The following is a 72,089-nucleotide window of genomic DNA, read 5'->3' as shown; positions in this document are numbered from 1 at the left end:
GGTCAAGACTGTTTTTAATAGTAATTATTTATAAGACATTGATCACTGCTGTTCCCATAATGCATTCAAAAGTAATTATGTAAATGCTTCAGCACTTTTGTAGGTACTACACAGTATTATCAATATTGCTGTTATTATTATTAGTGACAGTGGTCGCACTCAAAGCACTGGCAGCGTCAAGACTTCCAGTTTCTGTCAGTTCAGAAGTGATGAGTCAAGCAATCAAGTGAGTTACAGACAAAAAGTATAGTGCCCACATTTTAACTTGGTTGATTTTAAATGGAGCCACAGGGTGTGACTGATGCAAGTGTCACTAGAAACATTAGTTTTGTAGAGGAAGCATGTTTCGCAACAAGTGTCTACCATCAATGTTGATTGCGAGCTTTCTTTTCTGAGAAAAAGATGCGGTTATCACTCACAATTGCTGGATCATTCCATAAAAACGATTTTATAAATAGGCAGTACCAATTATGTCACTGACTCACTAGTTCGCGGTTCAATAAAATGTCTACAAAAACTAAAGATCATTTATCTTTCGAGATTTTGAAAATAACAGCGTTCTTTCTACAGTTAATAACTAATGTTAATGAAATGGGAGGGGAAGGGGGCTACTAACTAACATCAGACTGTACTTGGAGGTAATGCTCTCAGAAAGGCTCGGAACCAATGCTCTAGTGAGAGTTTGATGTAAGTGCCATAATATCTTTTCGCAGGAATATGTATTGCAAAACCTAACTACTTGTTCTCAACAAAATTGCTCCCGTGTTAGCAGCAGCAGTTACTACAGTAAAAATGAGCAGTTATGAAATCTTCACGGGTTATCAGCCGAGTGGCGTCGTCGTCTAGTCGCAACGTTTCAAAGGACTGTGTATCCATCATCTTCGCCTGAAGGTGATGGATACGCAATCCATTGAGACGTTGCGACTAGAAGACGACGCCACTCGGCTGATAACCCGTGAAGATTTCATAGCTGAAATACGCCGAGAAAGCCTGCAATCGCATAAAATGAGCAGTATCTGACAGTGAATATCATTCGTCACTATCGATCATTATATTCTCTGTGAACCTGCACTTTTTATGATAGTGCGGACATTCGGGTAGAGAAGTTCATTAATGGTGTCAATGTTGTTGAAGGCAGTTTTCTCGAAAGGCTTATTCTGTTGCTGCGGAGGAAACTTCGCAGCAAACTTTTCTCATTCTCACTACAAGGTGCAATTCCGCCTTCTGGTTGTCTCTGCCACTTTTTGTTCTCTGTACAGTCTTTGTGAGTTAGCGCTCCCCGCCTTCGGCCGAGTCGCCTCATTTTCGTGCTAACTGTTGTATACTACTCAACTTTTCAGCTATTTGCTGAAATAATTGGACTTTGTTCTCCTGTCAATTGCTGTTTTTGAATATTATTTTACACCTACAAATATACAATACCGACAATCTGCAAATTCAATATCAGCAGTACTAGAAAATGCTAACGTCACGTAACAATCTTCAGTGTAAACAGACGAACATACCTGGATTTTCAAATTGGAATCGAAATTCCGAATACACCACCGTATTGGAAGCATGAACAAGCAAGCTGAAAGAACATTTCCAATGGCAATCATCAAATTAATACAGTTTCCTACAGCAGCAAGCTTATTGCGACAAACCTTCCGATGGATCGGTAATCCAAACATCGATCTGACGCGGTTCCCTAGAAATGACTGCTATGTCTAAATGCCACGTACTCCACTTCACACACAGATATGATTCATGGAGTTACGTGGCATTCCATGTCTAGTATTAATTACCTCCATTGTTGTTCAGAATGTGGTGAGTTGATCGAGTAAGCTCTTTGACAATTAATGAAAACGTCATGTCATGGCTCCCCGATTCGTTCGTAGTCACTGCTTAGGTTTTGAATAAAACTTATCATTAATGGGGTCTGAAGCCTTTCGGCATAAGGAGTCTCCGTCTTTGTGCTAACAGCCTTGTCAAAGACTGCGAAGGAGCAAGCAGAGATGACAATCTGTTGCCATTGAGGTGGGAAACTGGCCATAAAGCCAGAAAAATCACAATGATGAAAATGACCAATAAAAGGATGCAAAGAGCAATGGAAACCACTGTCTAGCGACAGATAATGCGTATCCACAGAAAATGTAGCCTGAAATTGAATACCGCTCCTGATGGTCTCTCATTATCAAACGATTCTCTGTATGAAACCTTACCATGATGTCAAGTGGGGACATATATCAGCGACAAGTATTATTTTAATATTCGTGTTGCATTCGGTAGTCGCGTTTGTGTTTATAATGAGTAGCGGTTTCGTTCCCGTTCAGAACATATTCAGATATGCTAAATCAAATAATAAACATGCTGTTTTCTTATACATACCTAATCTGAAATACGGATGTGATAAAAGTAAAAGTGAATACTATATCTACAGAAGTAGCAGAGCAAACACTCAGCTGCATACGCTGTGCTCATTCTCCATAAGTCACTAATGTACATATATACACAAAGTCAGGAATTATAAAGAAGTGTGGCCAGCATGTTGCAAGGTGTCGCCCTCTACATGTGGTATGAAGTTATTGTGTTGAAAACAAGACAGTTACAAAGATAGGATAAAATTATGGCCGGAACATAAAACTGTAATGGAAGCAAATCTCACAGTTCACATGTCAAAGACATTTTCTTCAGTTTTGGGTAATAGTGTGCTTCTTCTGTGGGTATTTCTCCAGGGGCTGTTGCTTTCCGTGGCTCGGGAACACGTACAACGTGCAGTTCAGGAAATTAACCTCTTTCTGCCCTATGTAAAACTGATCACTTTCTGCACGTCTTATTTTTTGTACTCGTGGACTACTGAATTTTTTTGCCTCGCCCTCGACCTTATTTCGTAGTCTCAATTTAATGGAACCTTCTGCACGAAATGTTGTACCGCTGTTTTTGCACTGAATTACACATTATACACTCCTGGAAATTGAAATAAGAACACCGTGAATTCATTGTCCCAGGAAGGGGAAACTTTATTGACACATTCCTGGGGTCAAATTCATCACATGATCACACTGACAGAACCACAGGCACATAGACACAGACAACAGAGCATGCACAATGTCGGCACTAGTACAGTGTATATCCACCTTTCGCAGCAATGCAGGCTGTTATTCTCCCATGGAGACGATCGTAGAGAAGCTGGATGTAGTCCTGTGGAACGGCTTGCCATGCCATTTCCACCTGGCGCCTCAGTTGGACCAGCGTTCGTGCTGGACGTGCAGACCGCGTGAGACGACGCTTCATCCAGTCCCAAACATGCTCAATGGGGGACAGATCCGGAGATCTTGCTGGCCAGGGTAGTTGACTTACACCTTCTAGAGCACGTTGGGTGGCACGGGATACATGCGGACGTGCATTGTCCTGTTGGAACAGCAAGTTCCCTTGCCGGTCTAGGAATGGTAGAACGATGGGTTCGATGACGGTTTGGATGTACCGTGCACTATTCAGTGTCCCCTCGACGATCACCAGTCGTGTACGGCCAGTGTAGGAGATCGCTCCCCACACCATGATGCCGGGTGTTGGCCCTGTGTGCCTCGGTCGTATGCAGTCCTGATTGTGGCGCTCACCTGCACGGCGCCAAACACGCATACGACCATCATTGGCACCAAGGCAGAAGCGACTCTCATCGCTGAAGACGACACGTCTCCATTCGTCCCTCCATTCACGCCTGTCGCGACACCACTGGAGGCGGGCTGCACGATGTTGGGGCGTGAGCGGAAGACGGCCTAACGGTGTGCGGGACCGTAGCCCAGCTTCATGGAGACGGTTGCGAATGGTCCTCACCGATACCCCAGGAGCAACAGTGTCCCTAATTTGCTGGGAAGTGGCGGTGCGGTCCCCTACGGCACTGCGTAGGATCCTACGGTCTTGGCGTGCATCCGTGCGTCGCTGCGGTCCGGTCCCAGGTCGACGGGCACGTGCACCTTCCGCCGACCACTGGCACAAAAATTGTGTTTTATTCAGTTGCTGTCATACGGTCCATAAGTAAAAATTATCAATATACCGTACAATTTACGGTAGACCTTATACGGAGGAACTTTGTGAAAATTCCGTGTACGTACCATGTGGCGCGGCGCCATGTATACGTGCCACGAATCGATGGAACGCAAGGACTAATGTTACCAGAATTCTGTGGAAAATCAGACCCTCATAGGTCTGACGAGAAGCACTGAACGAAAATGTAACTTTATTGTAAAGATTAGTTTTAAAGGTAAGATATTTTTCTGCAGCTGATCTGAAGACACTGTTGTTATATTCTCTTAAATATACATCAAAGTCCTTCTGTTGCTATAATTTTCTTCCAATAAACATAGAAAGTGCGAACTCTCGTACCAGGTTGAGGCGAACCGAAATGCAGAACAAAATTTTCGGTAATAATAAAAAGAAATATTCAGTTTTCTTTTAATGCTTTCTGACCAAGCCGTGAGTCAAAGTTTATCGTTATTTCGTTTTGTTTTTGGTTCCTCAGAAACATTTATGGCTATTTCATTAGCGTCACATTAAGCCATTCACGTAAATCTCCCAAGTCTTTCCCACAGCGCCGCTATACTGCAAACCTGCCGCGATAAATCACGGAAGGGACATTAACGGAAAACTTTTGTGGCGAGGCGGTGGTTATTACGGCATTGGTAGCATTCTCCTGCTCCACTGGCTAAGCCTCAACTGCTCACAAACTTTTCTTCCCATTAAGGATATTTTCTTTACACGCTGTTACCGCTCGATTATTTAATGTTTTTATTGTTTTTTACTGACATCATAAACAATGAAATATAGGAAGTATACCACCAGTGACATGCTCTTGCATGACATCAAGAGGTCACAACTTTTTGAAGACAATGACTAGAGATAACACATATCATCAAGTAAGATTTCAACGTCTGTCAGGGAAAATTGTCTAAATTAAACTAAAATCTCAGTAGCATGAAGAGAAGGTAAGTTATCAAGGTCAGTGGCTGATACCTTTTCTCTTTGTTCGCTTCAATCCAGAAAATATGGATAGCCTGCCTCCTCGTTCACAGTCTTACAGTTCTTTTACCATGTATCTTACACGTGTAACCACGACGCATCAAACTAGAGTGCCGGACAATGTTTCGAAAGGACCGTTTAATGTGTGAACCGCTGTCTCATCTGGGCTCTCGACCTGAGCCAGTTCCTTTGTCCCTTTCATTGTGGGTTCAGGCGACGCAATTACATCGCCGACGAGGTTGTCTTGCTGGAAACGACTGTATAGTTGAGAGAATACTGCTAGGTATCTTTTTTTGTCATGAGAAGGGTCTTTTCGACAGATGCTTCTATGGGTGTCACCTCATCTACAAACGGTAATTCCTTTCTCGGTGATATTACGGAAGCCGTGCAAGGAAAATCCTATCAAACCTGTTAAAGGAGAAAAGTAGTATCCCCCAAAAGATCGTCATAATCATCGGCGTCTTTTCAGCCTTTGCAGTTATTACAGATGTTCTTCACCGCGGGATTGTGTAGTCCTGATGCTTTTGATGCTTCATCTGGGTCGGTCCTATATCATAAACACGTAAGGCACGTATTGTCCACTGCCTAGCTCCTCAGTAAGATGCATTTCTGTGTATAATGATACCCGGCGAAAACTATCAGTGATCAAAGACGCACGCAGACAGTATATTCTTCGAGATGTGCTCTATCTAAGCGAGTAAACGAAAGACTGTTTTCTGCCGTACGCGTTACACCACTTTACGGGCTCTTACCAGATTACTAGTCACCGATATTGTTAACCGTCTGTTAAGGTTTTGGCGTGATCGTGACTGTATCTGATGATAAAGAATCGGATCATACTTCCGTAATTGCGAACTAAATGTAACAGTAACAACAGAAGCAAACGGGTTTCTAGTATACGAAAGTAAACTGTATTTATATATACATGAGATTGTCAGCCTAATTAGGCAAAGAGGTATCAAGATTTATGTCACTTGATACCCTAACTAATATCTTCTAATACAGTTACTCTCAATATTACACAGTAACGTATTCTGTCAAACAAAACAACAGCTAATCCTTATGCAGGACATAGAACGGCCAATAAATGCAGCTTTACACACTGTCTCGGAACAACACTTCCCATTTGCAAAAGCTACTACGCAATATAATGAACCCGGCGCGGGGCAGCCGCGCTGTCTGGGGCGCCTTGACGCGGTTCACGCGGCTCCTCACGTCGGTGGTTCGAGTCCTTCCTCGGGCATGTATGTGTGTGTGTGTGTGTGTGTGTGTGTGTGTGTGTGTGTGTGTGTAGGTGGGTGTGGGTGTTGGTTTGTGAGTGTTGTCCTCAGCGTAAGTTCGTTTTAGTTATATTAATTAGTGTATAAGCCTAGGGATGGATGACCTCAGCAGTTAGGTCCCATAGTACATTGCCACAAATTTCCATAATGAACAAATGCAGAAGTGCAGATGAACCTACTAACAAAGTCTGACTGGCAATAGCACGAACTACTATTATTTTAACTAACTGTCACACAGAATATCATTATTTGAAACAGTTCTGATTACTATGGGCTTCAGAAATTTGCACATTAAGTTACTCTATACAAACATGCAGTACAGTTATTGTTTATAATAAAAGTTTTGGCGCAGAATAAATGATTTTACTGGTTTCTGCACTTGCTCAGAAAGAGCCTTTACTTTCGTTTATCACACAAGTCAAGTAGCTTATGGGGCCCCTTAAACTGGTATTGTTTGAAGAACCATCATCAACACACAAAATTAAGAAAATAGCAAATACCTTTAATAACCACTTTAAATATATTGTAAAACTAGTCCAGTAGTTAGCAAGGGGACCTAGCAACTACTATCTCACTGGATTCAAAGTCAAACTGACTTTGTAATTGACTGCTTAATTTGAAGAACCACTTTAAAACAACATATACATGAAATAAACAATTAAAACTTTACAAACCTGTTCAAAGTGAAATAATACTATTGTCTTTTTATGACTTTTACTTACAGGCAGCTATAAGAACTTCGTTTCCGTCATTGTTTATTTCAACGGTGGCTTCTGATTGAACGAAAAGCTTTCCTTATGAACACACTTTGGGAAACTTTAAGATGAAAATATTATGTGGAGTAAATCATTTAGTCCTGTACAGAAAACTAGCTTAACTTCATACTTAACAAAGCTAATAAAAACTACAAAATGTGTTACTGTCAAAAATGTCAGTTTAATAAAAATAGGATACCCGGACTTAATGCACTTGGAAAAGATCCTGCCTAGCGATGTGATTGGGGATAAGCACGGGTGTACACACATGCGTTATAAGTTCCACAAAAAGTTATTATTCAATACATAATACCTGGTCCATTGGATGTACATATTTAGACAATAGTTCTGCTGAAAGTGGTGGCACTTGTGGGGAAATTATAGTGGCTGTAAAACTATCGGTAGGGTAACCATGGTTGTTGATGTTAACCACGCCCTGATATAACTCTTCTTGGGGGTCTTAAATTTAACAGGACAGGGCCAATAATGATACTATAGTCGATAGGCAACTTCAAAATCCATCTGAGGCTAATTTACATACTCGTAAGCTCTTCTTGCCTCAGTTTATACGTCTAATTAACCACAACAGCTGACCAAAGCCATTCAACTCAGGCTGCTTCCTTGTGTATGGTGACAAACGTTTGACGGAACACATTACACATGATTTCTTAAATTAGTTGCCACTTGCCAATAATATCTTCCCATTCTGCTATACACATTTAACTATATTTAATACGTGGTTCTTCAGCCACCCACCAACTATTCACAAAAAGATGCTTCTTTTGGTACCTGGTGTTCGTGCTAGTCATAGACAAATAACTTCGTACTCAATCCTGCGGTAATTTTTAACATCAACCAAGCTACATACACCTTTTACGGACTGGGATTCAGCATGTACCGCTTCTGCTGCATTTGGATGGGATATCCTACTTGCTGCATATTAACTTTCAACCGGTATTAAGGACAAGGTAAAAATGTATGTCGCGAATTTTGATTTCTCATCATTTTTCATTAAATGTGTACTGTTCAGAAATGCTTTCTGGTGTTTTTAAAAGCCTATTCTTGAACCCTTCTTTCACACTTTCGTTACTCTTTTCAATTCCTTTCCCATATTCCTTTGTTTGACACTCTTTTTTCAATGAAGTTCCTACTTTTCTTTTTTCTTCCTGAGTTAATCACATTTTTACAGGATTCGTATTGAAAACATTCGTTTATCGTCATTAATATTGTTTGACTTGATATTATTCTCCGTACCATTTACCTTAACGATTATACTGCCCTTCTCTAACTCTAAACAGATCCTTTCCTATAATAAAACTGGTAAAATTGCTCTAGTACCATCATATCAATAATTCTCACTACTTTTTCTTTATTCTTCGTTTCTACTAATAATTATTTCCTTATTTTATGGGCATGCATGACCTCAAGTCTCTGCTCTGGTAAAACTGGCACAGTCACTTTATCTATCATTGCTCATGAGAGCCTCCTTTTACAAATGCCACTACTGTTTCAATTCCACTAACTTCACCCTCACACTAAACTATAATTCTCTTTACTATCATTTCATATTCCTTTCCTTTTATCCATGGTTTTTCTCTCATGATCATTTCATCATGTATTACAATGAAAATTTAAATTCCTGTCAAGGTCCTCTCCTTCAAAATACTGTATCATGTAAATGTCAGTCCTGATCAACGTTTCCTTTGTCGCATTTATTGATTTATTTAAACCCATGGAAACGTGAACCCCTTCGTTTCCCACTTATTACTTTCCTAGGGGAATTTCCGCTATAACTTCCATTCTCGTTTATAAAAACATGGATTTCGTGCGTATATTTCTTTGATTTCCAACTTACACTCCTGCAACCGCTTCCTTTCGTTGCTTTTTCTGGCAGAGTAATCACTTGGTATGAAGCGTCCAAAGCATTCCCATTTTTCTTTGCATGGGGTATTTTTCTTTGAGTAGCGAGCTTGTGGAAATTACCTATTTCTTCTTTGTTAATATTTCCACTATGACTTCCTATTTTAGCCCTACTTTCCTATTTCTGATTTAATTCTTCATTAAAATCACTAACCTTATTCTGAACACCGAGCTACTTTCGCAATCACCTCCTTCACAAATTTCTTAATGGAATCTGCTGTAATAATTGGTGTGGTATGGATTGGCTCACCTGGGACTACGTTACTATTTACATCCGAAATTACATCAGAATTTCTTGTAGCATTGATTAAATCCGTTTATTTGGAACTAAATTATTATTCACATTAGAGGCAGATCTGTTACATTCCTATTCATCATCGATAACAGTTCGTAAAATATTAACAGTACTCTCATTTTCTTTTGTATTTTTATTAGGTTCCACCAGAAGATTTTACCTCTTACTCACTCTGCTTGCTAACCTACTCCTCATTAAGTATTTTCATGGCCTCTTCGTTCGATACCTGAATGATTTTCCCCTGTGTCATCGAACTTCTGATTAATATCCTTAAAAAATTCTTTTATTTTGTTACTAGATGCATATAATTTATTGCTAGTTTTCGACATATCATCCATTCTACATTCCTAGCCCTCCTTAAGCTTCACTGGTAAGTTTAAGATACTAACATTTTCTGTTGGATCTATGTTTCCTTGAGCGATACTCCGAGCTTCGTTTTGTACTAAGTTACTCATTCCGATCTTTTCCCTTGTCCTACCGCTCATAAGGGGCATATCATTCTATGTATATATTTACTCCTACTTATATCATCTAATGACCCAAACTGTGCTCTAGGAAGAGCACCTTTGATTAGTACTCAAAACCTACTCCGTCCTAGGCTCGTACCTAGCAATAGGTTACACTTAGAATAAATGTCATCAGTAATGGTGGCCGACACTCTTGGTGTGACGGTCCCCGTTATCTCCCCATGGCTTCGTCAAAAAGGGCGGAGGAGCAGATAGGAAGCTCCGTGATAAGGTGTAGGTGGATTGGTAAGTAGGGTACATGGGCTGCTTGAGTGAGTGGAATGCTGACCCCATTTGAGGGTACAAAAATTTATTTTCACCACACTAATTAAAACAAAGCACTGTAAACAACAAACAATGATTAATTAATATTTGAAAATGGCGGTGATCTATAACGATTATTCAATTGTATAAAAGCAATGAAAATAATTCAAGAAATGTTAAAAGAAAAGCAGCCTTATGGCCCCAACTTTAAATTAACAAAGAAATTACTTTACTCAAATAGAACTAACATAATTACAGATCCGTGCTCACTAGTCAATTATCGTGAATATGAAAAATACAGTTTGTAAAAGCTACACTACTGGCCATTTAAATTGCTACACGAAGAAGAAATGCAGATGATAAACGGGTATTCATTGGACAAATATACTAGAACTGACGTGTGATTACATTTTCACGCAATTTGGGTGCATAGATCCTGAGAAATCAGTACGCAGAACAACCACCTCTGCCCGTAATAACGGCCTTGATACACCAGGTCATTGAGTCAAACAGAGCTTGGATGGCGTGTACAGGTACGCCCATGCAGCTTCGACACGATACCACAGTTCATCAAGAGTAGTGACTGGCGTATTGTGACGAGCCAGTTGCTCAGCCACCATTGATCAGATGTTTTCATTTGGTGAGAGATCTGGAGAATGTGCTGGCCAGGGCAACAGTCGAACATATTCTGCATCCAGAAAGACCCGTACAGGACCTGCAACATGCGGTCAAGCATTATCCTGCTGAAATGTAGGGTTTCGCAGGGATCGAATGAAGGGTAGAGTCACGGGTCGTAACACATCTGAAATGTAACGTCCACTGTTCAAAGTGCCGTCAATGTGCACAAGAGGTGACCGAGACGTGTAACCAATGGCACCCCATACCATCACGCCGGGTGATACGCCAGTATGGCGATGACGAATACACGCTTCCAATGTGCGTTCACCGCGATATCGCCAAACACGGATGCGACCATCATGATGCTGTGAACAGAACCTGGATTCATCCGAAAAAATGACGTTTTGCCATTCGTGCACCCAGGTCCGTCGTTGAGTACACCATCGCACGCGCTGCTGTCTGTGATGCAGCGTCAAGGGTAACCGCAGCCATGGTCTCCGAGCTGATAGTCCATGCTGCTGCAAACGTCTTCGAACTGTTCGTGCAGATGGTTGTTGTCTTGTAAACGTCCCCATCTGTTGACTCAGGGATCGAGACGTGGCTCCACGACCCGTTACAGCCATGCGGATAAGATGCCTGTCATCTCGACCAACGCGAGCAGCAATGTCGCGATACGATAAACCGCAATCACGATACGTTACAATCCGACCTTTATCAAAGTCGGAAACGTGATGGTATGCATTTCTCCTCCCTACACAAGGTATCACAACAACGTTTCACCAGGCAACGCCGGTCAACTGCTGCTTGTGTATGAGAAATCGTGTGGAAACTTTCCTCATGTCAGCACGCTGTAGGTGTGGCCACCGGTGCGAACCTTGTGTGAATGCTCTGAAAAGCTAATCATTTGCATATCACAGCATCTTCTTCCTGACGGTTAAATTTCGCGTCTCTAGCACGTCATCTTCGTGGTGTAGCAATTTTAATGGCCAGTAGTGTACTAGTGTTTCAAAAAAACACTGAAATACCAATATCTCATAAATACTTGAATCAACTATTTTGGAAAACATTCGGAAATACTATGTTATGATAGCCTGAAAGATCTTCACAGCAATAAGCACATTCCCGACTTCTGGCGTCCACATCGGCCGCGCGTCTAAATTCCGTGCTCAAGGGTTCAAGTGACAACAACAGGCAGGAGGGCCTGTGCACACCAATAACGGCTCCCAGAACACACAAACCCAGTATTAATACACAGTTCACTAAAATACTAAAACCAACAGCCAAGCACTGGGTAGCGCCAAATACAAGAAGAGATGTTAAACGTTATACTATTAAAGTATGAATTCATTAAACAATTTCCAATGACGTGAAATTTCACTTGGTGGATTTATAAACTACAACTAGCTCAAGGTGACAATGATCTGACGATCCGCACACAACCTTGAATACCAAAGCATCGCTTGAGGGAACAGAATTGTTACTATTATAGTTGCCAACAAAAAGAAAGTTAGCAATTCCAATTTAAATTGGCGGCTGAAGTTTTATACAAAGAATAAACTTTGATTCTTCAAATTGACCACTTAACGTATTAATAATCATAATAAAAAAAGAAATCGCCGAATATCGATCACACTTTTAATGCAACGGAACCAGGGCACAGAGCAGTTACATGGACTTGCAATACCAAGTATCCTGGACCCACGTCCAAGTGGTTTACGGAATTATTAGCGATAATCAAAGTGGCTACACGGAGCAATGACATCCAAAAGTTCCACCACAAAATGGCTCATCGTTTAAAATTAGTCCAGGAGCTCGCCGGTAACATGCACGCCAGGGTAAAGTGCCGCGCTTTCCTTAGGATCCGAGAGGTAGACACGACTCTTCAACAGAGCCCACGTTGACCGGTGACAGCTTCCGCACTCCAGTTCCGCTCGCCGCCAGACTCAGGCACCGGAATGTCAACAACGTGCGTCCTCGCCGTACACCAAGCGCCGACAGACTATTCGCGATGTCCCGTGCTCTGTCACTGCCGCCGACCGGGTCTCCGTCACTGCTCCGTCCGAATCTCTTCACCTCGCGAGCTGCGGCAGTCCTAAACAAAGGGCGCTAACCAACCAGGACAGAGAAACTATACTGCCAAGAGGATCACAGGAAGTCACGGTTCACTCTCTTTCCCTTGAGATGTGAAACTGAAACTAAAAAGTGGAAGAATCATCAATGACCAACGACATGAGCGTGTAGAGAGTAATGGAAACCATTGCATTAAAGACACGTGTTGTGTATCCTCAGCACATGTGGCCTGCGACTGAAACAAAGTTCCATGGTGAGCTCTCCATTGTAAAAGATTCCGGACTAGTCCCCTATTCGGATCTTCGGGAGAGGACTGCCAGTGGCGAGGTGACCATGAGAAAAAAGACTGAATAACAAACGAAGGGATAACATTCTAGCATGGAATGTCAAAAGTGTGGACTTAGTAGGAAACCTAGAAAATATACAAAGGCTAAAACAGGATGTAATGGGGCTCAGCGAAGTGAAATGAAAGCAAGTCAATGATTTGTGTTAAGATGAGTATAGAGTAATATCAACAGATGAGAAACTAACATGGACCCTTTACATTAAGAGCATGTACTCCGAGGCAAAAAGTACTCTAATGAGTACCAGAAGGGCTTGTGGTAAAAACTTGGGCCTAAGCCCCAGCTGTATGCACTGGATATGCACCACGGTGGTTAGACCTAGGATTTCCTATGGGGCCGTAGTGTGGTGGAAGGAGATAGAACAGCAGGCTGCAGCTAAGGAGCTTGCTAAGGTGCAGAGACTGGCCTGCTTAGCCATAACAGGTGGAATTAGCAACACACCAACCACTGGGATGGAAGCCATGCTGGACATGCCTCCACTACACCTTTGGGTCAAGATGGCGGCAGCAGCTAGGGCATACAGACTTAAAACTGGCAAAAACTGGATCTCATCGGGATATTCAGAAGCACACACTAACATAGTGACTGAGATAAATATAGAATGGCTGGGGAAATGCCGGCTGACTATACGTTCCACCTGCTTCAACAAGCCTTGCAATATAATAATTGGAAGCAGGGAGCAGTGGGAAAAGACAGTTCGACACCGTATAGGGGATATTGTTTGGTTCACCGATGGGTAGAAATCAGACCTAGGCGTTGGGGCAGGGGTGTACGGGGTTCAGCCAAGACTGGAGGTAATCATCTTTCTAGGAAAACTGTCCTTTGTATTCCAAGCTGAAATTACTGCAATCAGGGCATGTGTGGAGGTGAATATGTGCAAGTGCTACTAGGACCAAAGCATCTACATCTATTCACACAGCCAGGCAGCCCTGAAATCACTGGCAGCTCCTGCAACGAGATCTAAGATTGTTGCAGAATGCAACAGGGTTCTGGTGGAGCTAGGGGGAAGCAATAGGGTAAACCTAGTGTTTGTCCCTGGCCACTCAGGGAGCTGTGGCAATGAACAAGCCGACAGATTGGCCAGAATGGTGACAACGAGTCCTTTTATTGGACCGGAACCTGCCCTTGCGTTCACCAAGGCTATGACCAAACTAGAACTACGGAATTCGCTTGGCAAACAGCATGTAGCATATTGGACCAAGGTCCATAAACAAAAACATGGTAAGGTAATGATGCCCAAGCCATGCTTTAAAAGAAGCTCTGTAATCCTGGCCGGCCGGAGTGGCCGAGCGGTTCTAGGCGCTACAGTCTGGAACCGCGCGACCGCTACGGTCGCAGGTTCGAATCCTGCCTCGGGCATGGATGTGTGTGATGTCCTTAGGTTAGTTAGGTTTAAGTAGTTCTAAGTTCTAGGGGACTGATGACCTTAGAAGTTAAGTCCCATAGTGCTCAGAGCCATTTGAAGCATTTTTTCTGTAATCCTGGGGTTGAATAGGAAAGAGCTCAGACTCGTGACTGGACTGACGACCAGCCATGGGAATTTCAAAAAACACCTACACATAATGGTTATAACGGAAGGAGTCCCTAAAAGTAGGATCTGTGATGAGGGTGGAGAAATTGCATCACACCTAACGGTTCAAATGGCTCTGAGCACTATGTGACCTAACATCTGTGGTCATCAGTCCCCTAGAACTTAGAACTACTTAAACCTAACTAACCTGAGGACATCACACACATCCATGCCCGAGGCAGGATTCGAACGTGCGACCGTAGCAGTCGCGCGGTTCCGAACTGAGCGCCTAGGACCGCTAGACCACCGCGGCCGGCATCACACCTAATCTTTGAATGCATGGCACTGGAGAACAAAAGATATACAATCTTCGGGACAACTGGACCTGAAGAAATTGTGTCCAACAAAAAACTGGTGAAGGGACTCCTTGCATTATTTAAGGGCATTGGTTGGCTTTACTAGATATACAGGGAGCGATACCTCACAATAAATTCGGTTTCGGTACGCGCAGGGGCGGGTTAGACCTAAACTGTTTTAGCTTCCCTGTCAAAATCAAATCAAATCAAAATATCAACAGCGCAGAAAATTGTATAACTGGATAAGGATTCGTTATGAACAGGGAGGTAGAGCAGAGAGTGACTTAGCCGGCCGGTGTGGCCGTGTGGTTCTAGGCGCTTCAGTCTGGAACCGCGTGACCGCTATGGTCGCAGTTTCGAATCCTGCCTCGGGCATGGATGTGTGTGATATCCGTAGGTTAGTTAGGTTTAAATAGTTCTAAGTTCTAGGTGACTGATGAAGACAGATGTTAAGTCCCATAGTGCTCAGAGCCATTTGAAGAGAGTGACTTACTACGAACTGTTCATTGGTAGGTTGTTCCGATCAGAATCGACAGCAAACGAACAACAACAATGATATTTCAGGTACACATGCCGACATCTCAAACAGAAGTTGATGACACAGAGACAGTACGTGAGGATAATGAACAAAATGGTTCAAATGGCTCTGACCACTAAAGCACTTAACATCTTAGGACCTAAGGACATCACACACATCCATGCCCGAGGCAGGATTCGAACCTGCGACCGTAGCGGTCGCGCGGTTACAGACTGTAGCGCCTAGAACCGTTCGGTCACACCGATAATGAAGAGTGTAATTCATTGTGTAAATGGAGGTAACATGTAGAAGTCATGGAGGATTAGAATGCTGTTCAGGTAAGGAGTAGAAGAAATGGTAATGGGAGAACATAGGCTTTTTAGTAGGCATGAGAGAAGAGACAGACTAACTGAGCTCTGCAATAAATTTCAGATAGTAACAGCGAATACTTTGTTCAACTACCACAAGAGGAGAAAGTCTACTCGAAAAGGGCCAGGGGATTCTGAGAGGTTTGAGTTGCATTGCATAAAGGCCAGACACAGATTTCGAAATTCGATACTGGGTAGTAAGGCGTACTCCGGAGCAGATATAGACTCAGATCACAGTTTAGTAGTGATTAAGAGTAGGCTGAAATTTAAGAGACTAGTCAGAAGGAATAAATGCGCAAAGAAATGGTATATGAAAATACTAAAGAATGAAGAGATACGCTTGAGACTCTAAATACTGCGTTAATGAGTAGCTCATCAGGTAGTTCAGTTGAAGAGGAATGTACATCTCTAAATAGCGCAATCACGGAAAGACAAAAATAATTACAAGAAAGGTAACTGTGGAGAAATTTTGGCTAACAGAACAAATACGTTACAGGGTCACCGAAAGAAAGAAGTACAAAAACGTTCAGGTAGATTCAGGAATGCAGAAATACAAGTCACTTAAGAATGAGATAAACAGATAGTGCACAACACCTAAAGCAAAATGACTGCATGAAAAACGTGAAGAAATAGGAAAAAAATGACTTCCGAAAGGACTAACTCAGAATATAGAAAGTCAAAAACAACCTTTGGTGAAATTGAAAGCAAGGGCTATAGCATTAACTGTGCAATGGGAATTTCACTGTTAAATGCAGAGCGGATAGGTGGAGAGACTACACTGAAGGTCTCTATGAGGGGGAGGACTTTTCTGATGAGGTGATAGAAGAAGAAATAGAAGTCCATAGGGACAAGACATTTTTCTGTGTCATCTCTCCTCTGACTGGTTTAATGCGGCTCGCCACGAATCCCTCTCCTGTGCCAACCTCTTGAGTTCAGAGTAACACTTGCGACCCGTGTGCTCAATTATTTGCTGGATGTATTCCAATCTGTTTTCCTTTACTGTTTTTATTCCCTATAGCTCCCTTAAGTGCCATGGAAGATATTCCCTGATGTCTATTAAAGATGTCCTGCCATCCCGTCCCTTTTTCTTGTCAATGTTTTCCGTGTATTCCTTTCCTTCCCGATTCTGCGGATAACCTACACATTCCTTACCTTATTACACCATTTCAACATTCCTCTATAGAACCATATCTCAAATGCTTCGATTCTCTTCTGTTCCGGTTTTCCCACAGGCCATGTCTCACTACCATACAATTTTGTGCTCCAAACGTACATTCTCAAAAGTTTCTTCCTGAAACTAAGGCATCTATTTGATAGTAGTAAACTTCTCTTGGCCAGGAATGCCCTTTTTTCCAGTGTTATTCTGCTTTCAATGTCCTCCTTTCTCCGTCTGTCATGGATTATTTTGCTGCCTAGGTGGCAGAATTCCTTTACTTCATCTACTTCGTAATCACCAAGCCTGAGGTTAAGTTTCTCGTTGTTCCCATTTCTGATACTTCTCATTACTTTCATGTTTCTTCGATTAACTCTCAACCCATATTCTGAATTCATTAGACTGTTCATTCCATTCAGCAGACCTTGTACTTGTTCTTCACTTACACTGAGTATAGCTATATCACGCCAATCTTATCGTTGATATCCTTTCACCTTCAGTTTAATTTCACTCTTGAACCTGTCTTTTATTTCCGTCACTGCTTCTGCGATGTATGTATTGAACAGCAGGGGGAACGACTACATCCCTGTCTTAAACACATTTTAATACAAGCACTTTCTTCTTCTTCTTCCACTCTTATTTTCCTCCTGGCTCTCGTGCATGTTGTGCGAGGGCTGTTTGGAAAGTAAGGTCCGATCTGTCGCGAAATGAAAACCACATTGAAAATCAAAAATTTTTTATTCGCCACACCTTCTAGCTATGTCTCTAAATAGTCGCTGCTCCGACTTAGGCATTTGTCGTGGCACTGGGTAAACTTTCCAGTACTCTAGTCACAGAAAGCAACCGCCTGTGCTTTCCGCCAATTCTCTATGCTGATCTGGCTTTCGTTGTTTGTGCCAAAATGTTGTCTTCATGGCTAGAGGCTCACTAATCATAAATGAACAACAGATGCAGCCAATTAAGGGCTCTATTGTGGGTGAACAAACACTTCCCATCAAAAATGCTACAGGAGCGTCTTCATTGCCTCTGCAGAATGTGGTTGAAAATTGTCTTGAAGAAAGAAACACATGACATTTATGTTACGTGGGCTGCATAGCTTCAGGCGAAAAATCTCATCAGATCCACATACTTAGCGGGAAACACTGTTGTTTTAGGCATTTCTACGTGATCACTTTGCACTCTGAACTGAAAAGAGCAACGTGAAGCGATCGTCAGCCACACTAAAGACACTGCCCAACACAACTGTGCAAAGTTCCATTGCATTTTCACAGTGGTTTCCATTTCGCGCCTAATCGGACTTTACTTTCCAAATGCGCCTCGTATATTGCCCGTCTCTCCCTATAGTTTACCCCGTTTTTTCTCAGAATTTCTTACATCTTCCACCATATGTCATTTCGAATGCTTTTACAAGATTGACAGATTCTATGAACGTGTCTTGATTTTCCCTTAGTCTTGTTTCCATTATCAACTCCAATGTCAGAACTGCTTCTCTGGGTCCCCTATCTCTTCTATATTGGACTTCCTGTTTCTTCTTCTAGCACGTCATCAGACAAGTCTTCCCCCTCAAAGATAGGGGATCCTGTATTAGAATCCGAATTTGGAAGAGCTTGCCGGCCGGGGTGGCCGAGCGGTTCTAGATGCTACAGTCTGTAATCGAGCGACCGCTACGGTCGCAGGTTCGAATCCTGCCTCGGGCATGGATGTGTGTGTTTAAGTTGTTCTAAGTTCTAGTGGACTGATGACCTCAGAAGTTATGTCCCATAGTGCTCAGAGTCATTTGAACCATTTTGAAAGAGCTTCTCCGTGCTCGCCTGATTCGCTACAGCAGCTTGTGGTCCACGTGTCACCACTACCTTCGTGTGAAACTGCTTCCTACTCGCTTCCATCGTATTCTGCAGCGCTGCTTAAGGCAGCGACTTACTTCTGGTATCTGCTGAGTTCTAATAACATAAAATTTAGATAATAAAATACATTCCAAAACAGTATGAACATCACACATTGACAAGTATTGGCGAACACGTTGCTTACAACATCAACTTTTGCACCCTGCGTTACTATCATCGGTGCATTCCAAATTGACACTCGGAGCGGTGACTGACGGGTGCGACCATAAAAGCATTTCCCATTTACGTTCATTCCCATTAGCTACTGTGCCCAGTGTCAGCTTGATCTTCCAAATAATATATATGGAAGCTCGTATCGTGATGTAGGGAGCTGTTTTCGCTTTATTCCCGTTGGAAGAGCTTTTAAGTAACCAGCTTGTAACTCGCGTTGGAAGGTAGATCCACTTGGAATAATATTCTGACTTCCACAACAGGAATTGATACGCCCGAAACGTCGATCAAAGGTTACGCTGTACAGACGAGACAGTGGCTGGTAGAATGGGAGCCATCTGAATGGCTGAAACCAATTCAAGGACCATCAACAATTCTTCACTCAGTCAGTGAATTAACTGATTAATTATCATCTTTATATCGCGGAGTGTTGCGTTATGTTTGAAAAGCATACTGAAGGTACTTACATGTCGGCCTTTCGCATGTGCGCCGACAGTTTTACAATCTCTGGAACATTTGAAGATACCGATGACATCGTAACATTCTGAACTTACTAAATATTGTCCTAAATACCTTGTTACTTGCTTGATTCTGTAATCGTCGACCGATAGTAGGGACAAATAACAGCAGAAACTACATCCGTCTTTTGCCCCAACTATCGCTTTTAAGAAGGGATGCCTCTCCTGGTCAAAATGAGAATTGTCTCTGAAGCCAAAGAAATGCAAAGTGGAACGAAATGTTTGGTGATATTAGTGAAATGTTTACAACGTCAAAAAGAAATAAATATGATATTGCCTAGACACTGGAACCATACGAGTAACATATCCATAGGGATTACCATTGACTTGCGTGTTAGCTGCCTTTAGAAAACAATGGGTATTAAACCGCCGCATACACACAACTTATAGTTTCTTCCTAATGATGATTGTTTCATCGCCAGCATGAGTTTTGATGAATTTTAGCTAACTATTCTGTATTGTTCTGTGTTTCGACGTACTACAGTCTTTGAAGTGATTACGTGTTGATTAAATTTTCGATACAATTATTCATAATTTGTACATCGCAGGCAGCCGAACGATCTATGTAAGAAAATGTAAGATGGCAGGATGATGATACATTAAAACATGTAGCCAACATTTGCGAGAAACTTTCGACTCTGTAGCGTGCTATACACTTTAAAAGCTCACTAAAAATTCTGTATGGCAAACTTTGGTACAAACTGAGTTTTCCTGATGAAATGGGAAAGATTGCGAAGTGTTCTACTAACAAGGACAGAATTTCACAAAATAGGGGAGATCTGTTGCCCAGCAAATTTAATTCTCGTAATTGCCACTGAGACTAACATTATTTTTTTTTTTCACTTTCAATAGCTTTAGGAAGAAGCATTATAACTCCTCAATCATTTAGTGCTTTTTTAATTAATGTTACAGCATAGCGTTCACGAAACAGCTAAAAACCAGCTCTCGTGAGAGGTAGTAGCGAATAACGCTGTTCTTATCGCGAGAGTAGCCAAGTCCGAAGTCCGGCACTTAATTATGTAACGGAGCCAAGCGGCCCGGCTCGGCCGTTTCGCCCCAATGCGCTCGTTAGTTCCGACCCAGTTCACCAGATGCCACCACGCGCCAGCGCAAACCGTCTAATTAAGGCGGTGGCAGCGGTAGTGGGTGGGGCCGCCGTGTAGTTAAGGTCCGGGAGTGCGACGGCGCGAGAACAGCCAGGGACACGCCGTAAGGTTAGCCGGCGAGCGTCATTAACAATCTCGGGGAGGGGCGACGAATTAATGTAATTGGAGCAGCCATCTTACAGCCACTACACCGTTTAGAAAATTACCTACTAGCTCTCCCTCCATCTCCATCTCTCTCTCTCTCTCTCTCTCTCTCTCTCTCTCTGTCTCCGTAAAACACACACACACACACACACACACTCACACACGCTATAACTTGCTCAAATATATTTGAAGACCCGTTTTTTATGATCGAACAAGTTCAGATTTTGAAGCAACTCGGAGTCGGTAAGCAGAGGTGAAACCTAGATCCTCTATTCTTTTCTAACCAGGCTTCAGATAGCAAGACTATGATTCAACAGTGATGCATGCAAGTAGATTACCACAAAATTCTGGTGACCTGATCTCCGTTGTGTAACAAGAAACGTATAGCCCCTTATACACACCTAGCGTTTATCAGGCATGTTCGTAGTGGAGGGATGGTATGAACTTTCCTCTTCCGGCCTTTGAAGTAACTTACAGAGCCAATTAAAGAGGGAAATACAGTTTTACAAGGAGTCAGATCAGTGATTTACACTTCACATGCAGAACGAAACTTGGGATTCATAGCCTAACAGTTGCCCACTTAGCCACTGATCCACAAAAAATCAGGAAATGTCGAGCTTATACAAATGGGGACTGACAGTCTTTCTTCTGGGGTATGAAACGCCAGTGAAATGGAAGGGAGGCACTAAGTAATTACAGACATTGGCTGTAAATGGGCGTTGATTGAACTTAATGGAGAAAGTTGAAAATTTGTGCTAGACTGGGAGTCGAACCCCAGTCTCCTGCTCACTAGGCAGATGCTCTGACCTCTAAGCAATCCGGAAACAGTGGTCATTGCAACTGCACAGACAAGCCTATCTCACCGCTCATCAGACCTAAATTCTCAGTTTATCCACACACTACTAATGTAGTGCCCCTTACTCAAGCTGTCTTTTTCTTTTGGATATGTCCGAAAGAACAGACAACATAGACAAGGAGCACTATATTTGGAGCCGTCTGCAGTGGCCGAGCGGTTCTAGGCGCTTCAGCCTGGAACAAAGCGACTGCTACGGCCGCAGGTTAGAATCCTGCCTCGGACATGGATGTGTGTGATGTCCTTAGGTTAGTTAGGTTTACGTAGTTCTAAGTTCTAGGGGACTGATGACGTCAGATGTTAAGTCCCATACTGCTCAGAGCCATTTGAACCATTTTTGAACTATATTTGCAAGCGAGACAACATATTTGTGAAGTGGATGGGGGAGGGAATTATTCCAGTATACTACACACACTCTCCCACAGACTCACGGTGGCTCTCCGTGCACAAATGTGGGCGTAGATGTACTATCAGTACCATGCACAACACATGGTTTCTATATCTGAGAAGGCTGCTACGGTTTTGGCTCGTAATTTTAATGCCAGGGCACTCTAAAATATTTAAGGACTGTGTCCCCTTTCCTTTTGAATAACACGCTGATGTATTACTTCCCGACACTTTAGCATGTTTATTTATGATATGGAATATATTAATAGTTTGTGAAGGGCAAGAATTACTAGAAACATGCAGAGAATGCTAAACTACTATGTAGCAACGCTTCAACACAGCTCTCCTAGATACTGTATTTTAATACAAATAACAATACATATAGGCTAATATCAAGGTCTTTTGTACAGGATGTAATGGGCATAAGTGCAGGGGTTTCTGTTGATGACCGAGGACGGTATACTGAACAACATTGCGGCAGTATTTATGACATATGCAGACTAATAAATACAGCTATTAGAAGTAATATGTTTTTAGGTTGTATAGTACCTTCAAGTGAACGTGGTAAGACCAAGCCATTAATGCTTATTCTTCCCTGGGCTGCAGGGCCGGTGTTTAAATGTGGACGCGTGGACAGGCATAGTCCACTTAGAGGTACAGTTGCGACTGTGCAGAAAACATCAGGTCGTAGAGTTTGTGAGTCATTTGTGGGAACACTGTTCGCCACATGGAAAAAAACGACCAACACACTGATGTGTGTACACATACTGAGGTCCACATATAAAAATATTCTGCATAATTTAACACGCCGCTCATCACTGACAGAAAATCTTCGAACTACCCTTGTAGGCATGTGTGGGACACATTGATATTAAATCAGCAACCATCCGTCGTTGAGCACCACAGTCGCAATACGCTGATGACGATTTACTGCACTTGTCGAGAGTGTCTCCACATCTTCCACGGCTAGCTCGGATGAGATTCAGAGCAGCCCAAATCACCCGAGGCTGGTCAAATCCATGGGGCTTTTCCTGGGTGCGTGACAGTTTCAGGCATAGTGGAATGCAGTTGTTTTTCCAGCAGCGTCTCCATTCGCCATTGACAATGAATTCCGTTTCACCAATGAACGACCATCACGATAAAATAAGGGAAATCAGAGCTCGTACGGAAAGATATAGGTGTTCGTTCTTTCCGGGCGCTAGAAGAGATGGGAATAATAGAGAATTGTGAAAGTGGTTCGATGAACCCTCTGCCAGGCACTTAAATGTGATTTGCAGAGTATCCATCTAGATGCAGATGTAGATGTAGCATGAATACTAGCAGCGATGTGAGTGCCATTTATCTATCTCGATCTTTATCGGTCCACGGGGAACGCATCATTCAATACTGGAAGGTCCACTGCTTCGGCTTCATGCGGACTTGTATCGTCCTCGATGAAATTCTCCACACTGTCAGTGGGGTTGCTGCAGAGCCTGTAAAGACACTGCGCTCAGTTGTGTGCTCACAAAACGGTCGAACCTGCAGATGTTCCACAGATCTCTCCCACATGTAGCTTTGATTACAGGAGTACGCCACGTCACCGCGCAAATAACGAAAGTATTTTCAGACGTCCTAATATCTCATGATATCGCCCTACCCAAGAATTTAGCACAGAACGATGGAGTACTTACAGAACACTCGATCAGTCCGATACTGTTACATATGAGGACGGCGGTGTAACAGGTTCAGAAGACAAAGAAGAACTACAAAACGTGCTGAACAGACTAACGTCAAGGGCCCTGGAAAATGAGTTACAAAAAAACCACGAAAAAACCGAACAGATGGTTTTCAGAAGAGGTGATAAATTCACACGAAAAGGCATACTGGTCCTCGAAAATAAACTACTAGAAGTGGTACCAAAATACTAGTATCTCGGAGATACTCTGCAAACACTAACATCGTCCAACAGCATCCAACAACTTCAAAAACTCTCAATAAAAATGGGAATGAAAATATTTAAAAAAGCCATACGAGCAATAACAACTTATAGGATCCACATAATCTGGGACGAACTAAAAGTGAACGACTTCGCAACATTAGAAAAAGTGAAATCCCCTTATATGAAACAAATTCTGGGCATCAGGAAGACAATCGCCTGTGAGACTGGCTTATGTCTTAACGAAAGAAACCTTCTTCATAGAAGACAAGAGAATGCAAATTTTCCTGCCAGGCACCACAAAATCACGTGCCAAATAGTCGTAGAAGAAAAGAGCTCTATCTGGAAAGACTTGTACACAACCGACGCCGTAGCACAATACACAATAAATGGCTTTCACCTCACCTTCTGCCATAACAAGAGATTCTACCATCCGAATGGAGACTGTGTGTGTGAACTGTGTAATGAACACTGAAATATAACATGCAAAAAACTGCAGAAAAAGACCAATGTCAATTACAAAACTAGGACTAGAGGAATTTACTCAGTTTTGTATTTGTATTTGCTTTGTATTTGAAGAGCATACGGAAAAACCGGGTAAGTCACATATTGTACATTTAAAAAAATATTGTACGTTTCTCAGGAAAAGATATTTAAACTTTCAATATTACAAAAAGTACATAAGATACATTAGTCGAATGTAATTAATATAACTTTAATGCCAAATTCAGTGATTGTAGAAGATGTACATTAGAAAAAATCACAGTTGAAATTATATTTATTTTTTTATTTATTTATTTATTGTTCCGTGGGACCAAATTAAGGAGAAGTCTCCATGGTCATGGAACGATTCAATACATGAAATTATAACACGATATTAGAAACAGATAAAATGAAATATAAAAAACATATTCAGGTAACAAGTCGTAAGATTAAATATAGAAAACCAACAATCTAACACCGGAATTTGCTTAATTTTTTAGCTCTACCAGGAGCTCCTCGACAGAATAGAAGGAGTGAGCCATGAGGAAACTCTTCACTTTAGACTTAAAAGAGTTTGGGCTACTGCTAAGATTTTTGAGTTCTTGTGATAGCTTATTGAAAATGGATGCAGCAGAATACTGCACTCCTTTTTGCACAAGAGTCAAGTGCATTCCACATGCAGATTGGATTTCTGCCTAGTATTAACTGAGTGAAAGCTGCTAACTCTTGGGAATAGGCTAATATTGCTAACAACAAACGACATTAAAGAAAATATATACTGTGATGGCAATTTTCAAATAACTTCCGGGAATTCAGCCAGGTAACACTTTCAGCGACCGCCGATATTTCGGCGGGAGAACACCCCGCCATTTTCAAGGCAAACTGCAACGGACAGGCGACGTACATGCAAATTTAATACCTCGGTTCTCGGACCCAAGCAGGAAAGATAACACACACACACTGAACGAAAGAAACCTTCTTCATAGAAGACAAGAGAATGCAAATTTTCCTGCCAGGCACCACAAAATCACGTGCCAAATAGTCGTAGAAGAACACAGCTCTATCTGGAAAGACTTGTACACAACCGACGCCGTAGCACAATACACAATAAATGGCTTTCACCTCACCTTCTGCCATAACAAGAGATTCTACCATCTACCACTTAAAAGAGTTTGGGCTACTGCTAAGATTTTTGAGTTCTTGTGATAGCTTATTGAAAATGGATGCAGCAGAATACTGCACTCCTTTTTGCACAAGAGTCAAGGAAGTGCATTCCACATGCAGATTGGATTTCTGCCTAGTATTAACTGAGTGAAAGCTGTGATTACACCACATATAGCTCGAACAGCCCGTTTTTGAGCCAAAAATACCCTTTTTGAATCAGAAGAATTAACCCAAAAAATAATACCATACGACATAAGCGTATGAAAATATGCGAAGTAGACTACTTTTCGTGTTGAAGTGTCACTTATTTTAGATACTGTTCTAATGGTAAATAAAGCAGTGTTCAGTGTGTGTGTGTTATCTTTCCCGCTTGGGTCCGAGAACCGAGGTATTAAATTTGCATGTACGTCGCCTATCCGTTGCAGTTTGCCTTGAAAATGGCGGGGTGTTCTCCCGCCGAAATATCGGCGGTCGCTGAAAGTGTTACCTGGCTGAATTCCCGGAAGTTATTTGAAAGTTGTATACGCCAGGAGAAACTCAGGTGTGATGGCAATGTCAGAATTCCCAGACTATTGAATAGGGGTCGACAAGAGGTTCTCGAACTTACACCACATATAGCTCGAACAGCCCGTTTTTGAGCCAAAAATACCCTTTTTGAATCAGAAGAATTAACCCAAAAAATAATACCATACGACATAAGCGTATTAAAATATGCGAAGTAGACTACTTTTCGTGTTGAAGTGTCACTTATTTTAGATACTGTTCTAATGGTAAATAAAGCAGAATTTAATTTCTGAACAAGATCCTGGACATGGGCTTTCCACAACAGCTTACTATCTATCCGAACGCCTAGGAACTTGATCTGTTCCGTCTCGCTTATAATATGCCCATTCTGTCTGATCAAAATATCGGTTCGTGTTGAATTGTGAGTTATAAACTGTAAAAACTGAGTCTTACTGTGATTTAGCATCAAATTATTTTCCAAAATCCACGAACTTATTTCATGAACTACATTACTTGATACTGTTTAAATATTACACACAAGATCCTTCACTATGAAGCTGGTGTCATCAGCAGACAGAAATATTTTTAAATCACCTATAATACTAGAAGGCGTATCGTTTATATAAATAAGAAACAGCAGTGGCACCAGCACCGACCCTTGGGGAACGCCCCACTTAACAGTGCCCCATTGGGACTGAACATCACTACCACTATCAGTATTGCGGGGAATTACCTTCTGGTTTCTGTTCTTAAAGTAAGAGGCGAACCAATTGTAAGCTACTCCCCTTCCTCCATAATGGTCCAACTTCTGCAGTAATATTTTGTGGTCAACACAGTCAAAAGCCTTCGTTAAATCAAAGAAAACACCTAGCGTTCGCAACCTTTTATTTAATCCGTCCAAAACCTCACAGAGAAAAGAGAATATAGCATTTTCAGTTGTTAAGCCATTTCTAAAACCAAACTGAATATTTGACAGCAAATTATGTGAATTTAAATGCTCCAGTAACCTTGTATATACAACCTTCTCGATAACTTTGGCAAACACCGATGGCATAGAAAAAGGTCTAAAATTGTCAACATTATCAATGTCTCCCTTTTTATAAACTGTCGTCACTACCGAGTACTTTAATCGGTCAGGAAACCGACCACTCCTAAAGGAAAAGTTACAGATATGGCTAAGTACTGGGCTAACATACATAGAACAATACTTCAGTATTCTGCTAGATACCCCGTCATATCCATGAGAGTTCTTGGTCTTTAGTGACTTAATTATTAACTCAATCTTCCTCTTGTCAGTACCATGGAGGAGCATTTCAGGTAACAGTCTCGGAACACTTTTTTCTAAGATTCCCTGTTGGGACTAGATTTCTATTTAGTTCACCTGCTATATTCAGAAAGTGATTATTAAATACTGTACATATATGCGACTTATCAGTAACACGGACATTCCCACTATGCACTGATTCTATATCCTCGACCTGTCTCTGCAGACCAGCCACTTCCTTTACGACTGACCATATGGTTTTAATTTCATCCTGAGACTTAGCTATTCTATCTGCATACCACATACTTTTTGCCTTCCTAATAACATTTTTAAGCACCTTACAATACTGTTTGTAATGGGCTGCTGCATTTAGATTTTCACTGTTTCTAACGTTTTGATATAATTGCCACTTTGTTCTACAAGATATTCTTATCCCTCTAGTCAGCCACCCAGGCTGCCTGTTTGTTCTAGTATGCTATGACAAAAAATCAATTAATGCAAAGGAAGCACATCTTTACCCCGAAAAGAACGTGGTAAATCCTTCACTTTTTGGCAAGCTTTTGTCCGTTCTTTGTGCTGTTTAGCACTGGAAGTTTCATTTTGCTGGTCTTGTATTTTAGTTCGTTATGTGGTAACGGGAATAGAGATTTCTTAAGCCTTCGCCACAAAACTGTTTAAGTTCTTAAAAGGCTGCATATTTTTCATAAGGTATTGGCACGAGTTCTGAAAAAATACCCCCAGAATTAGTTATTTGCAAAACAATCGTGATCTACGTTTGAAAAATTTTCATATTACGAAATACTTGCCATTATATGCTTGAGGCGGCCGTAAGATTTTGCCAGGACCCTGCCTTTGATACTCAAACTCGACGTCTACTTGTAGACCAACAGAATATTTCAAACGTACTGGTGTTCAGGTTCCACTGTAAGTAAAGACTACTTCGGTTTGTAACATACTTTTAAAAAGGTCATTCATTTTCGTGTACTTTCTTATTGGGAAAGAATGGCTTTGCAAGGTCTTGGAGACACTCTTGCCGTTTGAGAAGCATGAATCCCGGTATTTTGGTAGCTCTCAAAAACCTTTCTTTTTACTAGACTAAGGTTTTTATCACATTCCACGTAAGAGTGTCCTCCTCTTGAAAGTACTATTTTGGCACTGGCTAAATTCTTACTTTTATGAACAAGATAGCGACGTTATAAACACAGCATAGTTCTTATGCTGTCCTAAGCACGGATCACAGAATATTATAAGAACCCTAACTTTTGGATCAAGGATTTCACTTACATAATAGTGCAAAAAACCAATAACTTCACTCACTCCTTTATTCCCTAAATCCTCAGTGTAAGTGTAAAATATTTTATTACTGTTGGATATTTGATGAATGTTGTAGCAGTAAAATGATAAATTATTAGAAAAACGTGAAGACCTTTTTGGCAAACAGAAATTCACTCACAGTATCATTTCGTTTGATTCTTACACCAAATCGTAAAGAGCACAATCTTTGGTGTTGGAATCGCATGCCTAGGCCTTCTACGAGCAGTTAAGGTCACAGAAATCAAGCTAGTTAAGTAGGAAGATTTGTCATTCCATTCACCTAACAAATTAAAGTTCTTGATAAGCTATTCTTTTTCATGGGGGTTTGATTTGTTCTAGACACTCAAAAAATGAACATTTGCAGTCACCGCCTAACTCGTGAGGCATTGCCTTAAGGTCGCCACTGACCTTACCCTTTCTGTCATGACTTTTTCTCTTTTTAGATAACTGATTAACAGATGGTTACTCACCTTCATCCTGTGACGAGCCACACATTTTAAAGCTTCTAAGAGGACTAAGCTACTATGACACTTCACACTAAACACTATTACTGTACGGAAATAACACAGAGTGAAAAAGTCAGCCAATCATATTTGCAGCCGCGGTTCATCTGAACTAACAGACATATTGGAAATAGTTGAAGCAAGCCTTGAACTTTACCCTTTCTTTTCGTGAGAAGAACGACACAGAACGTTGTTTCCATTGCCACTAAAAATTAAACTCTTTGTGTCGCGGTACCTTGCAACCTTGTAGCACCAATGGGTGCCCATCAGACTTTGCCATAAACTCATTTTCTACTTAAATGAACTTACCCCCTTCATTTGTTTTGTGTGTGCGGACTTCGAGCATTTTCATTAACACTAATACTGAGAGGTCGGGGTTATCAGCTATCTTCATTTATTCACTACATACCCTCTGCCGTAGTCCCTCTGGCTGCTGCTAAAATTTCAAGGCAGATATCTAAAGCCGAGACGCAGAGGAATCCACGTAACATCAAAGATCCCAAGACTGATTTGGATTTCTCACAAGTCATAAACTTGAGCACAACAGGCTGTCCTAAAAATCACGCACTGCGCAGAGAAACTTATTACGGTGTATCACACTGCACTACTTCGTAATACGTAAGTATCAATAAGAAAGCCGGCCGCGGTGGCCGTGCGGTTCTGGCGCTGCAGTCCGGAACCGCGGGGCTGCTACGGTCGCAGGTTCTAATCCTGCCTCGGGCATGGGTGTGTGTGATGTCCTTAGGTTAGTTAGGTTTAAGTAGTTCTAAGTTCTAGGGGACTTATGACGCAAGATGTTGAGTCCAGTGCTCAGAGCCATTTATAAATAAGAAAACCACCAAATATGGCATACAGGCTTTGCTGCATAATGTTTTTCATATTTTCAATTCTGAATTTGAGATGTTTATCGTTTTTGGTTTAGGTTCAGTGTAAGTTCGTACAACGGAACCCTGATATTTCCTTGACGTCGTGGGTAACTTGCTGTGATTGGTTGACAGATGTAAACCTAGTAACCGCCATGTTGTTTCAACTGATTGGGAGGCTAACTTGTCGTACTTGGTGGTTTTCGTATTTATACTTAAGTATTATGAAAACACACTGTTTAAGTGATACACAGTATTAAAGACTTCTCCAGGTGCAATTAATTGTGATATAGTTGGCTAGTCATTTTATCAAATCATATTGTGCTATTTTCAAACTCAGAGTACGCAAGTTATTCATAAGACAATAAAGCTCACCAGAACTCAGGCCAATACTTTCACAAAAGAAAACTTTCTTATAACACACTTTACCCAACAGCAAGCCAGAAAATTCTCAGCAACTGAAGATGATGTCACCTATTTTGTCTGATCATTTGTGAAACTCTCACTACATGTTGCCACTTATGTATTCTTGGGCACTCTAAGGAGACATCTGGAAACTTAGCTTTCCTTTCAATGCCAGAACCAAAAATCCTTAATACCATCGAACTTTAATATTTATCGTCGATTAATGACACACACAAAGCACCATAGAAATATACAGACGAGACTGAAGATTCAGCCATTCTGTTGTAAGCCGCGGAAATCGTGTGAAGGCTCCACAAACAGAGACTTTTGCCACGCAGAGTGGCCGCGCGGTTTGAAGCGCCATGTCACGGACTTCACGGCCCCTGCCGTGGGAGGTTCGAGTCCTTCCTCAGGCTTGGGTGTGTGTGCTGTTCTTAGCATTAGTCAGTTTCAGTAGTGTGTAAGACTAGGGACCGATGACCTCAGCAATTTGGTCCCTTAGCAATTCACATACACACGCACATAAACAGAGCGTTTGGAAGCACATGAGTTCTACTCCATAGAAGCCACGCCCTCGATCCTGTACTACATGGACCTAACCGACAGTTCAAGGTGCAGCTTTGAGACTACCTACTACCTACCCAAAAAAGTATCAACAGCTGTTAAGGAAGTTGACTATCATTATTTAAACCATTGTCGGAAATATTTGACAGTGGCCTTGAAAATTAACCCATGGGGTGACTTTATAAAAGATGATTGAGAATGTAGTAAAATTTACTAAATACATTTATTTTTCAAAAGAAAAAACAGGCGTAAATTATAGTTATTGATTGAATACTGTAAATAACTAACAGTTGGGTAAGAGAAAAATGGACAAGGAGCCTGGATGGCGGAAGTGAGCCAAGTACTCTGCCCCTAAGAATGTGTATAACGCAATCCGAATTGATCTGATGCTGAGCAGACTTTGATTGATAATCTACGGAAGTTCCTCAATATAGGTGCAGCTGAGAGCAAGTGGCGATTGAAATCTGTACGCCCTGAGAAGGCCAGAGCAGCTGTACGTTACCCTCTTTACTTCGTGCGGCGAAGTAAATTGCAGCTGGTGAAAAGTGCGCAGCGGTGGCGAGATGCGGAGGCGGCAACCGTGAATCGACAGCGGCCACGGAAGAAGTGGAAAAGTCTCGCGGTCTAGCGATCAGGCAGATGGATCGGAATTCACTCTCTACCAGAGCCCTGAAATCACGGTAGATTTCAATGTGTGACACACCCGTTTGCTGGTCATACCAAGGACCGATTTGGCTCACTTATACGACAGAGCACACAAGGATACCAAATGTCGAGAATGGTAAACCAAAAACGAATATGAGTGCCCTCGGCAAACGTGTAGTCTGAGACATTTGAAGTTGACACTGTCGGTACAGTAAGAACTTCACCACAGGCTATCCAGTCTAACTACTTGCAAGTGAAATCAGTCTCAGGACAGGTCCCAAGCACCAACCACACATGCTGGAGCTTCGACCAGAAGATGCTTCGGGACCGAAGTCCAGAAACCGAGTGCTTCACACCTTTCCAGATAAAAAATAGCCAATCACAGGGCTATAGAGGCGCTAAATCTCCCCTCCTACGCTACAGATCGAACTCATGACGAACCAGCACAAGAGTTAAAAAGCCTGCATCTCTGGAAAAAAAAGAAACCTCCACTTACTGGCTTATTTAAGTTTTCACGGAGGGAGAAGATGGTTTTCTCTGATGTCATGTCGCTTCGCATGGCAACAAGTGAACAGATACAATCTTAAAGATCTTTATCTAAATCGCCTATGCCTTAGTCCTAGCTATGAGGTGTAATAAAGATTCTATCTCTAAACATTTCTCAGATGCCGGAGTTTTTTATACAACCGAGGCGGCTGATGGAAGTGGGTCACAGGCCTATTTGCAGTATCAGCGAATACAAAAACTTGTGAATTTTTATTAGGCGTGGCTCTGCTCACAATGCCCAGTTTACGACTCCACTGTATAGACACACCCCTTCAGTCCATCGCCTCCAGCCCAGCCTTCCGCTGGCGCTGCGGCAGGTAGCTCAGGATTCTTCTGCTGGAGATCTGTCTCAACTAGGGGCTGCCCCGTCTGCCCTGTACAGCTGTGGACCTGTCTGGCAAGATTTACTAAGGGACGAGCCCGCCGCCAATTGCTTTCAACTCCCAACATGCCGTTTCTGCATGCTAAGAACCATCAAAATACCTCATGCTTTTAGCGCCCTACCAGCCTCCATCAATGTCTGCTCAGGCCGTTAACTTTCTAGAGTCTAGAGTCTAGGTGTTAGGTGTGGAGGTTGGGGGGGGGGGTTGGGGATTTGGGAGGAGGTGTATGTAGTGGCGTGGTAAAGGTTGAATTTAGACTGTTTCATTGTGTAAGGTTGTAACAAAATATTTAATAATTTTCCGTATATGAAAAATAGGTGAGAGAGTAACTTGTCCTCTCTCAGCCTGATAATTTAAATTCTGTAATGCTTTATTAAAGAATATTTTTTTAATAAATACTTTGGGATGGCTCCACCTCGGAACCTCTGAGGACGACCTGCACCTCACCCATATACTATTTGTAAAATATCTTTGAGTGACTGTGCCATGATTTCGTGTGCTCAAATTCAGTCATTTTCCACAAATATTTCCGAAAATTCTGTGCTTTGTAAATACTTTAGAATCCTGCCTCGTTGAGAAAGATTAGATTTTATCATCTGTATTTCTTTTAATATCGTGTGAATTTCTTGACACATATAAGTGTTGTAGGACCAAATTTTCCCTGCCAAATGATCGAAAAATCTCAGTATTATTTGTTTTAGTTGTTTTTACTGAATAACTGTACACGTGAAGTTTTATACAATGTAAGTGTTAAGTACAGCGATCAAAAACATAACTTAACTAGCCCAGGATTATGTAACGAATGTAAAGAAACATAGACATTTAGCGAATCACTGTTATTGTGATGCATTTCATTGCAGTAGGTGTGGGGGTTGGGGGTTTGGAGGGGGGTGGGGTACGTAGTGGCACGGTAAAGGTTTAATTAAGACTGTTTCGTTGCTTGAGACAGGATAACAGCTGAATAAGAGAGAACAACTGGGGCCCTCATGTTGCAGCTGGAGAGATTGGTGGAGGAACAATGGTTAAAGGAAGTGGAAACAGATACAAAGAAAAGGGGATCGCAAAAGAGAACAGTACCTGACAGGTAAGGGAGTAACCGTGGAAAAAGTGTGGATTAACTATTACAGGAAGGACTGCGAAATAAATTTCAGGTCATGAACTTCATCAATCTAAGTCTATGTAGGTTATAGGGTACTATACGTTCAATGTGCAAGAATTTTGGAAACGAGGATCATGTTGGAATAGTGGGTGAGACAGAAACCAACAGGAATGAAGGCTAGAGCAATTCGAATGATTGTTAAAGGCAGCTTCGACAACAAACCATATTGATACAGGATTTGAGTCAGTTGCGCCGTGAATCCAGTCAACGTGTAGACGAACTGCATGTGTCGGTTACCGACTCAAGCATGGATTTTGTTTCTTTTTATGGGGTCTCGAGTCACTACTTACAAGTCACCAAGAAACGGAAGTTGTCTGGAAGCAGAAGCTATAAGGGGGACGCTACAACTCATTGGTGTCAGGGCAGTACCGTTTATAGTGTAAGCTCATAGTTCACATTATCAGGATCATATGAAGTAAACATAACGTTATTGCAATAATAAAACATACCATCTGAAATTTCATTTGGTTTCCTCCAACCTTTCTGTGTGTTTCACTTTTTTGTCAAACAGTCTAGTTAATTCTAAATGTTGGATTGAGTATTCGACGTAAGACCTGTTTTAACATAAGTAAAATGCTTACCGCAATGGATGTACGTAAAATACGTATAACGCCTTGTTTTCGCTTAACGTTGCAATTTCACGGAAAGATGACCGTCACCAGTATCAGATGCTCTAGTTGTATAAGTCACTACCGACAGGTTTGGAAATTCATAAAGGCCAATGGCACAGTGTCTGGGGTTGAGGAACTTTACGCCACCACCCATCCTCTCCCTTGCCATCAGAGGAAATTGTTCTGCCTCCAGTACCGAAATCGGCTAGTTACAACACGATCGCTACCGCAAAGGCTAGCGCTACTGAAGTTGCATATGAAAAAGTGTGACGAACACTGCGCAACGAAATTGAGGGATCGCTTTTTCGAAAACCCCTGTCTTCCCTTTAGACGTATAAGTTAGAAATTTGGCTCAAAGGTGCTTACATCCTTCCTCTGTAACGGAGCAAAGTCATGGTACCCTGCGATGTCACCCTAGGGCTCGGCGACCCTTCAAACAACAAGGTTCCGACACATGCGAAAAAAACGCCAGGGCTCAGAAGTTGATGTTAGCTATAAGATTGGTTTAATGATGTCACATTGGCACCAATCCTTACGACAGTTGTTCCCAACGCCACCATGGACGTGCCGCGGGATTGGAGGGTCATCACATTCATACACACTTACCCACATTCCACCCCGAATCTTCACGGCTCTGTGATGGACGTCAGAACCGCGACACCCAGCGTTGATATCACGTGGTTTACTTATGGATTGCCGAGAAAAACATTTCAGGCACACCGCCGCTCAGAGTGGACAAGAAAAGGCCTCAGGGGATGGCTTAAAAGGCCTCAATGAAATCACCCCTACTCCTAGGACTTAGATTGCCAGACATTTCGCTGTCGAAAACGACAGCTCGCCTTGCGATGAGGAACGGGAGGACGTTCTTGACAGCGTTTGACACTTCCACCTACTCTTGGGCGTTCCAATCCTTCTCTAACAAGATCATGGGGCTGCAGTACGATTAAACGTGACCTGCCTCCTTTGAAGTGTAGAGCGACGGCAATTTTCGCTGTGCTATATAGGATGGAACCACCAGAGACTGTTCAAAATCATTCGATGGAATCTGAACATGATCCCAAGCATAAAAGCGTTTTTATGTTTTTACATCCTTCCTTTTTCGCGCTGTCAACAGCCTTGCGGAAGTGGTGACACCGGTTCCCGTCCGATTACCGAAGTTAAGCGCTGTCGGGTTTGGCTAGCACTTGGATGGGTCTTAAGAGTGCTGTTGACAGCCGAGGTGCACTCCTCTCTTTTGAGGCGAATTGAGGATGTAGTTGGCTACTAGATGTAGCAGCTCCGGTCATATAAACTGACAGCGGCCGAGAGAGCGGTGTGCTGACCACACGCCCATCCCTATCTGCCTTCAGTGACGCATATCATCTGAGGAAGTCACGGCGTTCAGTCGGTTCGTTTAGAGGCCTGTTGGGACGGAGCTTTCTCTTTCGCGCCACCCAGTGAGGTTTTTTCTTGTCGATACCGAGCGGCGGTGAGTCTGAAATGTTTTCCTTAGCCACCCACAAGAAAACCGCGTGACTTCAATCCTGGGCGTCGTGGTTCTGACTTCCGTCATAGAGGCGTCAGAAGAAGGGGTGAAACGTGGGTAATAGGGAGTGTGAAGACCTCCCAACGTGTGACATGTCCACGGGGCCATTTGGCACAACTGTGGTAAAATTTGGTGCCAAAGTGATGTCATTAACCCACCTTACAGCTCACATGAACTTCGCACTTGTCGACCTTTTGGTATTTGAAGCGTCGGCGATCCCAAGGGCAATGACGAAAGGCGCCAGCCACGTTTGTGCACCATTGCAAATGAAGGTTTTAGGCACCTTTGAGCCAAATTTTAAACTTAAGCGTCGGAAAGGAATACAGTTACGGGGTTTCGAAGAAGTGATCGTTTAATTGTGTTGCGCATTGTAGCACACTTCTGATGCAGTGTACAACAAAACACTGATCAACTACAAAACACTGATATCAGGAGGCCCCTTCTGCAGTTCCGAAGTTCGAGGCGATTAATATAGACCCTGTGAAGCGAGAAGTGCAGCAGACAGACTTTGGATTGACGCGCACTCCGCCCGCTGACTCAGTGACGCGGGCACGGCGGCGTGGGACGGCTGCGAACAAAGCGTGTCGGCAGGAAATTTGATGTACGCTATTAGCCGGGAGCGGGCGCGCCGCAAATTCCATTCCGTCAGCGCCGGCGCGACACACACCGGGGCGTCTGTTCATTCGATTCACAAAGCAACCGGGGAGCAGGCGGAAGTTGTAGGCAGGCGCCGTTCCCTGGGTCCATATTTCAGGCGGCGCCGCGTTCGACAGAGGCGAGTGGCGGCTGCCTGCCTTTGAGCGAGAGGCGAAGAGGACCGCCACTTGGCCTGTTTTAGTTTATTAGCTGCCTGTCGGCGAGAGGCAGGACAACTTTACGCCCCGGCGCGGCGTCGCCACCTGCTTCCCAGCGGCGCGACTGACAGCTCCTTACGACGTGCGACGCTGCGACAGCGTAAAAAGTGAGCACACAGAGGAATGTGCAGTCGGGGAAGAAGGCGTGTTTTGGAAAGAAAGTAACAACATTGCACAGCCACTGCGAGAAGAAAGAAATCGAAGGGGAGTATAATTTAATGTCGCTTGCTCTGACGAGTCACAGTTAAGTAACAATCTTGTTGCCTCGGTGCTGGGCAAAGAACCAAATGCTTAGGCTCACAGACTCTCCACCTCAGCCAGCCATGGCGCTGAGAAGGGTAAAACCAAGTATTATATTGTTGCACAGCAGAACAGTATTCGGTCCAGTCACATTAACGTGCCAACGCTTATGTTCGACTTCAACATGCAGTAACAACTCACAGACGGAACGGGCAGACGTCAGACAGTAGCAGTAGCATATACAGTGCGTCAAGGGACCTCGGTAAACAGCGCAGTTTTGGTACTGCGGAAACGGAGCGATTTTTGACGTCCAAAAAGACATTATTACTGGCTTTCGGGCCAGAGATGGAATCATTTCCGAACGGCTAAGTTTATAAAGTGTTTGGTTAAATCATACTTTTCATGACAAAATGGCGCTGTCCAAAACCGGCCCTGAGGCAACTATGGTGCACCACGGGCCATAGGTGTCATGTGTGAATGATGATTGCAGAGATTTGTACGGATTAATAGACGTGAAACTGTTGAGCAGCTGATCGGACAGATGAACCAAAGGGCCACCAGCGGTGTCTCCTCGACGACCAGTCGTCAAAAGTTGCTGCATATGGGTTCCCGCAGCAGGCGCCTGGCTCATTCGCCAATGCTGACTCCTGTTCATTGAAGCTGAATGCTGGAATTTGCATGCCAATAACGCAACCGTATGTCCACTGAGTGACGGCAGATGGCCTTTCCAGATATATCATGTTCTACACTTCATCGGACATCGGCGTTGGCGTGTAGGGCGTGATATGGCTGAATGCATACATCTTGCAAAAATCGTCAGAAGGATCCAGGCCGGAGGAGGGGAGTTCTGGTCTGGGGAACGTTTTCGTGGCATTCCCTGGGTGACCTCGTCATTCTGGAAGGCACAATGGAGCAATGCAAGTATGCATCTATCCTTCGGGACAGTCTCCACCCTCACATGTATCCCCCATCGCGTTCCACACACATGTCATTTACCAGCTGGACAATACATTACGTCAAAGATCTTGCAGAGTATGTTAATGTTTCGAAGAACACCAGGATGAGGCTGCCATACTCTCCTGACCACCAAACTCCCCATATTTAAATCCAATCAAGAAAGTGTGACCACATCGATCGGACTGTTCGTGCCTCAGCCGAGAAACCGAGCACAGATGTCCACAGCACCGGAACACGGTAGATCTACCCCTTTTCCTGCATGTCTTCCAGCAATCTGCAGTGTAAAAGCTGGTTATTCTGGCTTTCTATAGGTGGTAACATCAATGTGACTGGATAGTGTAATTAAGGGTATGAACAACATTTTGTTAGAACCAGTTGGGTCAATATTAAGTGAAACCCGCCCGCCAGGTATGCAGTGGTGGCCTAACCAATGTCAACACTCAGAAAAACTTAAGAACAGTCACATAATGCACGAGAGAGGACGCCAGAAATCCCTGATTCAGCACTCAGATAACAGTGCGGAGCAGGCGCAACGTTCTTCTATAACAAGGCTATGTGTAGTAACTTCACCTAAGGATGACAAGAGCGCCTTTCAGGCTACAAACTTTGCACAGAGGAACACTCTGAAGGTAAATCTAACGCCAGTCAAAAGTACTGACAAAATCAGAAGAAAGGTGCACATTCTATCACCCATAGGGGAGAAATCACGCCATCAATTGCTACAAAACGCTGCCCTTCCCTCCACTCACTTTCAAAGTTAGGTCACTCCATGTGCATCACCGATGGACAGCCAGCTCTACTTGTTGCAGGATGGCCTTGTGAATGCAGTTAAGTGTCTACAACGGCCGAGCATTAGAGTCCACTGCTACAAGAATGCAATAGTACAGATGGGGAGAGAACTTTATTTCTGCTAATAGCACTCCCACTAATCGCAAAGTGACTGAAAATGAGGGCCAGGACAGTGTTCTGTGGATGCAGAACCGATCTGCTCATCTGAAAGCTGTTCAATTTAGGATCAGGGCACTTGTGATGCCATTCTCGGGCAGTACAAGTACCACTTTGAGGACTATATGCTGGGACCACCTCTCGGGTTATCCTTTGAGTTGCTGTTGTGTCTTCCGCCTATGCGCCGTCTCGACAACTGGCATCCTGGGCATGCAGATTTCTAGGACCGAGCATAACTGCATCTTCACTCAGTGAGGACGCTGAGGCTCTGAATGAAGGACACAGACACACCAGGATGCAGTGACGCACCAGCCAACAGACCCTCCCACTACAGCGTCGCACCACTGACCTCCGCCAATGCCAGAGTCCTCGCCTGCAAATTCCTCTCCAGGCGCTGAAAGTATACTCTGAGCTTCCGTGCAATGCAGGCTCGCCACAGCCGCAGCTAGGCAGCGCCGGGAAGAAGACCGAGTGAACACAAAACTCTTGCTATCATCGGATCGTTAACTGAATGATGTCTCATTAGCGCCCCCGCTCTCAAGAGGACTCCAGCACTGCACCTCCGCTCGTCTGTCGGACGCTCACGCAGGAGGCCGCATCAGATGCGCTCCTAAATACTAAGAAGTTTAAAAAAATTCTATATAATCTGTTTTTTTTAATTCGAGTCCCAGCTTCAGTACCAGTTGCAACTGTGCAATTGGTACTCAAAAATAAATGTAAATACAGTTGCTGAATTTTATTACAACTAATGTATCAGCTGCAATGATGTGAAGAAGTGGTTGAAGAAAATCAGCCAACCACTTGCAAACCAAAGGTTTATTTAGCCCTCTACCTATCTTGATATTTCGAAAAACATCTTCTTCAGAAATAGTGGTCCTTGTGGCACTTCACCCACAGGGGGGCGTTTTAATAATAATCTGGCTCACCCTATTGCACACTGATCTACCGGTGAGCAGTTATTTACTGTTACTTATGAAAGCAGATGGGAAAAGTTGATGACATCATGGGTAGAGTTTGCAGTAGCATAAAAGCTATAAAGGTCCTTTAATTGACATAACGCTGCAGACCTCGAAAACAGATACGGGTAAGCTGTATTCTGATTTCTCCACAAATTGGTAGGTAGGTTAAAAATAAATATATGATTTGTCGTCTTTCTTATCGGACATGATCCTTGTTGGTTGTACGTTACAAAAACATTGTCCAAAATATTCAACCCGGCCTAGTAAGTGCATGGCAAACGAAATTGAAAGATGCAAAAGCCTCGTGTGTAGGTCTGGAGGCACAGCATAACGACTATCCACTGATCAAGACAATAAGGTGAGTGGCCGCAACATAAAACATGCCCTATCTATAGTCTGGCCAGTATGGAGGGTGGTGTGCGCGCTTGGCACCCAATAAGACATACGTTTAGCAGGAAAAGGATACAATAGCGGTACTCAGTAAAGTAGTAATAAGTTCAAGTCCGCCTCCACTACTAAACCTGTAAACACAGCACGTATGGCAATTAGTAACTAAAAATGACATGGGTGGAAGCAGGTCGTTCGAGTAAATATGAGTCCGAAAACAAACGAGATAATTGCGAATGTGTGAATTCCAGTATGTTGTTTTAGTTAATACAAACGTATTTGGAACGTAGGTACTCATTTAAATGGACTCAAACATCACCCACGGTCCATCGTTGGCGAAAGTCCTACATGCATGACTGGGTTCCAGCACGTTTTGTTGCTGATATATGGGGATATCTAACCCGCACATGTGATCCACGATGGGTAGATCAAGCGGGGCCTGTCTTGCCCTCCAAGATCACCGGCCTCGAATCCACTGGATTTTTCTCAAAAATCTTCAAATGTGTGTGAAATCTTATGAGACTCAACTACTAAGGTCATCAGTCCCTAAGCTTACACACTACTTAACCCAAATTATCCTAAGGACAAACGCACACGCCCATGCCCGAGGGAGGACTCGAACCTCCGCCGGGACCAGCCGCACTGGATTTTTCTGTCTGGGTCATCTCAATACTAAAATGTACATTCCCGTTGATAAAGTTGAAGAACTGGAGCAGCGAATTACAGAGTCTTGTCACGATTTACAAAACAGTCCGTGAGTAGTTGAAAAAAAAAGTCTTAACTCACGGCAGAGACGAGTGCCGAATTGCCTCAAGATCCGAGAGCGAGACATGCAATGCCTCTCCCGACACCACTTTCATAGTGATGAGGTGGTGCAAGTAGAGGTGAGATTGCGACTCTATTAACAAAGTGACGGCCGCAGCTCTCATTGGGGGAAGTGTGCCTGTCGCCAGGATGACGATGTTGAGAAATAAATATGTAGACATGAAGAATAAGGAATCATAATGTTAATAAGGTTTCTTTATTTAAAAAACTTTAAGACTTGGCACATAAAAAATATGTAGATATTACTTTTCAGCATACCCTCGTATATAAAGTTTCTCCAAGTTATCTTCACTGCTTGCTAACAAATAGTTCTTATTTCTTCGTCCACTACTCTATAGCTACTACCAGCTGATACCTTCTTTATCACCCTGTCCGTGACTATGTTAAGAAGTAGTAGGCTCAAAGAGTCACCCTGTCTAATACCCCTGTTAACATGGAAGCTGTTTTCGTCTGGATGTAGTCCTTATAAGGAATGTCTACAGTTCCTTTTATTAAACTGGAGGGACTGACCCAATCGTAGAGCAAGTTTACAACATCTTTTAACGGAATTCTAGCGAAAGCTTTCTGTATGGCAATAAAACTAAGATAAACTGGCGTGTTGTAAATCTGGCTAACTACAAATACTAGACCTGTGCAAGGCCTGCCGAATCTGAAACGATACTGCTCTCCTGCCATCGTTATATTGTTTTTATTTTATTTTATTTCGTATCATTTGTGTTATGAGTTTAAAAGCCGAACTTAGTAGATTCGTCCCTCTGTAATTGGACAGGTCTTTCTTATCTCCTTTCTTTCATATGAGAACCGGGGTATTGTAGTGCACAACTCATTTGGAACTTTATTGAGCATTATAACATTGTTAATTAACCTGGTTAACTGTTAGGTTTATGGATATCCTACATGCTTTAGTAATTATTTGGGAATCTTATCTTTCCCTGGAGACATCGTATTTTTTAGCAAATTTACATATTCTTCTACCTCTGTGTATGAAACATTTACAACACTGTTTGCTTGTACGCTGATTTCTGGTAGTTTTTTACCTTCAAACAACTCTCTTGGATATTTAAACCACAATTTCTCATTTATGTCTTTCTTTCATTAAATCATTTCCTATGTTGTCGTATCATTCCTTTCCGCAATCCATAGAAGTCATGTTCTTCATTTTTAGAAAAAAATTCCCAGTGTGCCTTCTTAAAACGATGTACCAGTGAGTTTGTCTCATTCCAAGTTCTTCTGTAATCTTGAAAAGTCTCTGGGGTTTTGTGTATTTTATATTTCAAATAATCACATTTCTTTTTTTACACATTTCTTTAACTTCTTTGCTAAAGTGTAATGGTCTGTTTGTTTTTCTCTTACGCTTTATGACTGGTGTACGTAATGCTTCTTGACCTACTACTTCAACACTATCTTTTTCTCCCAATCCTGATCCACATTATCCTCTGCATTAATGGCGATCTCTTAGACATTCTGTGATAATCGTGTGTGATATATTTTTTGTAGATTGATTTCGTTGTGACCCTATGTTAAACTCTCTTCTTTAATTATTATTCCTTTCTACATGCTGTCCGGTTTTTGTAATGAGTAGGCTATGACCAGTCCCAGTGTTGGCAGAGTTTAGGGCTCTAACATCTAGTACCAACTAGTCATGGATCTTATTGTTTGTAACAATGTTATCTATTGTAGATTTACGACGTCTTGTTTTCTGAAAAGTATATTTATACTACTCTATGTGGTCGTAGAAGGTATTATTTATTCTCACTTCGTTTCTTAAGCATAAGTTGATAATAATCTCACCATTATCATTTAGAAAGTCTTCATTAAATCAATGTTTAAGTACAGGGATGACACTATTTCCAATACGAGCATTAAAACACAACATTATCGCCCTTTAGAACCACTACTTTCCTTTCATGTCCTTAGATTCTTGTAACTGCAACCCGATTTCTATAAAAGCTGTATTTTATTCCTACTACGTTTGCTACATTTAGAACTTGAACAAAAAATAAAACACAAAAAACACGGATGAGTGTGAGTAGGACTAGCGCTCCGAGGTTTCTGTACAATCTTAATTAGTAAATAGGCATCCATCCCGCAAATCGCGGATACTAGCAAGATATTAAAATATGTGACATTTTTGATATCATTGACATGAAAGTTTACAGTTTGTATACCGACAAGGGACCATAGACTTGAAATTTCAACTTGATACGTCTACCCTTTCTTGAGAAAAAGGGGTCTTAGCAGACCAACGGGCATATATGCTGAAGTAACGCTCTCAAGCGGAAACTTCTTGGTTGGTTTTGGGGAAGGAGACCAGACAGCGTGGTCATCGGTCTCATCGGATTAGGGAAGGATGGGGAAGGAAGTCGGCCGCGCCCTTTCAGAGGAACCATCCCGGCATTTGCCTCGAGTGATTTAGGGAAATCACGGTAAACCTAAATCAGGATGGCCGGACGCGGGATTGAACCGTCGTCCTTCCGAATGCGAGTCCAGTGGGAAACTTCTTGATCACCCCTTATATACACATTGCATATTGTAAAATAATTTTGTTCTTCGAGACCTTTGCCTTTGACAACGGTTTTCTGTTTGTTGTCTTGGAACTGTATCTTATTCAAGCATGAAATGTTTGTAAGATTGGTTTTGTGCTGTTCAGTGGTTTTTAATAAGTATTGTAAAATACAGCACACATAGCCGACCCAATCCTACTCCTCACTAACCTCTTCGTAACAGATTTCTTTGCAACAGCGTCCCACGAGACCTTGCACACCTGTACATAACTGTTAGGCATCTTGGCAAAGGGCTAGAGTGACTGCGATCGATACTCCAGAGCTTCTCTACATCGTATCCCAGTTGGAAATATGCTGGACTATCTCTGTTATCGTGTTCACTGTGTGAAAATTCTGTTACGCATCCTTCAATGTCTGGTGGAAAGACACAATGACACCAGAAATATATCAGTACATGAAAAATACCCAGCTTATCTGGCAACAAACGCCAAATATTTTGAATACTAGGGGGCTGCCATATTAATGGTTGTAGCTAGTGTATTATAAACAATAATTCAACCTATCTACATCTCTACACCTACTTCGCAAGGCACTGTATGGTGCATGGCGGAGCGTGCAATGTAGCATTACTGGTTATCTCCTCTTCTTTTCCACTTGCATACGGTTTGAATGAGAAACCATTGTCTGTTTCACTCCATATTTCTCTTGCGTTGTCTTCTCTCTCCCTACACGATATGAACGTTGGTGGCAGGAAAATCGTTCTGCAGTCAGCTGTAGATGTCTGTTCTCTAAATTTTCTCAACAGTCCTTTCTTAAAAAGAAAGTCATCGTCCCTCCAGAGATCCCCATTTGACTTCACGAAGTATCTCCGAAACATTCGCGTGTTGCCGCCGGTGTGACTGAGCGGTTCTAGGCGCTTCAGTCTGGAACCGCTACGGTCGCAGGTTCGAATCCTGCCTCGGGCATGGATGTGTGTGATGTCTTTGGGTTAGTTAGGTTTAGGTAGTTCTAAGCTCTAGGGGACTGATGACCTCAGAAGTTAAGTCCCATAGTGCTCAGAGCCATTTGAGCCATTCGTGTGTTGATAGAACCTACCAATAAATCTAGCAGCCGGCCTCTGAGTTCCTTCGACGTCTTCATTTAATCCTTTTGATGGGGATCCCAAACACTCGACTACTACACAAGAATAAGTCGCACTAGTCTTCCATACTCTGTCACTTTTACAGATGAACTACACATTCCTAAAATTGTCCCAATAAACCGAATTAGACCATTCGCTTTCCCTAGTACCATCCTGACGTGCTCGCTCGCTTTGCAACGTTACGCCTAGGTATTTCATCTCAAGCAGCGCACTAAAAATTTGAATATTACACGACTGTTTTTCCTATTCATCTGCATTAACTTACATTGTTCCACATTTACAGCGCGCTTCCATTCTTCACCCTAAATATAAATTGTAAGTCATCCTGTATCCTTCGAAAGTCAGTCAAAGGCGATACTTTCCCGTAAACTATAGAGTCATCAGCACAAAGACGCAGACTGAGGCTCACACTGTCCGTCAGATCATGTATGTGTATAAAGAACAAGAGCCGTCTCATAACACTTCCTGATGAACACTCGCTGCCGAAGACAATGTGATGCGTTGTATTACTTGCGAAGTCCTCCACCCACAAGTATATGTGGGAAACTACGGCGTATGCACGGATTTTTTTTTACGGTCAGCACTGAACATTGTGTCCAACTCTTTCTGGAAGCTTATGAATATGGAAACTTCCTGTTGCCCTTCATTCATATTTCGCAGAGTAACATGTGAGGAAACGTCAAGGTGATCTACGCTCGAGCCATGCTTTCTGAATCCGAACTGATTTGCGGACAGAAACTTTTCTGACTCAAGAAAATTTACTATTTTCGAGAGTAGAATATGTTCAAGAATTCTGCAGCAAACCGATGTTAAGGATATCGGTCTGTAATTTTGTGGGTCCGTTCATTTACCCTTCTTTTAGAAAAATGTCATCTGCGCATTTTTCGAGTCGCTTGGGACTTTGCACTGGGTGATCGAAGTTTATGACGACAACAACGAGCTAACAGTCTTTGCTAGTATACTGTGAAGCTATAGCTGCTAAAAGGAATCTCTCAGTATTCGTGAATTCAAGATTTTTTGCCAATTTTTTGCACGCTGATTAGATCCAACCTACAGTTCTTATCCCTGAGTTCTGGAGGTGAACTGCCATATAATTCTGCGGTATACACATCCACTTGGCAGCACATGTTCACAGCGACTTTTTTTCATGTTCTGAGGACAATACCATTAAATTCGAGCCACAATGATGACATTCTCAGTAGGTGCAAGTAAATGATGTATTTACTGAGTGAACGTGTAGATAAATGAATCCCATTCCGCTTAAAAAAGCCATTCTTCCATCTGTAAATTCCACATCTTGGATTGCTCAATGTTAACATTAACTTGCAATTTCCATGAACACCGTCATACCGAATCTTTGTTTTGTCACGCGTGGCAGTACAAATTTCGTTACATATCATTTTACTCTGTTATACCTTTTCTAAATTTCAAACTGCTTGTGATTGTGTTCTTTGGATGTGCAAGTGACTAACAAATGAATAGTCTCTTTCCGAAGCGAGTACCAGTTTCATAATAAAGATAATGACTGACATGACTGATGGAAGTATCATTAATGGAGCACAAAAAGCGTGCGTCAAATACAGATGTCTTTCGTGTACTCTTGTCTAAAACAATCGGTGCCACACACAACTGTAATTATCAAATCCTTGCTAAAGTGAGGTGCAGATTCAGAGAGCACAATGGGCCTAGTAATTAAAACAGACGATCCATTATGTTTGTGGCTAGCCTCCTGCTTCCCAGTCTACCTCATTCGATTAAACTTACTTTTCAATTAATTACAATGTGGAGTAACAAGAGCGGCCGAGCAGGACTGTCTTTGAGTGCCATATCGAGGAGACTAAAATTTCGGGGTCTGAGCCGCTCTCGGCATCATACAACTGCTAGATAGGCGACAGCACGCGGCCTACCATGACTAATTAATAGTGCGGCAACTTGAAAGTTACCTGCACAGTTGTGGGTTATATGCTGAAATGTATGTTACTGAATTTTTCACTAACAATCTGAGAACTGACTTCTCTCTAAATTCCGATTACAGATTCAGATCTAGAATCGGCCTAGCTATCTTACTTTTGAACTAGAGCTTATTTATGCAAATTAATTTTTAGGAATGCTATTTTAATTAGTCTGAATTGCATATTACTATCTGTAAATTAGATCGCATATAAGCGTGATTCACAAAAACACTCAGGATGACTGTCAAGTAGCTTAATGCCACCTACTACAAAAACGTATTTGTGTAATTTACATAAAATTTCACTAACTTAAATCCCTATCATTCTGTCAAAACGTTCGTTTAGGCCCTACAACAAATTCTCTTCTTTCCGCTGACAGCTTCACTCTACACTGGCTGCACTGCAGGTGATCATCTGAAATAATTAATTGCCCGGCCGTTTACCTTCATATTCTTTTTTCTTTTAAGTTCATGTTTTAGCAATAAGTATTCGATTTTCTTCTAAAAATTATCAATTATTGTTCACACTTAAGTACAAGGTGTGACAATACATATTCTGCTAAACATTTTTGTTCGCGCAGTAGGGATATGATTTGCGAAATATCAATAAATGATAGAAGGTAGTAATTAAAATTCTTTTAATGACGCAGGAGTGAACTAAAACTAAGAATTTGAAGCCATTCACGAACATGAAATACACACACTGTCACAACGCACAACTAAAAATAGCAACAAACAATGTGACACAGCTCCCTTACACAACATCCAAAAACCCAAGTACATAACGTTACCATATTTAGGTGTCATATCAGACAAAATAGCCAAGCTGTTTAAAAAATCAGACATCAAGATCACCTTTGCCACCAACAACAACTTAAAAAAGAAACTGATACATGACGTCTCACATTCCACAGAGAAACTTAACAAAGCAGGAAATTATAAAATTATATGCAGTCATTGCAACAAATATTACATTGAACAAACGGGAAGAAATTTTAAAACGCGCTTTAAAGAACACATTGGCTGTTTCAGATTTGGCAAACCGAGTAAATCAGCTATAGCGAAACATATAAATGAAACACGACACAGTGTTAAAATAGACGGCGATCTCATAGTGCTACATAGCTGGAAAATGGACACCTTGGAATAAATGGAAATATTCATCCATGGTCACACGGGGAATGACGAGATCCTGAATGAAATGACAGACTTCAAAAATTCACATTTCTTTTCCAGTTTCATCACAGTACTCCTAGAATAAAAGATACATAACATGACAGTCGTTGACTCTAGCCCCAACAGTAGCTTGGAAATATGTAAAATAAATACTTCATATCATGATCTATTCAATAATATTGTAACAGGTGCTAAATCTGTAATATACTTCGTCAGCTTACATCTGTAATACGATAACAAGGCGTGCATGAGACAGGTAAACATCTGACACCACATAGATCGACAAATCTATAGTCAAATCGAAACCAGCTGTTCTTCGGCCGCCATCTTGTCCACTGCACTACAGAACTGTTTGTGACCGTATTTCCAAGTTATGTTAGTAACAGTTTGTGAACAGTGTTCAGGAGAGGCACGGAAATGGAGGCACCCCAGCGCATCACTACGAGACTGCCACGCCAGAAGAAAAACATTTTCGTGCCAACATCAGTCCAGCTTCCAAAGTTACATCACCCCTTACTAAGTTTTCTTCCACACGATGACCCCAGCATTTACGAAAAGTCTATGTAACATCAGTATGGCCTTATTTTAAAGTTGTTTTTGTAATGCCATTTAGCCTGAAGATGAAGTTTGCCCCGAAACATGTCGCTAAATAAATAAGTAATGCAGCAGTTGACAAAGTTTGGAACTGGTAGCGGTAATTAAAAAAAACCTTTACATAGAACTAAAACATACGAACAGTCAGCATTCTCTCTCTTCACTTTGTCACAGACCATAATTTCTGCTTCAACAGAATAAATCTAAGGCAATAGCATTTAACTAATCTACATTGGGGAAGGCTTATTAAAATACCGAACACACCATTGATAGTTATTCCTGATTACCAACATGTAGATATTATTGGTCACAATGAAATCTTTGCGCAGCAATAATTATTGAATCCGCAATTGCAGCTAACAAATTCAAAACAAGTAACCTTTTTCTGAAATGCTCTTTCTTTAAGCAGTTATCTTAAAAAATCATTCTTCATACGCAGGTTATACAACATTGTTCATTTAAAATAGAAGTCCCTGCACGACACCTCCGCTACCCAAGCTGCTCATTCCGCCTTGGTCCGACACCCTCTCTCCACGACTCCACAGCTACTACTGCGACTCGACTAGGACTCGGCTGTTACCTACCAGATTGCCCACGTTTTTCGTAATAATGCAATCGCTGGAAACCAGAGACTGTGTATTCCTCATTTGTTCAGTATACAACGATATTTCAAGTGACGATTTTCCGAATAAACAGAAAATTTTCAGTATACTTGCATTCAAAGATGGATCAAGTGGTAATATACGAAACTAATTCTGATTTCCTACTATTTCATTTAGCAAAGAAATCTTTCAACCTAAGCACTGAAGTAACTGGACACTGACATTCAGCTTATACGATTCTAACCTTTTCAGATTTAGGTTTTGTTTACAGAAACACGTCATTCCTCCTGTTACAGAGTTAGTAAGGAATTATTTAGTACTTTCTTACATAACACCATGCCTGCTATCTTTCAAGGTCAACGCATACGTATCTACATCAACAAATGAACCAAAAGCAAATTATTCATTAATAGAATAAAAGCCATGACAGATATCTATGTCACCCATAAATATTACATTTTAATTATGTGGCATAAAATTTCTGCGTGTTATGTACTACCAACGCTTGTTACGCTTTCTCAAACCGCGAACTCCGCTTTCAGAAATGATGGCAGAGAAGAGCATGAGTCTTTACTCACTACCTGAACTTAAGGGTAACACGTAAATGATTTTGTTAATGGTTTTTCTAACGGGATTAGATCCTATGGGTCAAGAAGCATTTTTTGTCTCCAGAGATGCAGTAGGTGACTTTCCTACATTTCCCGGAAGGTGACAAACTCCACTCAGAAAGGTGACACTATGGAAAAATGGTCTAGTTTATCCGATTTGCGGGACCATAATTTTTACAGCCTTTAAACATAGTCTTTAAATGGACGACGTCGACATGTTCCTGAGAACTTACGATAATCATCTCCATGCGGTCATTCTCCAGATGTTCTCTCCCAGGAGCCACTGGGTACGTCATTAGTCCACACGAAGTCCGTGAAAGTCTATTGACGTATATAGTTATACGATCAATTATCCAATCTTCAATCAGTACAGGCGAGGAATTTCAAGCAGCAGTTGAAGGAGACAGTCGGCTTGTTGTCGATGGAAACGGTGTTGATATTTTTCCCAAACAAATACTGGTTAAATACACTAAATCTAATAATTCCACCAGAGTTACCAAATTTGCAGCGACGCTGCACATTTCTGGACCTGCCTAGCTCGGCACGGTGGATCCACCTCAACAGGATGAAGACACTACTTCTTCAGTATCACTAATGGCGGAATATGTGGAAGCACGAAGTAAACCAGATTCACCAGGGCAGCAGCTAACTTGGAAACGGGTGGGGGGGGGGGGGGGGAATTCCGCTCTGGCGCCATGACACAAATTGTTTCACGACTGTCGCGTAAGTAAAGTCTGTAATAACAATGATACATAATAGGCAATGGCGCCACACGAAAGAGAAAAGAGGCAAGAAAGCTCATCTAAACACCCATTCTGTAGATATAACAGTACTTTAGATACCAGTGACGGAGGAATGAATGTACTTAATTTCTATAAAAAGTAATCGTTTCTAGACGTCTTAAGAAACTTTATTTTAAAAAAGTCAACAAACCGTTTCAGAATTTATATTGAAGCAGGGCTAAAATCGCTTTTTACTGCAAAACAGTTTTCATAAAATACGTATACCACCAATATAAGATAATGCACTGCAATGAATAAGATGTAAGGAACTTAGAAACTAAGAACCCCAACAACAAAACTAACGTCACCAAGGAAAACGGCTGTAATTACAGCCCTACTTCATGTATAATACACACATCAAAAATTTTTGCACCACCTCGGTTCCGAGAGTTCCGGAACCTGTACAGAAAATTGGAATAGAGATCAACATAAACGTCATTTCCGCCATTTTTATTGCTCATGAAAACCATGTTGTACCATCGTACAGCGAGACCTTCAGAGGTGGTGATCCCGATTGCTGTACACACCGGTACCTCTAATACCCAGCAGCACGTCCTCTTGCATTGATACATGCCCGTATTCGCCGTGGCATACTATCAACAACTTCTACAAGGCACTGTTGGTAAAGATTACTCCACTCCTCGACGGCGATCAGGCGTAGATACCTCAGAGTGGTTGGTGGGGCACATCGTCCATAAACAGCCCTTTTCAATCAATCCCAGGCATGTTCAATAGGGTTCATCTCTGGAGAACATGCTGGCCATTCTAGTCGAGCGATGTCGTTATCCTGAAGGATGTCATTCACAACATGTGTGCACGATGTGGTCGTGAATTTTCGTCCATGAAGACGAATGCCTCGCCATTATGCTGCCGATATGTTTGCGCTATCGGTCGGAGAATGGCATTCACGTATCGTACAGCCGTTACAGCGCCTTCCATGACTACCAGCGCTGTACGTCGGCCCCACATAATGCCAGCCCAAAACAGCAGGGAACCTCCACCTTGCGCACCCGCTGGACAGTGTGTCGTCTAAAGGCTGGTTCCTACTAGGGCTGCCGCGCGTCAAAACCGCGCGTCAGCGGCGTGGTTGCCATGGAAACGGCGTCAGCGGCACGGCGCGGCGGGCTCTGCGTCGCGGTTTGACCATGTCGAACAGCTTCCGCTGCCGCGTGCCGCGCTCCAGGTGCGCGCCGCCAATCACAGAACGCGCTGAGCGTGACGTCAGGTACGGAACCCCGGGCCACGCGAACTTTCGCCGAACCGCTGGCGCGGACGCGATGGCAGCTATGAAATACTTATCATCCGATTCCAAGGAAACTATTCGGTAGAAAAATTTGATTCTTGGGCATGTTACAGCCTGATATCTTCTCTCGATAAAGAACCGAATTTCTTTTCGTTATTCGTGGTGGTTACTTGCTGTATCGCATTTACGTAAACCTTTACACGAAATTTTAATGAGTATGCAGAGGTAAAAACGCATTGCGTGGACTTTGCATACAGTTCATTTTAGGTAATACATTATTGCGTATGAAATTTAGTCAACATATCGAGATTGTTTTTAAAGCTGAGAGCAGATCGATAGCTATCACCGTTCTCGAGATATTGAATGATATGTCGGCATACGGGTTGTGCCGTGAACCGCGCGCGGGTCGCTCGCGACGCGACCGATACTTCGTCCTGCTCGTCGTAAGCAATGTGGTTGTATCAACCGCAAATTTCGTAAACGTTTCAAGAAATCGAAACATGTTTTTTTGCAAACGATAACTTGTGAAAAGTCATGTATTTCGTCGCATGATAAATATCCTAAATCTGTTTATCTAGCAAGATATGAAAGTAACTACAGTTTTTCAGAAGGGATAGATGAATTTTTTTAAACGGCATTTAATAGCACGTCGAATGAGAAGTTAAACCGAAACTAATTTGCTGGTATGTCATAAGATGTAATTTACTAAATATCTAGAGCTATTGATTATTTCCTTTGGTAAGTAACAAACTTTTTTTCTTTATCCAGTGTACTTTACTGATTCAAGACACGTTTCGCCTTTTACTTTAAGGCATCTTTGGTGGAATCTAGAATGATTCAGTTTTGTTTTGATATGTGATACTTGCAGATTATAAAACAGTTCACATATTTTTTTACGTGAATGACTGATTACTTACAGTGAATCGAGTTTTTGGTGGACATATACGTTTCCCCTCACCTGGTCACATGCTGGAGGTTGAACTAAAACTTAGATTATGGAACATAAGCGCATTTTTATGTTCGCTCTTTTTTCTTCTGTCACTAGCAGTAGACGTTTTACCGAAAACTCTGATTTGAAGTCGTAACTACAGTGTGTTCACCTCATGCAAAGGTATTTGTGTGGAGTGCAGCCTTGTATGTAAGTGAAACGTGCACGATGAACAGTTCTGTCAAGAAGACAATGGACGCTTTCAAAACGTGGTGATTCATAAGAATGCTGAACATTAGATACGAGGATCGTGTGACTAAAGAAGAGGTACGGAATTAAACAGAGGAGGAAGAGGAAATTACGGCACAACTTTGACAACAATAGGGGTTAGTTGACAGGATGTATTATGGGGCGTCAAAGAGTGAGGACAAAGGGGTAGGGTGATACTATTCTGATAATAATCATCTGTTGAAATACTATTCTACTATTTTATCTATTAATGTAAGCAGTGAATTTACTCTTCCATGCACTCCTCCACAAAACATTTAAACCAAAACAGAAATCAGCTGAACACCAAATCTTTCAACCACTGTCTGGATTCACTTTCAACTTTCTATAACTATCGCTGGCTAGCCACACGCACATACAGATATAAAGAGAACAAAAATAAACAAACATTAGTTTTCAGCATATAATTCTGAAGTTTGGCAACATGCACATAAACAAACCAGACAGGAAGGGACATGAGGTGAACACACTGTAGTTACAACTTTAAATCAGAGTTTTCGGTAAAACGTCTACTGCTAGTGACAGAAGAAAAAAGAGCGAACATGAAAATGCGCTTATGTTCCATAATCTAAGTTTTAGTTCAACCTCCAGCATGTGACCAGGTGAGGGGAAACGTATATGTCCGCCAAAAACTCAATTCACTGTAAGTAATCAGTCATTCACATAAAAAAAGATGTGAACTGTTTTATAATCTGCAAGTATCACAGATCAAAACAAGACTGAGTCATTCTAGATTCCGCCGAAGATGCCTTAAAGTAAAAGGCGAAACCGTCTTGAATCAGTAAAGTACACTGGATAAAGAAAAAAGAAAGGAAATAATCAATAGCTCTACATATTTAGTAAATTACATCTTATGACATACCAGCAAATTAGTTTCGGTTTAACTTCTCATTCGACATGCTATTAATACCATTTAAAAAAATTCATCTATCCCTTCTGAAAAACTGTAGTTACTTTCATATCTCCATAGATAAACAGATTTAGGATATTTATCATGTGACGAAATACATGACTTTTCACAAGTTATCGTTTGCAAAAAAAAAAAAAAAAAAAAAAAAAAAAAAAGAAAACACATTTCGATTTCTTGAACCGTTTACGAAATTTGTGGTTGATACAACCACATGGTTTACGACGAGCAGGACGAAGTACCGGTCGCGTCGCGAGCAACCCGCGCGCGGTCACAGCACAGCCCGTCCGCCGACATATCAGTCAATATCTCGAGAACGGTGATAGCTATCGATCTGCTCTCAGCTTTAAAGACAATCTCGATATGTTGACTAAATTTCATACGCAATAATGTATTACCTAAAATGAACTGTACGCAAAGTCCACGCAATGCGTTTTTACCTCTGCACACTCATTAAAATTTCGTGTAAAGGTTTACGTAAATGCGATACAGCAAGTAACCACCACGAATAACGAAAAGAAATTCGGTTCTTTATCGAGAGAAGATATCAGGCTGTTACATGCCTAAGAATCAAATTTTTCTACCGAATGGTTTCCTTGGAAACGGATGTTAAGTATTTCATAGCTGCCGCCGCGTCTGCGCCAGCGGTTCGGCGAAAGTTCGCGTGGCGCGGGGTTCCGTACCTGACGTCACGCTCAGCGCGTTCTGTGATTGGCGGCGCGCACCTGGAGCGCGGCACGCGGCAGCGGAAGCGGTTCGACATGGTCAAACCGCGACGCAGAGCCCGCCGCGCCGTGCCGCTGACGCCGTTTCCATGGCAACCACGCCGCTGACGCGCGGTTTTGACGCGCGGCAGCCCTAGTGGGAACCGGCCTTAAGGCGTTGAACCTGACTGCGTTGCCTCCAGACACGTCTCCGACGATTGTCTGGTTGAAGGCATATGCGACACTCATCGGTGAAGAGAACGTGATGCCAATCCTGAGTGGCCCATTCAGCATGTTGTTAGGCCCATCCGTACCGCGCTGCATGGTATCGCGGCTGCAAAGATGATCTCTCCATGGACGTCGGGAGTGAAGTTGCGCATCACGCAACCTATTTCGCACAGTTTGAATCGTAACACGACGTCCTCTGGCTGTACGAAGAGCATTTTCAACATGGTGGTGTTGCTGTCGAGGTTCCTCCAAGCCAAGATCTGTAGGTAGCGGTCATCCACTGCAGTAGTAGCCCTTGGGCGGCTTGATCGAGGTATCTCATGGACAGTTCTTGTCTCTCTGTTTCTCCTCCATATCCAAACAACATCGCTTTGGTTCTCTCCGAGACGCCAGGACACTTCCATTGTTGAGAGCCCTTCCTGGCAGAAAGTAACAATGCGGACGCGTTCGAAACGCGGTATGGACCATCTAGGCATGATTCAACTACAGACAACACGAGCCGTGTACCTCCTTCCTGGTGGAATGACTGGAACTGATCGGCTGTCGGACCCCATCCGTCTAATAGCCGCTGTTCTTGCATGGTTGCTTACATCTTTGGACGGTTTCAGTGACATCTCTGAACAGTGAAAGGGACTGCGTCTGTGATGCAATATCAACAGCCAACATCTGTCTTCAGGAGTTCTGGGAACTGGGGTAATGCAAAACTTCTTTTGATGTGTGTATAATCATTATGATAGCGTTAAGTTTGATGTAATTTTTATTCGTTGTAAGGTTCATGTGTAAGAAGCGCATAATATTACTCTGGATTTTCCGATACAATGCGGAGGAAACTAGTGCTTTTTAACAGGCAAAGGAATTAGTGACCTATCCCGTGTTATGTAAGGTGCTTGAATTTGTTATTTTATAGCAAAGTGTACAGTTACTGTAATTTGGTGGATTTTTCAATAATATGTCGTGTCTATGCTGCGTGCCCCACGTGGAATCGTCAGTATTCAGGGATTTGACAGGAGCAATCATACGAAGAAAAAAGTCTAATAAATATGTGCTCTAAAACGCGTAGCTCTATGTTTTGCATATATAGTGAGGAGGTAGAATGGATCAAAACAAGGAAAACTTGTATAAAAACTGGCTCTAAAATGCATAAGAGCTACTTGCTCAGTGTCCGCCCCTGGTAGTTGAGTGGTCTGTGCGACGGAATATCATACATAACGGCCCGGAATCGATTCCCGGCTAGGTCGGAGATTTCCTCCGCTCAGGGACTGGGTGTTGTATTGTCCTTATCGTCATCATTTCATCCTCATCGACACGCAAGTCGCCGAAGTGGCGTCAACTCGAAAGACTTGCACCAGGCGAACGGTCTACACGACGGGAGGCCCTAGCCACACTTGCTCAGTAGAAGAGACGTCTTTCACAGTAGCCGAGATGAACAAGTGCTTATAGCTCTTGAGGTATGCGTTTTAGACACCATGTTTACTCGAGTTTTCATCTATATTGATCATTTTTCATATTCCTGCACAATTACCATTCCTCCTGGGACACCTTGAGCAAGGCAGTTGCTATGTTGGTCCGAGGCAGTTCGCTTTGAAAGGTCGACGAGTGCGAACGTGTATGCAACGTATAAAATTTTTCGGGGGACAAATCCAGGGACTTGCATAATTCCTGCAGCTGTTCGGGATCTTATGTTTTCGAAAGTTGTGCTTATAGACTTCGAACACAGTGCGGTTAACGAATAGCTTCGTACATTTGATATCTGAACTCAGGGTAGTGTTTAGAGGCTTGTGAAACGTTTGAATTGGCTTTTGGACTTCGAAAGATCAGTCACGACTGATTTTTGTTGTTGTGGTCTTCTGTCCTGAGACTGGTTTGATGCAGCTCTCCATGCTAATCTATCCTGTGCAAGCTTCTTCATCTCCCAGTACCTGCTGCAACCTACATCCTTCTGAATCTGTTTAGTGTATTCATCTCTTGGTCTCCCTCTACGATTTTTACCCTCCACGCTGCCCTCCAATACTAAATTGGTGGCCGGCCAGAGTGGCCGAGTGGTTAAAGGCGCTACAGTCTGGAACCGCACGACCGCTACGGTCGCAGGTTCGAATCCTGCCTCGGGCATGGATGTGTGTGATGTCCTTAAGTTAGTTAGGTTTAAGTAGTTCTAAGTTCTAGGGGACTTATGACCACACATGGCTACACTCCATACAAATACTTTCAGAAACGAATTCCTGACACTTAAATCAATACTCGATGTTAACAAATTTCTCTTCTTAAGAAACGCTTTCCTTGCCATTGCCAGTCTACATTTTATATCCTCTCTACTTCGACCATCATCAGTTATTTTGCTCCCCAAATAACAAAACTCCTTTACTATTTTAAGTGTCTCATTTCCTAATCTAATTCCCTCAGCATCACCCAACTTAATTCGACTACATTCCATTATTCTCGTTTTGCTTTTGTTGATGTTCATCTTATACCCTCCTTTCAAGACACTGTCCATTCTCTTCAACTGCTCTTCCAAGTCCTTTGCTGTCTCTGACAGAATTACAATGTCATCGGCGAACCTCAAAGTTTTTATTTCTTCTCCATAGATTTTAATACCTACTCCGAATTTTTCTTTTGTTTCCTTTATTGCTTGCTCAATATACAGAATGAATAGCATTGGGGAGAGGGTACAACCCTGTCTCACTTCCTTCCCAACCACTGCTTCCCTTTCATACCCCTCGACTCTTATAACTGCCATCTGCTTTCTGTACAAATTGTAAATAGCCTTTCGCTCTCTGTATTTTATCCCTGCCATCTTCAGAATTTGAAAGAGAGTATTCCAATCAACATCGTCACAAGCTTTCTCTAAGTCTACAAATGCTAGAAACGTAGATTTGCCTTTCCTTAATCTTTCTTCTAAGACAAGTCGTAGGGTCAGTATTGGCTCACGTGTTCCAACATTTCTACGGAATCCATACTGTTCTTCCCCGAGGTCGGCTTCTATCAGTTTTTCCATTCGTCTGTAAATAATTCTCGTTAGTATTTTGCAGCTGTGACTTATTAAACTGATAGTTCGGTAATTTTCATATCTGTCAACACCTGCTTTCTTTTGGATTGGGATTGTTATATTCTTCTTGACGTCTGAGGGTATTTCGCCTGTCTCATACATCTTGCTCACCAGATGGTAGAGTTTTGTCAGGACTGGCTCTCCCAAGGTTGTCAGTAGTTCTAATGGAATGTTGTCTACTCCGGGGGCCTTGTTTCGACTCAGGTCTTTCAGTGCTCTGTCAAACTCTTCACACAATATCATATCTCCCATTTCATCTTCATCTACATTCTCTTCCATTTCCATAATATTGTCCTCAAGTACATCACCCTTGTATAGCCCCTCTATATACTCCTTCCACCTTTCTGCTTTCCCTTCTTTGCTTAGAACTGGGTTTCCATCAAAGCTCTTGATATTCATACAAGTGGTTCTCCTTTCTCCAAAGGTCTCTTTAATTTTCTTGTAGGCAGTATCTATCTTACCCCCAGTGAGATAAGCCTCTACATCCTTACATTTGTCCTCTAGCCATCCCTGCTTAGCCATTTTGCACTTCCTGTCGATCTCATTTTTGAGACGTTTGTATTCCTTTTTGCCTGCTTCATTTACTGTATTTTTATATTTTCTCCTTTCATCAATTAAATTAAATATTTCTTCTGTTACCCAAGGGTTTCTACTAGCCCACGTCTTTTTACCTATTAGATCCTCTGCTGCCTTCACTATTTCATCCCTCAAACCTACCCATTCTTCTTCTGCTGTATTTCTTTCCCCCATTCCTGTCAATTGTTCCCTTATGCTCTCCCTTAAACTCTGTACAATCTCTGGTTCTTTCAGTTTATCCAGGTCCCATCTCCTTAAATTCCCACCTTTTTTGCAGTTTCTTCAGTTTTAACCTACAGTTCATAACCAATAGATTGTGGTCAGAGTCCACATCTGCCAATGGAAATGTCTTACAATTTAAAACCTGGTTCTTAAATCTCTGTCTTACCATTATTTAATCTATCTGATACCTTTTAGTATCTCCAGGGTTCTTCCATGTATACAGCCTTCTTATTAGCCATGATTAAGTTATGCTCTGCGCAAAATTCTACCAGGCGGCTTCCTCTTTCATTTCTTAGCCCCAATCCATATTCACCTACTGTGTTTCGTTCTCTCCCTTTTCCTAATGATGAATTCCAGTCACACATGACTATTAAATTTTCGTCTCCCTTCACTACCTGAATAATTTCTTTTATCTCATCATACATTTCATCAATTTCTTCATCTGCAGAGCTAGTTGGCATATAAACTTGTACTACTGCAGTAGGTGTGGACTTCTTATCTATCTTGGCCACAATAATGCGTTCACAATGCTGTTTGTAGTAGCTTACCCATACACCTATTTTTTTATTCATTATTAAACCTACTCCTGCATTACCCCTATTTGATTTTGTATTTATAACCCTGTACTCACCTGACCAGAAGTCCTGTTCCGTAGAACGCCAGTTTTCTTTCTCCTGATAACAACGTCCTGTTGAGTAGTCCACACCCGGAGATCCGAATGGGGAACTATTTTATCTCCGGACTATTTTACCCAAGAGGACGCCATCATCATTTAATCGTACAGTAAAGCTGCATGATTTTCTACCCGTGGTCTAGGGGTATCGTCTTTGATTCATTATCAAAACGTCTTCGGTCCCGGGTTCGATCCCCGCCACTGCCTAAATTTTGATAAATAATCAGCATTGGCGGGAGAAGACTTCCGGCATAAGAAGTCAGCCTCATTCTGCCAACGGCCTTGTCAAAGAGGGCGGAGGAGCGGATAGAGGTTCAGGGCACTCTATTGTCCTAGGGGTGGGAAATTGCCCCTAAAGGAGGAAGAATCAGCAATGACAACGACATGAGGATGCAGAAGGCAATGGAAACCACTGCATTAAAGACACGTAACGTGTATCCACAGGACATGTGGCCTGTAATTGAGGAAGTGTCATGATGATCTCTCCATTGGCAAAAGATTCCGGAATAGTCCCCCATTCGGATCTCCGGGAGGGGACTGCCAAGGGGGAGGTTACCATGAGAAAAAAGATTGAATAATCTACGAAAGGATAACGTTCTACGAGTCGGGGCGTGGAATGTCAGAAGCTTGAACGTGGCAGGGAGACTAGAAAGTCTGAAAAGGGAAATGCAAAGACTCAATCTAGATATAGTAGGGGTCAGTGAAGTGAAGTGGAAGAAGACAAGGATTGCTGGTCAGATGAGTATCGGGTAATATCAACAGCAGCAGAAACTGGTATAACAGGTGTAGGATTCGTTATGAATAGGAAGGTAGGGCAGAGGGTGTGTTACTGTGAACAGTTCAGTGACCGGGTTGTTCTAATAAGAATCGACAGCAGACCAACACAGACAACGATAGTTCAGGTATTCATGCCGACGTCGCAGGCTGAAGATGAACAGATAGAGAAAGTGTATGAGGATGGGGGACGAAAATCTAATAGTCATGGGCGACTGGAATGCAGTTCTAGGGGAAGGACTAGAAGAAAAGGTTACAGGAGAATATGGGCTTCGGACAAGGAATGAAAGAGGAGAAAGACTAATTGAGTTCTGTAACAAGTTTCAGCTAGTAATAGGGAATACCCTGTTCAAGAATCACAAGAGGAGAAGGTATACTTGGAAAAGGCCGGAAAATACGGGAAGATTTCAATTAGATACATCATGGTCAGACAGAGATTCCGAAATCAGATACTGGATTGTAAGGCGTACCCAGGAGCAGATATAGACTCAGATCACAATTTAGTAGTGATGAAGAGTAGGCTGAAGTTCAAGACATTAGTCAGGAAGAACCAATACGCAAAGAAGTGGGATTCGGAAGCACTAAGGAATGACGAGATACGTTTGAAGTTCTCTAACGCTATAGATACAGCAATAAGGAATAGCGCAGTAGGCAGTACAGTTGAAGAGGAATGGACATCTCTAAAAAGGGCCATCACAGAAGTTGCGACGGAAAACATAGGCACAAAGAAGGTAGCTGCGAAGAAACCATGGGTAACAGAAGAAATACTTCAGTTGATTGATGAAAGGAGGAAGTACAAACATGTTCCGGGAAAATCAGGAATACAGAAATACAGGTCGCTGAGGAATAAAATAAATAGGAAGTGCAGGGAAGCTAAGACGAAATGGCTGCAGGAAAAATGTGAAGACATCGAAAAGGATATGATTGTCGGAAGGACAGACTCAGCATACAGGAAAGTCAAAACAACCTTTGGTGACATTAAAAGCAACGGTGGTAACATTAAGAGTGCAACGGGAATTCCACTGTTAAATGCGGAGGAGAGAGCAGATTGGTGGAAAGAATACACTGAAAGCTTCTATGAGGGTGAAGATTTGTCTGATGTGGTAGAAGAAGAAACAGGAGTCGATTTAGAAGAGATAGGGGATCCAGTATTAGAATCGGAATTTAAAAGAGCTTTGGAGGACTTACGGTCAAATAAGGCAGAAGGGATAGATAACATTCCTTCAGAATTTCTAAAATCATTGGGGGAAGTGGCAACAAAACGACTATTCACGTTGGTGTGTACAATATATGAGTCTGACGATATACCATCTGACTTTCGGAAAAGCATCATCCACACAATTCCGAAGACAGCAAGAGCTGACAAGTGCGAGAATTATCGCACAATCAGCTTAACAGCTCATGCATCGAAGCTGCTTACAAGAATTATATACAGAAGAATGGAAAAGAAAATTGAGAATGCGCTAGGTGACGATCAGTTTGGCTTTAGGAAAAGTAAAGGGACGGGAGAGGCAATTCTGACGTTACGGCTAATAAAATCAAGATACTTTCATAGGATTTGTCGACCTGGAAAAAGCGTTCGACAATATAAAATGGTGCAAGCTGTTCGAGATTCTGAAAAAAGTAGGGGTAAGCTATAGGGAGAGACGGGTCATATACAATATGTACAACAACCAAGAGGGAATAATAAGAGTGGACGATCAAGAACGAAGTGCTCGTATTAAGAAGGGTGTAAGACAAGGCTGTAGCCTTTCGCCCCTACTCTTCAATCTGTACATCGAGGAAGCAATGATGGAAATAAAAGAAAGGTTCAGGAGTGGAATTAAAATACAAGGTGAAAGGATATCAATGATACGATTCGCTGATGACATTGCTATCCTGAGTGAAAGTGAAGAAGAATTAAATGATCTGCTGAACGGAATGAACAGTCTAATGAGTACACAGTATGGTTTGAGAGTAAATCGGAGAAAGACGAAGGTAATGAGAAGTAGTAGAAATGAGAACAGCGAGAAACTTAACATCAGGATTGATGGTCACGAAGTCAGTGAAGTTAAGGAATTCTGCTACCTAGGCAGTAAAATAACCAATGACGGACGGAGCAAGGAGGACATCAAAAGCAGACTCGCTATGGCAAAAAAGGCATTTCTGGCCAAGAGAAGTCTACTAATATCAAATACCGGCCTTAATTTGAGGAAGAAATTTCTGAGGATGTACGTCTGAGGTACAGCATTGTATGGTAGTGAAACATGGACTGTGGGAAAACCGGAACAGAAGAGAATCGAAGCATTTGAGATGTGGTGCTATAGACGAATGTTGAAAATTAGGTGGACTGATAAGGTAAGGAATGAGGAGGTTCTACGCAGAATCGGAGAGGAAAGGAATATGTGGAAAGCAATGATAAGGAGAAGGGACAGGATGATGGGACATCTGCTGAGACATGAGGGAATGACTTCCATGGTACTAGAGGGAGCTGTAGGGGGCAAAAACTGTAGAGGAAGACAGAGATTGGAATACGTCAAGCAAATAATTGAGGATGTAGGTTGCAAGTGCTACTCTGAGATGAAGAGGTTAGTTCCCCTTGCTTTCAGCCGTTCGCAGTACCAGAACAGTTAGGCCATTTTGGTTAATGTTACAAGGCCAGATCAGTCAATCATCCAGACTGTTGCCCCTGCAACTACTGAAAAGGCTGCTGTCCCTCTTCAGGAACCACACGTTTGTCTGGCCTCTCAACAGATACCCCTCCGTTGTGGTTGCACCTACGGTACGGCTATCTGTATCGTTGAGGCACGCAAGCCTCCCCACCAACGGCAAGGTCCATGGTTCATGGGGGGGGACGACCGATTTTATTAACTTTATATTTGTACAATAGCTTGATATTGTTACGGGCATGGAGTACTGTTAATTGAGCTAGTGAGTCAATTTGTTGTTCCTCTGTGATCAAGCATTTAGTTAATTTCTTTTACACACAGAGGCATAGTGAGGAAAGTCTTAGTACGTCTCAGGTTCCATCCACAGTTCTGTGGCAGACGCTGTCAGATGTACAAGGTGATCGCCGCCGACGATGCCACCTCAATAAGCTGTAGTAAAGGATTTGTGGAAGTCACAAGACGGTAGTCACGTGAACTCCACTAATTTCTCTCTTCTGGATCTATTGAACGAACAGTTTAAGCTGCTGTTCGTCTCCTGAATGCTTTGTATTGCGGAATACACAACAAATTCTATAGCTATTCAGTAAACAGACGTTAGCGAGAAAGATGGATAGATCAGTTCATCTGTCTTGCCATCCGTCTTTTAGTTGGAAGGAATTGCAACTTTTCTAATTACGTGGAACGATCTGGAGATCAACGTTAGCCGACTGCCAGAACACGGGCATTTTCCGCAGTATGTTCTATTCACAGATCTAACAGGTGCCCCACAAAATCCACTCATTTCCTCTATCAATGCCAGTCAGCTTTATATCTCTTTCGCGCTCACTTGTTTCTATATTTGTCATTTTCGCAAGCCATTTCTCATTTCTCGCTCATAAACGCTGCCAGTACTGTTGGAACCACGGCAGGTCATGGATAAATTCTTCTCTGCTCCCTGTAATTCATCTTTTGTGGAGAGAACAGCTTGCCTCCGAAAGTAATGAATAAAATGCGTACGGGCAAGAGTATTTTACAAATATATCCACATAGAGGTAAGCTTATTTGTGTATTATTGACAGTCTCACCTTGCGAATGTTTGTCTTCATTTAACCACGTATCTCAATAACGTAGAATTTTAATTGGATGGCGGATGAAAATGCTATTCCTACCAGTTCTGAAAAAATAAAAAACAAGCACAGATGTATGAAAGACTGCTATGAATGTAAGAAGGAGAAATATTATTGCCTCAGCCATCGGAGAATGCTCATATCGAAGTCACTGAAAAACGGTATGAATAAAATGAGTAATAAATGTGGAACTGAACTTGAAACATAACAGAAATGTATCAGACAGTAACTAAACAAGATACCGGTAAATTTTCAATTTGAACAACTGATATGTTTGTACAGTAACACACACGTGGCCATTTGTAGAAAATGTGCCTGTAACTGCCTGTAACTATAGTTTTCCGAAAACAAAAATGACGAAAACAATGTCCAGTCTCTTCATTTTTTCATGTAGGTAATCGACATCAAGTATAACCAAAAAAAGTCTAAGTAAACAGCAGTGATAGCAGATTAACACAGCAACGAAAGGAAGTAAGACCAGAACATTACTTATAGCAAATGCTCACTAATTACGAAAGGTAGTACAAAGAATACTTCAAACACATTTTGTAACTACGAGGAAGTAAAGAATAATTAAACCTCTACACTTTTGTTACTGAAAAATTGACATTACTGTGTAGTTAGGAAACTTTGTCTCTTCTAGCTTCCGTTTTCCATGAATTTTATGGACTACAATGTAAATGCTTGGAAAACTCATTCGCAGTACGTTAATGAAGTACAATATCATAAGATAGATGACGTTCATTACGTTTTCCCTCTCTTGATGCGTTAGCTAAGACAAATGGGATGAAAGGGGAGCCCCACATACTTCTAAAGTGCTTTTTCGTTAGACGAGTTCTTAGAGAATGATGTATTCCCGAATGCAACGACATCATCTATCTGGATTAGCTTACTGTAATGGGAACAATTGATAGTAACGACGTTATGCAAATCGACACAATTTCCATATCAGCAGGTAATGCAGCTGCGTAATTGTACAGCTGAATGCTACAATATCGCGAGCTATGCACCGACCGCTCATATTTCAGACGGGTACGTAATTTACAACATCGTTTTGTCTCGAAGGTATAATTCCACTTTCCACCTAATTTCCTATTTCGTGACGTATGAGCGATAGAAGGTTCTACCGTTCAGTAGTTTCAAGACTTCACACGAACACAGGTACCTCACTGACGTCCAACAACACAGTGCGAGTGTTCCGTATCATTTTTTATTTGTATTTCTAGTACGTGCATCTCACTCATGATTCTGTACGATACTGATTTTACGTCGAATTTTTAGTTATTATTTTAGCGTTTTGATAAATCATAACTCAGTTTCAAAAAATTGGTTCAAATGGCTCTGAGCACTATGGGGCTTAACTTTTGAGGTCATCAGTCCCCTAGAACTTAGAACTACTTAAACCTAACTAACCTAAGGAAATCACACACATCCATGCCCGAGGCAGGATTCAAACCTGCGACCGTAGCGGTCGCGCGGTTCCAGACTGAAGCGCCTACAACCGCTCGGCCACTCCGGCCGGCTAACTCAGTTTCACATAATGAACCATTCATAATAGTTTTATGGGAAAATCACGTTCATCACAGCATAGTTTTATGGGAAAACCACGTTCATCACAGCAAATATAAAAAAAACCTTACTTTCACTTAGTTTCTTCACATTTATAACTCTCCTATCCCCTTTGAATGGTGCATCACTCCTACAAGTATTTCGATAAGGAGTTTTTCGAAGAATTTGACGTAAGGAAATATCTAATCCTTAATCGTCTCATTCTGAAGTATATAGCGCGATAAACTCCTTGAAAACCAGTTGAATGATTGTGACCACTATGATTGCTTTCGATTATGCACAGATGGTATTAAAAGGGAATAGTTAAGGGCATTCATTTATGGTGTAATTAACAGTCTTGCTACTCATATATATTTCCTTCAAGACGTATTTCCAGCATACTCGTATATGAAGACACATTGTGAGATATGGTTTATACGTCATTAGTCCAGTGTACGAAGGAAAATTAGTGGAAAAGTTTCGTGCAGTCGTAAATTTTTTTTCAGTGGTAGGGTGGAGTGTCATGTACAACATAACAGTATACTAAAAATCCTGACCGGTGGGGTGCGAGAATGGGAGCGGGGGGATGATGGGGGAGGGGGCGTTTGAAGTTCACTTTTTTATGTTTTTTCTTGAGTATCTCGAAAACCGTGGCTTCTAGCGGAAATGTTTCCCAGTATAACATTAAACTGCATTAAACTTCCCACAAGAAACGTCCTAATCATCTTTTGTCTAGGACAAATAATTTGCACTGCGCGGGGGATGGCAGAATCGAACATTATTAAAAATAGTTTTTTATTGCAAAAATTTACGTTTATTGTTAAATGAACAAATATCAAAGGTGTGTACTCATCTAACTTCAAGAGAACCATATCAAGGGATATATCGTGTTCTGGAGGTGTAACAGGGTGGAAAGAGGGAGGGGAAGGGAGACGGAGTTAGAAGTGCGGGGGAAGGTAGGTTGCCGGATTGTGGTCATGCACTTCCCTCCTTCATAGCTCTGCAAACTGAAGAGAGAGCAGACGATTCCCATTCTCTCTATCCCACTGCACCATAAAGAGCAACTGTAGGATGTTTCACTAAGATGTAACGACCCTTTCGCAGCTCGTCTTATGTATCTTATTCACAATTAAGAATATGGACAATCATCAGCTGTAGAATGGAATAACGACTTTTTTTTTTTTTTTTTTTTTTTTTTTTTTTTTTTTTTTTTTTTGCAGAGGGCAGATAACCCACTGACCGAACACGCCGAGCTACCGTTCTGGCTGTCGCCTTCGATTTGCCTATCAGTCCACGACAGTCCACGACTACTGGCCAGACCAAAAAAAATGGTTCACATCACATGGCTCTGAGCACTATGGGACTTAACTACTGAGGTCATCAGTCCCCTAGAACTTAGAACTACTTAAACGTAAATAACCTAAGGACATCACACACATCCATGCCCGAGGCAGGATTAGAACCTGCGACCGTAGCAGTCGCGTGGTTCCAGACTGTAGTGCCTACAACCGCTTTTTTTTTATTCCACAAAAACAGTAACAAAAATAGCTACAATGAAATGACATAAATTAGGTGACAGATAATTGCAGTCATGAATTACAGCATTCAAAGAATGAGGAATCATATTCAGTCTTTAGCAGTAGCACACATTTAGCACCTTCACTGTCACCTTCAACTGTTGGCGGTTCAGCATGCACATTTTCTTCTTCTGCAGCCTGAGGTTCCTCATCATCATTTCCCAGACCCATATGAATCATTCAGTATATCCTTTATGTGTGTTTCTTCCAGAGTAAATTACGTGGACAGGAGAGCAGTCCCGAACAGCGATATGTTCATCGCTCCCAATATTGTTAAAAACATAACTTGTATATTTGCCCATTAACCAAATCACTGCGTTATTTTTTGCCTGAGGGTAGTAACTTTCTTCTGGTCTAAAGAAAATTGCATTGTTTGCTGAAGTTCTTGTTATTTGAGCAATTTTCTCCCTGGTCCACCTCCAGCTGATAATGCGATCTCCACATGTGTCACGATGAGGCACACTATCAGCGAGGTTGCATTTGCTGCAGAGGTTTGTGTCACTTAAACCGATAGCAAAGAGACGCTCATTAGTGCTGATGATGTAATTGACTACCTTGTACCACACTGTTCTCACGTCAGACGAAAGAACGTCACTACTGATGTTTTTCCAGACCACATTCAATGCTATTCCAGCATATTTAGTTTCTATGTTATTTTTCCTTTCAAGTTTCCGTCTTTCAGCTAAAATCGCCTTTGCTGTAACGTTTTTGGAGTTTAAAAGCTTTTTGCTGAGATAACTTAGTTCAAGATAATACTCCCTAATGTGTTTCAGCTTAAAACTGTACATTTGTCGGCGCCTCTACACTTTCTGGCCTGACAATCGGCCACCCCGGCCGGCGCCAGACCCAAACTTCCACATGTCGTCAAGCAGGCATCCGCAACCTGCACCAGTACATCTGTTATATATATATTCCTGTACAGATGAAACATTTTATTTGAAATTCGCTTGTCCAGTGTCGGCAGATAAATACAATATTGCAGTACCTGTGTTATTCTGAATTACGATGTAAAGTTCCTTTGGACACGCTCGCATGTCTAAAGGAACAGACCCTGCGGCGACTGCAGCCGTTATGAAATAAATTAAAAATGTACTCGAAGTTGCGAATATGGGCAACCGTCAGCTGCAGAATGGAATGACGGTAATGAAATTTCTGCCGAATCGGGCATCGAATCCGGATTTCCTACTTATCGTGGTCGGTCGCCTTACCATTTGACTATCTGTGAATGATTCAGAGCCAGACCCAAACTTCCATATATCGTCAACTATGAGCGTACAAACTGCATTCGTACATCCGTTATGTGCATCCTCGCAATTGCGAATACATTTAATGTACACTCCTGGAAATTGAAATAAGAACACCGTGAATTCATTGTCCCAGGAAGGGGAAACTTTATTGACACATTCCTGGGGTCAGATACATCATATGATCACACTGACAAAACCACAGGCACATAGACACAGGCAACAGAGCATGCACAATGTCGGCACTAGTACAGTGTATATCCACCTTTCGCAGCAATGCAGGCTGCTATTCTCCCATGGAGACGATCGTAGAGATGCTGGATGTAGTCCTGTGGAACGGCTTGCCATGCCATTTCCACCTGGCGCCTCAGTTGGACCAGCGTTCGTGCTGGATGTGCAGACTGCGTGAGACGACGCTTCATCCAGTCCCAAACATGCTCAATGGGGGACAGATCCGGAGATCTTGCTGGCCAGGGTAGTTGACTTACACCTTCTAGAGCACGTCGGGCGGCACGGGATACATGCGGACGTGCATTGTCCTGTTGGAACAGCAAGTTCCCTTGCCGGTCTAGGAATGGTAGAACGATGGGTTCGATGACGGTTTGGATGTACCGTGCACTATTCAGTGTCCCCTCGACGATCACCAGTGGTGTACGGCCAGTGTAGGAGATGGCTCCCCACACCATGATGCCGGGTGTTGGCCCTGTGTGCCTCGGTCGTATGCAGTCCTGATTGTGGCGCTCACCTGCACGGCGCCAAACGCGCATACGACCATCATTGGCACCAAGGCAGAAGCGACTCTCATCGCTGAAGACGACACGTCTCCATTCGTCCCTCCATTCACGCCTGTCGCGACACCACTGGAGGCGGGCTGCACGATGTTGGGGCGTGAGCGGAAGACGGCCTAACGGTGTGCGGGACCGTAGCCCAGCTTCATGGAGACGGTTGCGAATGGTCCTCGCCGATACCCCAGGAGCAACAGTGTCCCTAATTTGCTGGGAAGTGGCGGTGCGGTCCCCTACGGCACTGCGTAGGATCCTACGGTCTTGGCGTGCATCCGTGCGTCGCTGCGGTCCGGTCCCAGGTCGACGGGCACGTGCACCTTCCGCCGACCACTGGCGACAACATCGATGTACTGTGGAGACCTCACGCCCCACGTGTTGAGCAATTCGGCGGTACGTCCACCCGGCCTCCCGCATGCCCACTATACGCCCTCGCTCAAAGTCCGTCAACTGCACATACGGTTCACGTCCACGCTGTCGCGGCATGCTACCAGTGTTAAAGACTGCGATGGAGCTCCGTATGCCACGGCAAACTGGCTGACACTGACGGCGGCGGTGCACAAATGCTGCGCAGCTAGCGCCATTCGACGGCCAACACCGCAGTTCCTGGTGTGTCCGCTGTGCCGTGCGTGTGATCATTGCTGGTACAGCCCTCTCGCAGTGTCCGGAGCAAGTATGGTGGGTCTGACACACCGGTGTCAATGTGTTCTTTTTTCCATTTCCAGGAGTGTATTTCGTAACGGCTGTAGTCGCCGCCGCAATGCCTGGTCCTTTGGACGTGCACGCATGTCCAAAGGAACTTTGCATCGTAATTCAAGTTAACACTGGCACTGCAATATCGCATTATGAATCAGTGGCGACGCAGTGCGCAGACATGCCTGGCGAGGGGGGGGGGGGGGAGGGGGAGGGGGAGGTTATTTCCCCCAAAGTGCATTAACACTACATCGAATACAAACATAAATCGCCAATAATACTTCACCAGTGTCAACACTTAGCCGGTCACGTGTAGTATCGTGTTCAAAAGTATTCGAACGATCTGAAGTGCATTTCCTTATGCAGCTCCTCTAATTTCCGTACTGTTTGACAATACAAAATTGTTACTAGAAGCGACTAGTTGAGGTATCAGCTCTGTATTTTTAAATATAAGCGTACGCTTCCGCAGCCATTTTCACACTCAATAAAATTCTTCTGTGTGTGTGACCGCATTGTTAATGTGTAAAACTTCCGACGTTTCGGCCATTATTGCAAATGGACTTCCTCTGGGTGTTTTTGCTAACTGCAGAATGAGAAAAGTTTTGGTTCTTATGTACTATCGGAAGTGACTGTTATCGAACTCTTCCACCAGTATATGAGAACCAAAACTTTTCTCATTCAGCAGTTAGCAGAAATACCGTGAGGAAGGCCATTTGCAATAGTAGCCGAAACTTCGGACGTTTTAGACTTTGACAGTGCGTTCACGCACCCAGAGGAATTTTATTGCATCTAGACGTTCTTAGTTAATATCACGATATTGGAAATGTTCCGAAACACGTTACTAGAGATGGGACGGTTCTTAAAGCTTTTAAACTCAGCTTTATTGTAATAAGAGACATTCCAAAGGATCACCACACTCACTGGAATCTGAAACTATCTCCATCAGTTAATAATTATGTAATTCTTAGTCAAATTACATATTTCCATGACCGAGACGTTTTGAGACAATATCTGCCCTCCTGAAGTCCTACAACAGTTTAAAAGGTTTTCCCAACTGCTACTAAGCGTCTTTCCTCTGGCAGACGATTTTGTATAAGCTCGTTATTGATTTATCCAGCTAGAAAGTAAACGCGGTCGATAGCGGCAAGCGCTCTATGGAAAGCTCAACTTCAATAACGTATCACCTGTAATTTCCCTGTACTCATGATTCATGGTATGTTACTTGTGCACATGTTTGAACTTTAAATAACATGACATCTTGGTTTTGGATATGAATTCAAATACGCCACCCCTAGCCACTGATAACAAGAAATGCTTTCGTACTTGACCAGAATTCGATCACGGCAACGCTCGTCATTGCTGACTAGGCACAAAAAAAGGGTAGAATATCTAATGTTTCAACTGTGTCAGTTATCAAGTCTGAAATTCATAATGAATAAAAATTTTGTACTGAACAGGGAATTTTATGAACATCATATCTCCCGGCTAATACGTTTAATACAATTTCATTCCAAGTAACAAAGTGAGCATATGTTTAAATATATAAAGCCTTGGTGTAAATTTTTGGAACGCGGATTATTCGAACGCAGCACATTATAGTATTGTTAACTAAGTAAAATCAGATGTTAGATATAGATTTTTTTCAGTAGTAACGAGATACTTGAACCTGAATGATGCTACATTTTTTTTTCTCTAATCGGGTTTAGAACTCGGCACCTTCCACCTTTGTGTTCTAACTACGAATAGAAGTTAAATATCAACTGTTTGTATACCGTTGTGAGATGCGCACGTGTATGAATAGAAAGAATGCAACTAACGTTTTGTGCTGACTGGTGTCTAAGCCTGTACACATGGTCAGAAAGATATGTTAATTATCACATTCTTTTTCATCAGTAGCAGGGAGTGGCTTGTTTGAGCTTATAATGATTCCATGGAAAATTCCCTGCTGACTCGAAGTCATTCCTTGCGACCAAAGAGACGGTTTCCATCTAATTCTTTTCCAGCAGTAGCTAGAAATGGGGTGTTTTGTCTTGAAATGATGAGATAAAATGTTCATTGTCTGACTAGGAGTTGAAAGCCGGACTTACAGTAATTCTTGACAATTAATGAAGATACGTCAAAAAAATTATTTTTCACCAATAGGACGGTATGCACGTACTAGGCTTGAAATAAATAACGAATATTTTTGTGCTGGACTATGATTTCAACCCCGATAAGTGCCTTTCGTGGAGACCTAGATGAGTTTGCAATCATGGGGCCAAACAACGAAATGAAGGAAATGTATCGTCCCGATATGGTCTAATAATTCGAATTCCAGTCCAGCACCCAATTTTCAATGTCTCGAGTTAAAATGACTTAAGAGCCCTGCGACCATTGATTCATAAGATAAAAATACAGAGTAACAATGATTACCAGTGACCGAGTTTCTGTTTGCACGACTTCCACCTTCGTCATGACCAAAACTAAATTGGCTCCGCCCCAGTCGGTAGCGAATGTACATAATGTTTAATGCCACTTTG

This window comes from Schistocerca piceifrons, chromosome 2 (genome assembly GCF_021461385.2).
Source record: "Schistocerca piceifrons isolate TAMUIC-IGC-003096 chromosome 2, iqSchPice1.1, whole genome shotgun sequence".
Taxonomy (NCBI): domain Eukaryota; kingdom Metazoa; phylum Arthropoda; class Insecta; order Orthoptera; family Acrididae; genus Schistocerca; species Schistocerca piceifrons.
Note: the sequence above shows the minus strand (reverse complement) of the source record.